The sequence below is a fragment of the Microtus pennsylvanicus genome, chromosome 2 (assembly GCF_037038515.1).
Source record: "Microtus pennsylvanicus isolate mMicPen1 chromosome 2, mMicPen1.hap1, whole genome shotgun sequence".
In the NCBI taxonomy this organism is placed as follows: domain Eukaryota; kingdom Metazoa; phylum Chordata; class Mammalia; order Rodentia; family Cricetidae; genus Microtus; species Microtus pennsylvanicus.
The window spans coordinates 129959613-130012180 of record NC_134580.1 but is presented as its reverse complement, the minus strand read 5'-3'; the positions used below and the strand labels follow the sequence as shown (position 1 = coordinate 130012180).

The 52568-nt window shown below is 46.3% G+C and overlaps 1 protein-coding gene across 1 annotated transcript; it reads right to left on the bottom strand.

Moving 5' to 3' along the window:
• Nucleotides 1-1001: 1001 nt before the first annotated feature.
• Nucleotides 1002-40325, bottom strand: Chmp4b (charged multivesicular body protein 4B). The gene is made up of 5 exons (XM_075962619.1): nt 39990-40325; nt 5735-5912; nt 4116-4230; nt 2791-2917; nt 1002-1836 (listed from the first exon to the last, which is right to left on the bottom strand). Exons 1-5 carry the CDS (start codon nt 40177-40179, stop codon nt 1772-1774), a joined length of 675 nt encoding a protein of 224 aa, XP_075818734.1. The 5' UTR covers nt 40180-40325; the 3' UTR covers nt 1002-1771.
• Between the last annotated feature and the right edge of the window lie 12243 nt (nt 40326-52568).

The window sequence follows — 52568 nt, the reverse complement described above, 5'->3', positions numbered from 1 at the left end:
GCTTAGGGAGTGTGGCCTTGGAGGAGGTGAGCCACTGGGGGTGGGTCCTGAGGTTTTAAAAGCCCATGCCAGGCCCAGTCTCTCTCTGCCTCCAACTTGTGGATAAGATGTGAGCTCTCAGCTACCGCTCCAGCACAGTGCCTGCCTGCTGCCACGCTCCCCGCCATGATGGCCGTGGACGCACCCTATTGAAACTGTAAGCAAGCCCCCAGTCAAATGGTTAAAAGTCGCCATGTGTGTCTTCACAGCAAATAGATAAGTGTGTAAGACAGGGACATAAACAGCTTGTTCTGTGCACACTGGGGGCGTGACAATATCCCACTGTGGACTCGGATTGGTTTTCATCTCAGGGAGTTGAGAAGCTAGGGAAGTGGAGGTGACTTCAATCCTAGAGCACACGCAGGAGGGACAACTGTGGAGATCTGCTTGGCTGAAGGAGAGGGTCTCTAAAAAGGGTACAAGAATAAAGAAACGGCCGGGCGGTGGTGGCGCACGCCTTTAATCCCAGCACTCGGGAGGCAGAGGCAGGCGGATCTCTGTGAGTTCGAGACCAGCCTGGTCTACAGAGCTAGTTCCAGGACAGCTCCAAAGCCACAGAGAAACCCTGCCTCGGAAAAAAAAAAAAAGAATAAAGAAACGGGCAGAGTGGAAGGAGTACTTGTACCCTCAGTCACCACCCGATAGATACACTTCCCTACTATGGGAAGGCACCACCTGGCTGGGCACCATGGTTTCCACCAGGCAGAGGCTCCCACAGGCACTGCCCTAGGTGCTGGCAGGCAAAAAGGGAAGATTCTGGGGCTGCACAAGAACCAACTCACTGAGAGTGGACCCAGAGGTCTCCAGGCTAACAGGGGCACCGCACAGCTCTCAGCGAGAGCTCAAGGTTTCTAGGAAGAAGAAAGCTGCTCTCTCTCTCTGCAAGCTCCTCATGCTTCCCGTGACCCCGGGGACCAGGGCTGGCGCGGGGAGGGGGGATTGACTGGACACAACAGCAAGTGTGAAAATTAAATCGAGATATTTAATAGACAGTGCAAACCATAATTTCATCTGAATATAAATGTATGCACATGTTTCCAATGAGTTATCTATCAATTATCACAAACAGCAATGAAGACCTTAGAGCTATGTTAGAAAACTGAATAGCTGGAATTTAATTCTGACAATCTTATTTGCTCAAGAGAAAATACATCCATTTCAGATCCGAGTCACAACTCCAAAAGACCAGGGGATAGGAGTGACAAGGGCCAGGGTGGTAAACATGGGGGCCAGTACATGGGTGATACACAGAAACACAGCTCTTGGGGAAACCAAAACCAGATGTGCTGTTACAGCTAAGGACAAGAAAAAGCCCATCTATGGCTTTAAAAACGACTTTTCTGCCAGTACCGTACACGTCTTACAGAGAGATGTGCGACAAGTCAGCTGACTTAAAGGACACGGGCTACATTTCTGGATCATTTCAACTGCAAGTGGCCGACCCTTTCCATGGAGGATTCAGCAGTGGAGTGTGGAGTTAGCGTAGTCCAGAAGCTCAATGTTGGATTTGCAAATACAGTTTATTTTACAGAAATTCAACAGCAGGCACCTCCCTCCCGCCCACCCCTCCCCCCGCCCGCCCCTGGGCACAGACCATGCTATGCGCGAGTGAGCAGTGATGCGGCCTACTGCTTTGGGTGAGATCGAGCGATGGAGGCTGCCTGCACCGCGTCCTGCCTGCCCGTCGCACAGGCCACCAGAGTCTGTCTGGGCCCAGCCTATGCTGGACCAGTTACATGGATCCGGCCCAGTTCTCCAATTCCTTCATGTCGTCGTCTTCCTCCTCCTTCTTCTTGACTGTGTGGAGATAGAAAAGGTGGTTTCTGAAGGCTGACTGGGAGCTAGGGCTGTGCTCCACTGTGTGGGCACACAGCTCTGTCCTGCAGCTGGCTGAGGCCTACAGCATGCTCCTCTTCGTGCCCACAAGCTGCACCCAAATTCAGGAAACCAGGCATACCTTCTGCCCCAACTCCCCTCAGCTCTCGGTAGGAATAGCCACACCAGGAGGGGCTGTTTACATGAGGCTCCCCAGGGTTAGGGAGAGGGGCAAGATCATCCCTCCGAAGAGATTGCACTCCTGGTCAAATCGACTCCATTTGGAGTTGCTGGAGCCACGCTTTGCTAGGCTGCCTGATAGCCGCTGAGCTGACTAGCAGAGGATCAGAGGAAGACAGTCACACCCTGTTCACACCCTGCTGGCAGGCCCTCGTCTCCACTCCAGGCAGGCAGTTTTGCCTTTCTAGGAGCTCTGTGTGGAGTACTCAGGACAGTAAGAGGGAGAAAATGAAGGCAAGGAAATGATAGTTTACAAAGCAGGTCTCTAAACTAGCCAGAGCCGGTTCCTTCCTGAGAGCACATAGCACAGGGTCCTAGACGGAGCCAGACTTAAGTTCTCACGCCCATCCCTGCACAGTGCCTAGAACTTTCCCTTATTTGGTGATAAGAAAAATCCCTCTAGAACAGAACAGAGGCTCTTAATTCCCACTCCCAACCCCACAGGGGACGTGTAGCAATGTCTGGAGACATTGTAGTCATACAACTGTGTGCAGTGGAGAAGTCAGGGGTGCTAGCCTGGAACTGTCTGGCTACATAGCAGTGCTGAGGTTAGGAAATCCTGTTCCGCAAATGACACTGGCATCGTGGTCAGCACAACACATCTTCTCTGGCTTAGAACCCAAGCTGAAGTCAACTGACCATGAGATCATCCCCTTCTCATGGTGCCGAGTGTGTCCCGACTGTGGGCATACTCACCGGGTTTGGATGGTAGGGCCACAGAGGGGACATTTGGTAGTGGGACTGTTTCGGGACCACTGATCTCCAGCAAATTCTTGTCTAGCTCCTCCTGTTCAAGAGTCTCCAACTCCTTCAAGAGTTCGTCCTGCAAAAGGAAGCATGGTGAGACCCTCTCTGCAGACATTCCTCCCCTTGATGCCCAGCGAACCTTCTGAAGAGGCCACTGGTGCAGGTATGCATCCGGAGTTTAGCCTCTCTCTCTCTTCTTTTTTTGCTTTTGTTTTTCGAGACAGGGTTTCTCTGTGGCTTTGGAGCCTGTACTGGAACTAGCTCTGTAGACCAGGCTGGTCTCGAACTCACAGAGATCTGCCTACCTCTGCCTCCCGAGTGCTGGGATTAAAGGCGTGCGCCACCACTGCCCAGCTGCCTGTGGGCTTCTTGGGAGGAGGGACTGTATCCTTTCTTTCCTTTGCAGGAGGAAATAGTGGGACCTGAACCCAAGACCATGCACATGCCAGGCAAGTGCTCTCCCACCGAGCTACATAACCAGACTTTTATCTTTTGAAATTTTGAGCCCCAAACTCCTGAGTTACTAGGTTACAAGTCTGCACCACTAACCCAGCACCATTCCTTTTTTGTTTTCTTTTGTTTTTGAGATTTACTTTAAGTGTATGGGTGTTTTCCCTGCATTTCTGTCTGTGCACCATGTGCACGCAGTGCCCCCAACAGAGAACATCAGGTCTCCTAGAACTGGAGTTATAGACAGTTGCTACCTACCAAGTGAGTGCACACAGCCTCTTCTAGCCTCCAGGGGAACAAGGCATGCAAGGGGTGCACAGATATACATGTAGGCAAAATACCCTTAAGCATAAAATCAAAATTATGTTTTCTTTTTCTTCTTTTTTGAGACAGGGTCTCACTGCCACTCTGGATGTCCTGGAACTCTCTACACAGACCAGGTTAGCTTCTGCCTTTTAAGTTTTGGGATTAAAGGCATGTGCCACTATGCCAAGCATAAAAAAAAAAAAAACCCAGGCGGTGGGAGCACGAACCTTTAATCCCATCACTTGGGAGGCAGAGGGAGGCAGATCTCTGTGAGTTCAAGGCCAACCTGGTCTAGAGAGTGAGTTCCAGGACAGCCAGGACTGTTAAACTGAGAAATTCTGTCTCTAAATACAACAACAACAACAACAACAAAAAAACCCCACCCAACCAAACAAACAAAAAACCCAGACTCCAGACTCTAAAGAGGTACACACACCTGGCATTGACATACTATGTTGACATCTGAGCCTGAAGTTTGTCACCTGAGAGACTCATGTGATCTTCAAAAAACCACTTACCTCGTCAAACTCCTCCCCAAAGCCTACAGGTTTGGAAATAGCTGTGGAAATCTCCTCTGCAAGTTCCTGCTGGTCAGCAATGTCCTGCATCAACTCGTCCACCTCATCAATGTCCCTGAAATGAAACGACAGATTATCACATTAGCACAGACTGGTCTGAGCTTGCAACAGAAGCCCCGCTGCACAGCATCTGCTTCTCAGCACCCAGTGACCCTCCTCATGGCCTTCCTCCTCTTCCTCCATCCCAGCAAAGCTGAGAATCATGAGCTGGCGAGAGCTCAGCCAGTTATGTGCGTGTTGTGCAAGGCTGGGGACTAGAGTTCTTGCCCCAGAACCCACATAAAGGTGGAAGGAAAGAAGAACTGACTCCCGAAAAGTTATCTCTGATGGTCACATCCACACAGGCGTGGGCACACACTCAGAATAAATGTAAAACTGGAAATCACAGAATCAAGCAGATGGAGTCCTCGACACCCTTTAGTCCAGCACGGAAGGAAAGCAGGCTTAGCACTGGGTGAAGTATAGAACCCCCCACCCCAACCCCAGATATGTAAACAGATCTGAGAGCACAGGACTTTAACTCTTCTTCAAGCCCCAGAGCAAATCAAAACAGGAGGAGGTAAAAATCACAGAGCACAAAACGTAGTTTGGCCCTTCCCTACTCAAACATTTCTGAGGGCCCAAAGGAAAGCAAATGTGTGTGCTTTATACACTGCATGTCACACGGTTGTTCAGGATGGTCTGTGCACTGCAGAACACACACTACCTACTATCTACCCATTGTGCTAAATGTCCAGGAGCACAGATGTAAAGGGAGACGGCCTTTGCCTCAACAGTACACCTCATGTATGTGAGGGCAATGCCCTACACCTCTTGTCTCTAGAGCAAACAGCAGCAAACTTCTCCAGGCCACTAATAAACATTTTAATGTAGTTTATAGATTATTAAACACTCAACAGAACAGCTCCAGACAGTATGCAAATGAAGGACATGGCTGCTATACAACGCAGGCCACAGGCAGCAAGCATTCTGCCAACCCAAGCTAGAACATGGCTGAGCAGCCAAAGCAGCAAGTGCTCCAAGTACCCCTCAGTGCCAGCCGAAGGGTCAAAGAACTAAAATAGAGGGTTTTCACGGAAAGACCCTTGGCCTTCACAACTGCAGCCAGACCGAGCATCTGGTTCTCAGGGCACCGGCACAGAACCATCCATCCACAGGAAAGGAATGACTGCTGAGGGCAGCGCAGAGGGCAGCCATAGCCTGAGGGCAGGGAGAGGCAGAAAGGTCCCTCAAAGCCCTGGGAGGATGCAAATATGCTTAGGGCCCAATCCCATGCCCACTCTGCACAGGCAACGTCCATCTCCTGGACAGTCTGATAAACAGTGGCAGCTGAGACCTCCAAGGATTGTCCCAATTTGGAACTAAGCCTGTCACAACAACCTAGAACCAGGCAAAACAACAGCAATAAAACAGTTTCTCTTTCCATCCCTGAGCGCTTGTGGAAACAAAGACATCAAGACACAATTCACTCAGAATCCAAAGAGGGAGCCAACCACAATAAAGTCACAGCCTGAGTAGCACCCTCCCTCCAGATGTCCCCGCCCAGCAGTGGCACGCACATGTTGTTGTGGGCAGTCTTCATGGCCTTGGCAGCAAAGCTCATGTTCTTGAGCACCTCTGTGTTGGTGTTGGCATTCTCCAGGGCCTCCCGCTGGAACTCGATGGTGGACAGGGTGCCATCGATCTGCGTCAGCTGCTTCTCATACCTCTTCTTGCGCTTCAGAGCCTGCAGGGCCGCTGGAGGGAAGAAAGAAGCCTTGAGCGTGTCTGGCATGGCACGATGAGAGGACACTGAGCCCTTCTCCCAAATGCACTGCATGCGCCCCAGCTGCTGCCTCCTCTTTAAGAGGGCTAATAGCATTTTCTCCCGGGAGCACATTCAGTTTTCTAAGAAAACACTAAAGTTTGCACACCTCACGATGCAGACAGGGAAGAAGCACGCAAACACAGTCTGGCAACCACATCTGCTGCGAAAATCAAAGTATGGACAGGCTCCCAGAGCAAGGATGCATTCTGGGGTCACACACAGACACAGGCTCGCAGACACAGGTGAGTGGCTCAGCTTCCCTGCTAGGTTCACTGCGAGGAGCAAATTGGCTAACAAACAGAGCAGCCTAGCACATTAGCAAAGCAGATAGCACACCGAAAAAAACCCTGCTGGCTCTAATATTATAAAGCACCATTACGGTACCATTTCACACCAACTAAATGACAAAAATAATAAATGACTGTAACAAGTACTAGACCAGTTTGGTTAAAATTCGATGTCACAAAAAGCCAACAGCGCTCAAACTGTTGTGCTCTGACACAGTGGGAACGGAGCACAGCACAAAGGTGCTCTGGCTCTCTGAGCCAGGGATTTCTGTCTGGAAATTAACTGAACAAACCAGAAAGAAAGCCCCATGCCTAGTGATGGCTAGTACAGCATTCTCTGTAACAGGAAACACATAAACACAACTGAAGACGGGGCTCCTGGCATGAACAAATTTGGAGCTTAACCATGTGGTCAAAATCAATGGCATTTGCTCTGTTAGCTTTCAGCCTGTGTGGAGAGAGATCATTTTGTCTGAAGGCCAATCAAGACCAGCATTTCTAGAAGATGAATCCGTGGCAAAGCTAGGACCAAACTACATCTCCCTGCTCAAATGCAGGCTCCTTCCCCTAGTCTCAGAAAGGTAGAAGAGCAGCTGGGCTGGACTGGACTGGGCTGGGCTGGTCAGGGAAGTGCACGCATGCTCCCTCATCCAGGAGGTGTGCATCAGTGCCATCCACACAAGCCGCAGGTCACAATCACCACCTGGCTAAAACTAACGTTATTATCCCCTACTGACATATTAGAACCACGTTATCATTTTCTCTAATGAATTGTTCTGGTTAGCAGTAACCCCTTGTATGCCAAATCCTAAATTCCCTGATATCAACCTCTACTTCTGAAATCCCCCAAATCCCAGGCATAGTGGCCCACTACTTTAACCCCTTGTACTTGGGAGGCAGAGGCAGGCGGATCTCTACAAGTTCAAGGCCAGCCTGTTCCACAGAGAGTTCCAAACCAACTAGAGCGACACTATGAGGTCCTGTCTCAAAACCAATCAACCAAATAAATTCTAAATAATATATAAATATACTGGGTGATGATAGTGCATGCCTTTCAGAGGCAGAAAGATCTCCAAGTTCAAGGCTAGCCAGGGCTATACAGAGTGACCCTGTCTCAAAAAACAAGAGAAAAAATGAATTACATATTTTGTTTTACATATATATACACACACATACATACACACATGTTAAAGTATATGTGTGTGTGTATATGTACATAAACAAAAATAAAAGCCTCCGAGAACAAATGCCTTGGAAGTAAATGCCAATACACCAGGGAAGCAAGGAATCAAGCTCCAGTAAATGAAAAGCCAACTACTATCCATAGTGCAGACCAACATCTAACACATCGGACAGGTCTGCAGCCAGTTAATACATAATACATGCCAAGTTCATTCTGACTCCATGTGTCTTCATACACAAATGTTCCTGTCCTAGCAACTTAAGGCAGATATGTAAGGTATAGACGCATTTCTTATTTAATTACACTGTTCATTTACAATGAGCTTATCCGTGTAACTGAAGGAGCATAAATTCTATGTAGGAGTCTTCAGATAAGGCACAGCTCTCCTTGCCTTTTTCTTGGTTCATACAATAGCATCTTTTGCAAGCCCCTCACTGTAAGGTAAGCATGCAGAAGCTAGGAGAAGGTCCCCAGAATAAACCCCTGTCTCCACAGTCACCCTCCTGCTGCTGGCTTATAAAGTTCATCCCAGAAAGCAGTGGATTTCCCAGGCTTGTGCCTGACAGGGACTACGAATTTTTTTTTTATTTTTCCTCCTACTTCATATCATATTTTTCTTTTTTAATTTATTTTTATTTTATGTACATTGGTGTTTTGCCATTGGTGTCAGTTCCCTGGAACTGGAGTTACAGGCAGTTGTGAGCTGCCATGTGGGTGCTGGGAATTGAACCCAGGTCCTCTGAAAGAGCAGTCAGTGCTCCTAACTAATGAGCAATCTCTTCAGTCCTGTAACCTGTATTATTCAACTACCTGACATATCCAAAAAGAAAGGGTACAGCTGGGGTATGGGGAGAGGATGGCACATACCTTTAATCCCAGCATTTGGGGGGCAGAGGCAGGCAGACCTCTGTGTGTTTGAAGCCAGCCTGGTCTATAGAACAAGTTCCAGGACAGGCTCGAAAACTACACAGAGAAACCTTGTCTCAAAAAACAAACAAACAACAACAACAAAAATCAAAACACATCAAACAAAAAGAAGCAGTACACTCTGAGAAACCCCTAAAATCTGCTTCACAAGAACAGTAACCCTGAAAGTGCTGTTTGGTCAGCACCTGGCCTCCAGGAAGGTACGTGAACACAAGTATCACAGCCCTTCCCTTCCTACACCTTACAAACACGGTGCCCCGTGCTGGAGGATAACTTAGGGGAAGCAGGTGCTCCCACGGGCCAAGTGATACACTCCTTTCTGAACACTTCCAAGTAAAACTCCCTTCTTCCCACCTGGATGTCCACTGGGAGTGGGAAGTTTGAGGCAAGGCCTTTCTTACACCATAGCTCAGGCTGGCTTGGAAATCACTGTATAAGCCAGGCTGGCCCTGAACTCTGAGCAATCACCCTGCCTCAGCCTCCCAGGTGCTAGGATTATAGGTATGAGCCACCACACCCAGCTCTAACCACACATCCCACCAGACTTGTTTTCCTAAGTGGCCAAAGTCCACAGAGCCCAAATCCAGTATTTACATAAATAAATGCAAACTGGCCTGTAAGGACTTGCCAACTGTCCCAAATTCAGGATGGTTATATTAAAGAAACAGCTTCGAGGCTAAGAACAGCTAGCTGTTCTTCAAAGAGGAAGAATCCAAAGAAACCCAGCTTCAGTCACAGAATTCCGTGTCATTTGTAAACACACTGGCTTTCACAGCAGAAATTTAACCCTGCTAACTGAAGTTTAAGAGGTTGTTTTTAGATGAGAAAAAGTCTGTGAAATCTCCATATTTAATTACGCCTTTGCCAGTTCCAAGAGAGTAATTACAGCAGCAATTACAGAATCTAATAACCAGCTTTATTGGCTCTGAAAACTGAAGCAAAAGCAACTACAACCATGTTGAAATAAACATTGGTCTCCAGACATTTGCTTCATTAGACCTCCTAACAGCTATTTAAAAGGCAGCATGCAGGAGACACCCCAAGAAGCAGAGCAGCTAATAGGGAAGACGTTCACCCAGGACTGGAAACCCCTTCTGCATGGCCTCTGCAGTGACAGCAGTGTCAGTGAATTTGTCAGTTCAGGACAACTAGGGAGGGCTTCCTTTTCAGGACAAGGTCAACTAGATTCTCCTGGAAGAAGGGAGATCTAAGTGCTGTGTGTGCCCCACATTCAGTATAGGTGGAAACAGCCCAAAGCATCTCAGCGGACTTGAAGAAAGCATGACTGCACACTCCCTGAGCACAGGGAACCTCCGCATGGAAGAGGAGGTCTCAGGAAGCAGATCTCCCATAAGTGGATGGCAGCGTCTGCAGCCCTCCCAAAAGCTATGCCACACCACTGAAAGCACCATCACAAGTGAGGACAGTCAGCATAAACCACACAGCAAACACCAGCACACTCCAGAGGATATTTTCCCCCAAAAGACAACATATGCCTCCAACATTCATGAGATTATGAAGAACCCTCGTGCTTGGGCAGGCACGACAGGAGTGCAGTAGGTGCTAACAGCCAGAGGAGGGTGCTGGATCCCTGGGAGCCAGGGTGAAGGTGGTCTGAGCCACCCAATCTAAGTTCTGGAACTGAGCTCTAGGTCCTCTGCAAGAGCAACACTCTCAGCTGTGGAACCATCGCTCCAGCCCCTGCCATTTCTTTCCTAAACTCTGCCTTTGCAAATCTTGTTTGAGATTTGTGCTGATCCATGGAAGAACTGAAAAATGACACAATTTGCTCTCCTAAATCCTCAGAAGAAAAAGAGGTGGCTCACATTTGTAATTCCAGGGCAACAGAATGAGGCCCTGTCCTAAGAAAACAAAACAGAAGGGGAGGAAAAAGGAGAGAGGTGGCGGAGGGGAGGGGAGGGGAGGGGAGGGGAGGGGAGGGGAGGGGAGAGGAGGAGAGAGAGAGAGAGAGAGAGAGAGAGAGAGAGAGAGAGAGAGAGAGAGAGAGAGAGAGAGAGAGAGAGAGCGCACCACATCAAGGGTATTTTCTCTGAGTAGGTGCTGTGATCCTGCCTACAGAACCAGAAGGCTGGGGCAGGGTGGAGTTTCATTTTCCTGCCCTGTCTGAAGACAGCAGGACCAGCTTGGGCTTTAGAGTAAACACAAAATTCCTCAGAAACCAGGACCAGTGAGTGAGACGGATCAGCAGGCAGGGGCACTTGCCAGCAAGCATGATGTTCTTCTAAGTTAGATCCCCAGGATCCACAGGGCAAAAGGATGATATCGTTTCTTACACACTTACACACACACACACACACACACACACTATCTAAAATAAATGTGATAACATTTTTTTTTAAGTTCTCAGATGCAAAAACGTACCTTTGAAGTCCAGACAGGTTGCTTTGTTTTAGGATCACCTGTAGACCAGCCAGCCTCATTCTGCATCAGCCTTGGAATGATACCCCAACATCACTGTACTTATTCCCACACAGCTGGGGAATTCAGGCCAGAAGCACAGACACATTTTTCCAAGCAGCCTCATTCTCGTGATGTATCTCCCTACTCCCTAATTTGCTCTCTGTGGCCTGGAACCAATGCACTCCATTTAGCAATGGTAAAATGAGTACTTGTGTATGACCAGGAAATGGGAGTCCGAAACCCTGCTGACTTCATCACAGACACACAGGGAGTACACAGGCTGTACAGTACTCTCTGAAGAGGAAGATTCTAGAGAAAAAGAAGCCTCTTATCTTGTAACACAAAGATGAAAGAAATATGCCCACAGTAACAACCTCGCAGAATGCTGAGCCACCCAGAGGCACAGAGACAGCACATAGCGTGTTCTAGGCACAACTGGGAGAGACACCTGCATGGTCCAGCAAACTGAGATCTGCTGGGCTACACGTTATTAACAGCGGTTTAGGAAGTCTAGGGGCTAGCTACTAAATCGAGCTCTACCGTTATCGCCCTGAGCCAATTTCCTAGTCTCACTAATCCACACTGTGACAACAGCAATCTCAAGAGGTTCTTGTGCTGGTCAGAATGAGGCGTGCATGTGATGGGCCAAGCAGAGTCTGACACAATAAATGCTCAGGAAATGTCTGTCACTGGAATGTGGCACTGCAAAACTTCCCAAGTCTATTTTCATAGGAAAATACAATCACCAGTGCCAAGATTAAAACACAAAACAAAATAGTGTGCATGTATACACACGGATATATACATGTCAACATCTGCAAAACACAGTGCGGGGCCAGGCAGTGGTGGTACACGCCTTTGATCTTAGCACTTGGGAAGCAGAGGCAGGTGATCTCTTGAGTTTGAGGCCAGCCTGGTCCTATAGAGTGAGTTCCAGAATAGTCAGGACTAAATAAAGAATCCCTGTCTAGCAAAAAAGAAAACAAAACAGCTTGGGAAACACAAGCATTTTCTGATCCCGGCAACCACATAAAAAGCCTGGTCGGTTATCTGTAATCCAGTGAAGATAAGTGGGTGGGTCTCTGGGGCTAAGGCTAGCCAGACCCGTGAATCCAGTCTCAAGGAAGGAAAACAGATTCATAAAAACAAATGCTTAGTATAACAACACACTTGCAATCCCAGCATTTGAAAGGTAGAGATAGGAGGACCAGAAGTTCAAGGTCACCCTCAACTACACTGTAAGCTTAACACCAGCCTGGGTAATATGAGACCCTGTCTCAAAAAATAAAATTAAATTTAAAAACAAACAAAAGGTCTTGATAGGTAAACTTATATTTTATTTATATACTTTACCCCCAAGTCCACATCTGGGGCTTCCTCTGCAAATGCTGACTATCTGACAACACAGATCCCACTCCGCAGCCTGGCACCAACCTGCTGGAGCTAAGTAGCAGACAGCATCCCTTTGACAGATCTACCTACCTATTTATCTCTCTCATTGTCTTGAGAGGTAGCCTCACTACTGTGGCCCAGGCTGGCCTTGAGTTCTTGGTCCTCCTTGCCTTGCAGCCTTGTACACACCAGGATTACACAGCTTTCGAGGAGGCAAGGTGTACTTTCCAGGTCACCACAGAGCCTATTACAGCCTGTCTGCTATGGACAGCGCTGGCATCCAGCTCACCTCAGGAGGAAGCCAAAAGGAATTATGGCAGGGGAGGCTACATCCAACTGAACAAGCTCAACACCTTGCTTGAAGTCACAGCATTAAAGACAACAGACAAGAACCTAGGTGTGGTGTTCTGAATGGACAGCACTCTCTCTACTTTCGGAGAGACACTTGGGTCCTGACAGCACCTGCAATATACACCTTGTGGTTCTCTATATGAAATCTAGTTCCAACTAGATCATCATCAGATTATGTCACAAGTAAGACTCTCACATCTCACGGCCTCGGCCTCCTCAGGAAAAGCATGGGAATAGGGAACAGGTATTTTCCCTTGAGTCTTCCTCCAACTTAAACAGTATAGGAGCTCACAGAATTTTGAGATTTCCAGTAACAGACTAAAACACAAAGGAAAAACTCTCCTGATGGATGTGTATCCCCTGAAATGTAATTAACGCCCACACATGCCACTTTCTGAGTCTATCACATAATCACATTTATTCTGTGTATCTTATTAGCAGCCTCTCTCTTCTTGACTGGTTTCACAACCTGTGTCAGAAAGATCAGAGACTCTTGCTGGTCTCTGAACTCAACTATTCCAGCTGGGCAGAGGAAGTCAGCACCCAGAATTAATGCTGGCCATATATGTCACTCGGGAAGAAGTGAGGTCAGAACCCTCCTGTCATCTCCTTATACTTCTAATATTACCACCCTCTCTAAACTTCTCCACTGCTCAAGGGTACTAGAGCCCAGCTCCCCTGCCCCCCCTCCCCCGCCCCTGTGCTGGGTAACTGAACCTAATACCGCATACAGAAATACAAGTTTAGCACCAGGCTATATCTCCAACCCCAGTCATTTCTTCTTAAGTTTAAGAGGTCCTCAAGTAGCCAATGACTGATTACCCTGAACTCCAAGTCGAGCCATACATACACCCACTGTGGGGATTTTTGGTTTTTTTTTTTTTTTTTTTTTGAGACTGGGTTTCTATGTGTAGCCCTGGCTGTCCTGGAACTAGCTTTGTAAACCAGGCTAGTCTCAAACTCACTTTGATAACTGAGTAATATCCCACAGCCCCAGCCAGGACACTAAGACAATTAGAACTGTTACAAACTGGGAGTACCTGTAATCCTAGCACTTGGAAGGCTGAGACAGGAAAATTGTTTCAAGTTTAAGCAGATTGGGCTATATCACAAGAACCAGGCCTGCAACCATGGTTACACAGCAAGACCCTATTTCAACAACAACAACAAAAAAAACAACCAACCAAACAACAACAACAAAAACAGGTTTAACTATGCTCTATATCCAAAATATTATGGTGACAGGAGGTATTTTTAACCAAACTGAGCTATTAGAGATTTAAATTAGAGAGGACTAACTGAGGATTCATACTGCAGGGGAGAGACTGGCAATATGAATACACAACAGCACAAATAAACCAAAAGAAACAAACCTGGTATTAGGTAAAAAACTTTTCAAAAAATAATGAACTAAGTACAATGAACCCCTAAGACAGATAGACACAGACACACACCTCTATCTCAGAATACAACGAAAGTGCTCAGAAGAGAGATAAAAAGAAAACCCTCAAAGCGGCCTAAAACATTAACCAGAGATTCCTCACAGAGAACAATACTAACAAGCTGCCCACTCTATAACCTCAGCACTGGAGGCTGAGGCCAGCCTCAGCTACAGAGTGAGACCCTGACTCAGTAACCACACAGGGGCTGCTAAGCTGGTAAATGTGCTTGTCCAGTAAACACGAAACCCTGGGTGCTGTGGGACAATGGTCTTTTATCCTGTCACTTGTATTTTAATAAAACGCTAATTGGCCAGTAGCCAGGCAGGAAGTATAGGTGGGCAACCAGAACAGGAGAATTCTGGGAAGAGGAAAGGCTGAGTCTACAATCATCATCAAGACACAGAGGAAGCAAGATAAGACTGCCTCATTGAGCCGGGCGATGGTGGCCTTTAATTTCTTTCTTTAAAAAAAATTTATTACAAGCCGGGCGGTGGCAGCACACGCCTTTAATCCCAGCACTCAGGAGGCAGTGGCAGGCGGATCTCTGTGAGTTTGAGGTCAGCCTGGTCTATAGACCGAGTTCCAGGACAGGCTCCAAAGCCACAGAGAAACCCTGTCTCGAAAAACCAAAAAAAAAAAAAAAAAAAAAAGACTGCCTCATTGATAAAAGGTACCAAGCCACATGGGTAACACAGACAAGAATTATAAGTTATAGAAGCTAATAAGAAGCCTGAGCTAATAGGGCAAACACTTTATAACTAATGTAGATCTCTGTGTGTTTCTTTGGGACTGATCGGCAGTGGGAAGGGCAGGACAGAAACCTTGGCCAATGCCTGGGTCCAACCATTAGACATAAACTATGTGCAGTGGCACAGCCTGTGATCCCAGCATTCAGGATGTGGAGGCAAAAGGACCAGATGTTCAAGGTCAGGGCTGAGAGATGGCTCTGTGGGATACGGGAACTTGCCACCAAGCCTGGTAACCTGAGTTTGATGGAGTACACAGAGAGTCTTCTTCTACAAGTTGTTCTCTGAATTCCATGGAATATCTGCACACACAAAAATGCAGATTTCGGGGGGGGGGTTTGTGACAGGGTTTCTCTGTGGCTTTGGAGCCTGTCCTGGAACTAGCTCTGTAGACCAGGCTGACCTCAAACTCACAGAGATCCGCCTGCCACTGCTTCCTGAGTGCTGGGATTAAAGGTGTGTGCTGCCACCGCCCGGCTTGTAATAAATTTTTTTTAAAGAAAGAAATTCAAGATAATCCTCAACTATGTATGGGAGTTCAAGACCAGCTTGGGCTACAAGACGCCCTGTCCTGAGAAGATGCCAGTGGGACAAGGATTTCAGTTATTGTAGCGCTGGAGCTCTACCACTGGGCTCTACCCACAGTTCACCGGGAACCTGCAATGGAGAGAACAACGCCTGGAAAACGTCCTCTCCTCTCCACATGTGCACTGTACCACGTGGGCACCAGCACTCACAAGCATACAGTACACACGTGTACATTTGCATGCGCACACACTCATAATAATTTTAATAAAAAAAAAACTGAAGTACCAGAACCAGCTGTGCATTGTGGGGCATGATTGTAACCCAGGCCTTAGGAAGCTAAGGTAGGAGGGTTTCCATCTCAGGCCAAACTCTTAAAATAAAAATAAATAAATAAATAAATAAATAAATAAGAAAGGAAAAAGTCCCACAGTAAAATTTCTCAAAAACAAGAGTAAAATAAAGAGTTCATCAGAAACAAAAAAACTAAAAAAAAAAAAAAATTCCTCGTTACACATACCCTCTGAGTCAGCACATGAAAAGAGAAAGGTATACAACAAAAAGCATCACAAAGGACAAAGGCATAGGTAATCATGCCTTTAGTTATTTAAATCTTGATGAACAACAACAAGATAGTAGAGTTTAAAGTTTACCACGTAATCCCAGCACTCAGGAGGCAGAGAAAGGCAGATCTCTCTGAGTTCTTGGCCAGCTTGGTCTACATAATGAGTTCCATGACAGCCAGGGCTGTATGAGAGACCTACTTCAAAAAAGCAACACATACCCCCACAAATGTACATGGGAGAGATATGGTAGTGTGTAGTGGTGTCTACTGCCAGCTCAACACCCCGGGACCCACACTGGGAAAAGGAATTGAGCCACAAGTTGTCCTCTGACCCCCCCCACACACAAAATAGATAAAGAGAATGCATTTTTTTTGGGGGGGGAGGTGGTTTTGAGTCAGGGTTTCCCTGTAGCTTTGGTGCCTGTCCTGGAACTAGCTCTGTAGACCAGGCTGGCCTCAAACTCACAGAGATCCACCTGCCTCTGCCTCCCAAATACTGGGATTAAAGGTGTAAGAAACCACTGCTCAGCTAGAATGCAATTTTTTAAAAAATTAAATTAAAACTGGGTGGTGATGGTGCACACCTTTAATCCCAGTACTGAGGAGGCAGAGGCAGATAGATCTCTGAGTCTGAGGCCAGCCTGGTCTACAGAGCAAGTCTGTCAAAGAGCTGCTGGGGGACTTTATCCAGGGTTAATGGGAAGCTACCGAAAGATTCAAAACAGGACAGCAATGGAAACAGATTACAGGGCAGAGGGACTCAATGGGGAGGGGCTGGAGAGAAGGGATGGCTTGAACCTGAGACACACGCAGAGGATGACTCCATGGGCCTGTATCGCCCCCCCCCATCTGAACACACAGCAGGGAGGAAAGGGGAGGGAACCTGGGGGCTAGATGGGGAGCCAGGGGAGTAGATGACTAACATTTCTCAGACCAGTGACTCAGAGAAGACAAGATAGGTCTTGAGGGGAAAAGCATCAGATCTTTCTGTAGGACTGTGGGCTTCTAAATATCAAAACAACACCTAACATTTAAATTCATATTTTCTAAATCCATTTAATGAAGATGTGACCCAGGTAGTTGTGGTAATTTTTTGTTTAGTTTAGTTCTGTTTGAACATAGCCTTACTATGAAGGCCAGGCTGGGCTGGGATTTGTGATCATCCTGCCCTCTGACCAGTAGGACTACAACACATAAACAAACAAACAAAACTAAGAGCACAGGATCCAAAGGTAACCATTCCTAACAGTTACCATTTCTGGGTATGTGTATCACAATGCACAGGCTTGTCGGTATCTCAGAGCCCTCCTCTAGGTCTATACCTGGGAATCTCGGGGGAAACAAAGAGTGGGTAGACATGCAAGGTACTTCCCAAGTTGTTACCATTTATACAACTTTCTCAACAGAAAAAAATACAAGCAAAAAAGTGACAGCCAATGTCTTCCAGAGGGAATGGCAGTGTGCTGAGGGCTGCAACCTCTGCTCTGTGCTGGGCTGTGTGGCCGGTCCTGACCAGAGAAGAATGCATGATGTAGTAGCTCCTCCCCTACCAGTCAGGCCCTGGGCTAGATGCCCTTAGCCTGGGTGACCAGCCTAGGCTGAGACAGAAAGAAACTGCCTGCGCTTGATTTCCATTCCCAGGCTGGGATGCAGTTTCTTTTCCAACTGGCTTTTCTTCTTCTGCTTCCAATTGAATCCATGCCAACAAAAGCCCCCTTCTGCCTGAGCAAGCATGAGTGCCCTGGCAACTGAGGTGACAACAGAGAGCTGGGGGCTGGGGACATTTATGTGGAAGTGAGGAAAAAGGAATGTCAGCAGAAAACGCTCCCAGTGTGTGCAACTGTCAGAAGTGGAGCAAGAGACCAAAGCAGACCGGCCTTCCCGAGTCAGTCGGTCACAGGTAGAGGGCTGCAAAGCCGTATCATTCCCCTGTTCAAACGGGAGCAGGGAAACAGGGCAAAGAGCCTCAGAGTCCTGGAACCCTGATGCATGTCTCCCTTTGCTCTGCATGCAGCTTAACTAGAATGCATCCCAATTTCTCAGGATCCCTGGGACACAGCAAGAGATCGGAGACAAACATTCTTGCACAGGAAGTTCAAGCTCTGGGCAGGGTGCTTAGCAGATCCTGATAGGTAGCAGATGAACAAGTGGGCCTTGGGAGAAGCCAGGGTCTGCTGCCTCCCCTGCAAGTCCTGCTCGGGCTGGGAAAGAACACCTGAACAGGGCAATAGGCCAGATCGGGAAACAGAAGAGATGAGATGGACAACTGCTTTTCTAAGGACGGTCCCTTTATGCCCAAGCCTTGGCAAACAGACTGCTTCCCTATCACAGGGTGAGGCAGGCTTGTTATCCAGACTTGACATGCTCTGGTTTGTAGTGATTGGCTTCTTGTGAACACATGACCCCAGGAGCCAATCAAAATCCTCTTGAGTGAGTTTTCTAACTCCGATGGGAGAGAAAAGGAGGTAGGAGAAATTTCTCTTCCAGGAAGAAAACTATAAACCATACTGGCCAGCTGCCATGACTACGCTTGGAGGAGGGGGCCAAGAGAATGGAGGTGACTGGCAGAACGAGTCCAGACCCGCCCTGCCCTTTCCCACAGGCCTGTGAGCCAATAAAGCCCTTTGCTGCAGCATAACTAATGCCAGCACCTCTAACTAAAGCACAGCAGGCTGCTCTGCTCCCAATCCCAGTTCTCAGGAGAGGAAGCAAGAGACTCTCCTGATCAAGGCCACCCTCAGGGAGTTCCAAGTCTGCCTGACGTACTCAGCCCCCGTCTCAAAAGAAAATCAAAACAATTGCATGCAGCAAGTTATGAAGCCTAATTCCAGCTCAGTTCCTCTGACTCCAGAGCCCTTCACTATCTGGTCCGTTTTGAGAAACAGCTCATCTTAATGGCAGGAAGGAACCAAAAATAAGAACAGGTTTACTAAGAGTAAACACAGGGGCTGGAGAGATAATAGCACTGACTGCTCTTCCAGAGGATCCAGGTTCAATCCCAGGCACCCACAAGACAGCTCACAGCTGTCTGTAACTTCAGTTCTAGAGGATCTGACACCCTCACACAAATATACATGCAGGCAAAATGCCAGTGCACATAAAAAAAAATTAAAAGGAGTAAACAGAGTAGTTTAACAGTGTAAGTGTACTTAATATCACAAGGCTGTACATTTACTAATCATTAAAATGGTAATTTTTGTGTTATATACGTTTTACCACAATTAAAACACAGAACAGGACACTGGTGATGCAGCTCAGGTGACAGAGTATTTGCCCAGCATTTGCAAAGCCCTGGGTTCCATTCCCAGCACTGCAAAACTCAGTCATGGTGGCACACGCTGATAATCCTAGTCTAGAGGCAAGAGGATGAGAAGTTCACGTTCATTGTTAGCCACATTCCAAGGCTGAGGCTGGAAAGCACCTGGCCAGCATCTGCAAAGCCCTGAGGTCAACCTCCAGCACCGAACCCAACAACAGGCTGGTCATGAGCCTATCGCCCATCTTCCCTTCACAGCAGACAAGACGCGCCATGCACATGAGAGTAACAAAACTGGAGGACAAACTCCAAACTGCACGGAATTATGAGAAATTGAAATACTGGATGAAAATAATCTCTGCTCCCTTCAGCAAGACACAGCAGTGCCTGGTCATAGACTGGAAGCATAATAAGAACGCAGAGCAGAAAGCGGTCAGGAAGGGTTCCTGACTGAGAACAATCTTAGCAGCAGGAGGAGGCAAAGATGGGCGTGTCACCAGGGGTTCTAGGTCAGCCTGAGCTAGGTAAGACAAGAAAAGAGTGTGAGGATATAGTTCAGATGACAGAATACTCGTTTAACCCACATGGTGTACTGGGTTCTAGCTTCTGAATCCCATACATTAGGTGTTGTGACACACATCTGTAATCCCAGCAATATGGGTATAATCTCAGAAGGTAGAGGTGGGACAATCACAAGTTCAAGGACATCCCCAGTTATATAGTGAATTCAAGTCAGCCTGAGCTGTTAAACATTGTCTCAAAAGCAAGAGGGAGGAGATGAGATAGCTCAGTAAATGAAGACTAACGACCTGAGTTCCATCTACAGGACCTCCACAAAAGAAGACAGAACTGACTCCTAGGCTGTCCTCTGACCTTTACATTGTACTACTATGGCATGTGCCTGTGTACATATGTAAAATATAACTGTAAAAGATTAAAGGCCAGGCAGTGGTGGCACATGCCTTTAATCCCAGCACTTGGGAGGCAGAGGCAGGCGGATCTCTGTGAGCTCCAGAACAGCCAGGACTGTTACAAAGAAACTGTCTCAAACAAACAAAGAACAAAAACAAAAGATTTAAAGGACAGACTAGAGATATTTAAAAGGAGAGCGAGGTATTGGGGTGATTGCAGAGGGTGAAGCACTTGACACAGCATGAAGACAGGAGTGAGATCTGCACTCCTGTAAAAAGGCAGGTGAGGGTGCCAGTGGAAAAGGAACTCCCACAGCAAACTGACCAGCCAGGATTAGCCAAATGGTGTTTCCAGCTTCAGCGAAGACGTGCTGCCTCAAAATATAAGCTGGGAAGTGATCCAGGAGACAGTCGGTGTCAACCACAGACTTCCACATGGCCACGATGAAAACCTGAACTTCACATACATGCACGTGCACACCAAAAAAAAAAAAAAAAGAAAGCAGGCTGCCTGCAAGCAAAAGAAAAACACCCCACCTCCCAAGATCAAAGTAGCCAATCAGAAGTAAAAAAACAAGTGCTATGGGCTGATGTGTCTCCCCACTCACAGGCTGAAGCCCTAACCTCTGATGTGCCAGTACTTGGAGATGGGGCCTTTAAGAGGTTATTAGGGAGGCTGGAGAACTGGCTAGCTGTCAAGACTTCCCCTTCCCACGCCACTCCAGCTCTCCCTCGCCCCGCCCCCCCACCACACACACACCAGGTATGGGCAATGGCCAAGGAAAGGCCATGTGAGGACAGAGAGGCCATTAACAGCCAAGAAGAAGACCATTGCCCAGAACCCTCATCCTGGACTTCTAGTCTCAGAACTGTGGGAAAGCTACTTTTCTGCTAAGCTACCTGGTATACAGTATTCTGCTAAGGCAGTCAGAGCTAATACTAGAAGGTGAGCCATGAAAATCCTCCAGCCACTCACAATCTTTAATCTGGCACGGTATATCCATGGCTCCCTGGGCCTGCCCCTCAGATAACTTACAGTTAGTACCTTCCTTGCCTGCCCTACCTCCTAAGCCCTTGGCTATTCCTGGCTCCAAACTCTGGGAGTAGAGGGGTACTCCTGCCATACCATCCACCCCCCTTCTCGCTACCACCCTCTTCCATCCATGACTCAACATCCGGTTCTGGCCACAAGTGTTCATTCTCTTATCTGTAAAATGGGGATAAACTCAGATAACCCCTGGTCGTTTTTATTTCTAAGAGACAGGGACTCGTTAGAATCTATCTGAGCAATATTCAGCCAGACTGAGTCATGGCCTGTCTTCTTCCCTATCTACCGTCTACACGTGTGCATGATAAGGCTGCAGCATTCAGACATCCCAGGGTGCTGGGACATCCCAGGGTGTTGCCTCCACACCGACTCCACCTTAGGAACCTTCATAAAAGTGGGTCACTAGGAACCTAATTTGGACATGCTCTTCCACATACCTTCCAGTAGTTAAAACTTTCACTGTACTTCAAGATGGATCGGAAAACTTGCTCTTGGGTCTGTTTTCACTTAAGAAAAAGAAAGGCTCATGTTTTAAACTATCCAACGGAAGAAAGCAGAGGTATTCAAGCCAAAGCCATCTCAGATGTGTAGTCGTACACCCTGCAGACTCAGAGAAGTCAGCTTTTGGGAGTCTAGGGCCAAAGAGGGACTGCTTGTTTCTGTGACTGTCTACCTCCCAGGGAGGAAGGCACAGCTCTGAGGCAGAACCTGCACCTCTCCATAGAGCATGAGAGTACAAAAAACCAGCCGGGAAGATGAAGAAATGGCTCAGCCATTACGAGCACTGACTCCTCCTGTGAATCCAAAGCCCTTTTTGGCCTCCACAGGCACTACATGCACTTGGCACACTGTGTGTGTATGTGTGTGTGTGTTTGTGTGTGTGTCACACACTTTAGACAGCTTAAAGAGAGAAGGGAGTTTACACAATTATATATTGGTAAAGACTAATTAAGCTATACTCTTCAGACTCATCTGTTTTACATACATTTCAAGTAACACACACACACACACACAGAGTCAGAGCTAGAGAGATGGCTCAGCTGTTAAGAGCACTGGCTGATCTTCCAGAGGACCTAGGTTCAATTCCCAGCACCCACATGGCAGCTCACAACTGTCTGTAACTCCAGTTCCAGGGGAAGAGGACCTGGGACCCTCATACAGACATCCATGCAGGCAAAATACCAATGTACATGAAATAAAAATAAGCAAATCATTTTAAAAAATTAAATAAAGAACCCCTATACACTGCTATGCCAACTTTTCCTGAGGTCTCTAAATCCTCCCAAATCCTACGTGGGTTGAGAGGGGGAATTAGTGCGACCCTTACAGGAGGAACTGCTCAGAGTGAAAGCCAATGTCTTCTTAGTCTTGTCACCAGCAGAAATGCAGCAGTAGCAGCCCTGAGTTTGTCATCTCCACCCAGGCTGTGCCAGCCAGCCAAACCACCTACAGCCACTTAGAACTCCAAAGAAAACAAACCCCAGAATAGCAACTGTTCGTTCCATCTCTTCCATGCTGGCTTTCTACATGGCAACGGTATTTTCGAAACCATCCTGGCAGGATTGGCAACACTGAGCCATGGAGCTAGTCTGTCTGTCAAAAAGCATCACGACATAACTCATTGGAACAAGCACCATGGACGGACTCCATTCCTGTTTTGTCTGCAGTGAGTTGGGTCACTGTTTACAAGTCACCTAGCCTCTTTGGGCCTGGGACACCTCCTATGTGACAAAAATGAGCTCCTGAGTTCTCTGGCTTCCTAAAGTTTCCTAGGAGACAACAATGTACTGTGCAAGTCAATAAAAAGGAGCCACTAGGAGGGCACTACTGGGACTTGAGGTTTTAAAGGTCCTAATTTAGAAGCAGATGGTAAATGTTTTCCATATTAAGAGAGGCTTACACTGAACACTTGAGGCCTTTGGAGAAGTCTGTTGCTTTTCCTGATACCCCCAGCATCCCAGAAGAGATGGGGTGGGTCTCAATCACCACCCGACAGTAGAGTATATTTAATTAAAAACACTCAAGGTAGGGCAACTCGTTATTAACAACTGGTCCCTTTCTCCATTATTCTTACATAGAAGACAAGTCCTCTATGCCTGACGACTTCACAGGTAGGTCACCAGAAAGTAAAATCCTGCCAAGGGATGTATCCCTAGGGTTTAATTGGTCACTGTTAAGTTTTTTGTCCAGTAAAACCTGAGGCTGCTTGAACAAAAAGAAATCTGTGTTTGATTCACCAAATGGCTAGCCTGTTATGGATCCCAAGAAAGCTTGGGAGTCAGGAGAAACGCCCTCCTGAATCTGTGCTGTTGCCGATTCCGGCTCAGGGGAGCAGCTGAAAGGCATTAGCCAGCCCCAGCCTCTCAACTAGGGAATCAAAACGGAAAAACCTCAGCACCTTCTACAAAACAGCCTGTGGCTGCCCGAGACTTTATAATGAGCAGGGTTATGCTGACCAAGCTGTCAGCCAACAGAATGAAGGCTGACATACTTCATCTTTTTACACAGCCAAACTGCTCGGAGCACACGCGGCTCTCTGGAGGCCACAGTAATGTGGCACTTGTTGACTCTGAGAATGGCAGCGCATGGAGGAGTCTCGGTACCCACGCTATCTTCCTTTTACTGCTGAGAAAGCAAAGACCTGAAGGTGAGAAGGTGCTTGCCCTAAAATACACAGTATTACAACCAGAACCTGAGTGCTCTGACCTCTGTGGGCGATGCAGGGACCACTCAGGCAGGAAAGCTAGGTGGCTAGGCACCCAGATATTTTGTTAGTGAGATAAAAGTCTGGCTTAATTGGAAATGTATGGTTGTAGAAACAGAGGTCATTGTCATCCAAGAGAACTAATTGCCTCTGCCTTGGATTAAAAAAAAAAGGTACAATGAAGATTAAATAATTTTTACAGGGCTAGAAAGATGACTTAATGGCTAAGAGCACTTGCTGTTCTGGCAGAGGACTCAGATTCAACTCCAGTACCCACAAAGCAACTCACAGCCACCTGGAACACCAATTCCAAGAGATCCAACACTCTCTTCTGGCCTCTATGAGCACCAGGTATACACACAGTGCACATAGTTACATATATACAGACAGGCAAAAACACATATGCAAAATAAAATGTATAATTTTAAAAAGCATTTTTAATGATTTATTTATTTAATGTGCATTTGTGTTTTGCCTGCACGCATAATCTGTAGGAGAGTGTCATATGCCCTGGAACTGGAATTACAGATGGTTGTTAGCTGCCATATGGGCACTGGGAATTGAAACCAAGTCCTCTGAAGAGCAGCCAGTGCTCTTAACTGCTGAGCCATCTCTCCAGCAAATACCCCCCCCCCTTTGTTTGTTTGTTTGTTTTTGAGACTGGGTTTCTCTGTGTAGCCCTGGCTGTCCTGGAATTCACTCTGGAGACAAGGCTAACCTTGAACTAAGAAATCCCTCTGCCTCTGCCTTCCAAGGGCTGGGATTAAAGGCCTGCGCCACCACACACAGCTCCCCCACCCCCACTTTGATACAGGGTCTCTCTATGTACCCTGACTACCCTGGAACTTGCTATGTAGACCAGACTGGCCTTGAATTCACAGAGATCTGCCTGCCTCTCTTTCCCAAGTGCTGGGATTAAAGGCGCACACCTGGCTTATTTTTACTATTTTTAATTGTGTGTACACGTACATTGGTAAAGCACCAGAGGTTTTAGATTCCCCTGTAGGTGGAGTTACAGGAGGTTGTGAACTTCCAAAGTGGGTGTTGGGAACTGGCCTTGGATGATATTGAACAGCAAGTGTTCTCTCTAACCCTAGATATGAAATAATTCTAAAAATCAAAAGTTAATCAGGTGAATCAGCCAGGCAATCAGTGAGCCTGCCAGTTAAACGAGGGTGGGTCAAGGCGGTTTATACAGCGAGGACTGGGGTGGGGAGTGCTATCCTTCCTCTGTTCAGCTCAAGGAAAACCAGGGCAAAGTAACAAGAGCAAGAGTGGTGGCAGCCAGGACCTCCCTTAAAGACAGCAAGCAGCTCCTCTACCCACCCTGTCCCCAAGTCCTTCAGAGTGCTGTTTATGTAGCAAGTCCTCCATCTGTACCTCAACACAACTCAAGCTCTCTGACTTAGCTCCTAGGGCTTTCTGAGGCAGCCTGCAGCCTAACTCTCCTCACCCTCCCATCTTCCACAAAACACACGGCACATGCTAATCTCGGCACCAGGCCTTCCACAATCTCTACCTGGAATGGTCCTACTCTTTAGTTTCTTCCGCACCCCCACATCTACTCCCCCCTACCCCGCATCTACCAAGACCCAGCTCAGAAACACCCCCACAAATGTGCACTCCTGCCACTGTCTGACTCTCCCAGTCTGAGGTCTTCCGTCTCTTGCCACAGTGACTGAATACCAAGTACACTTGTTTGAGAGCTAGCTGGATGCCTCTATAGACTAACAACTGTGTCCCAGATGGCCCTCGCAGACAGCTTCACAGTGTGCTCAAATGTTTGCAGAACTGGGTGGAACGTAGAAATAAACAGCCCACCCTGGGACGGCACCCAGGAGCCCCAACTCCTAGCTCTGGGGTGATTTGTGTGGCCCCAGTGGTTCATGTAACCCAAGCTTCAGCTTCTCATCTCTAAAATGGGAGACACCGCTGGGCGGTGGTGGCGCACGCCTTTAATCCCAGCACTCGGGAGGCAGAGACAGGCGGATCTCTGTGAGTTCAAGGCCAGCCTGGTCTACAAGAGTTAGTTCCAGGACAGGAACCAAAAAAGCTACGAAGAAACCCTGTCTCGAAAAATTAAAAAAAAAAAAAAAAGGGAGACACCATGCAATGCATGGGGTTACTGAAAAGGCTGAAAAAGTGACCAAATCTGTAAAGTATAAGGCATTTTCCCTAGGAGCAACAAGCTGAACAGCAGGCAGACTGATACCAATTGACTCCTAAGACATGAATGTCCAGACCATCTAACTCCAGAATTGTCAAGCAATAGTGACAATGAGCTACCTATCTGCAAATTCTAATGGGGAAAATGCTCCAGAATCTAAAGCAATGGGTCCACGAGAGAAAAAAATTAAGAAATTAGCAATTTGAAATTGCTCACTCAGAGGCAGCAACAGGCGGTTCTCTGTGAGTTCAATGCAAGCCTGCTCTACAGAGCAAAGTTCCAAGTCAGCCAGGACTACAAAAAGAAACCTTGTCTCAAAAAAAGCAAACAAACAAAAAAGAAGGAAGAAAAAAAAGGAAGAGAGAGTGTGTGATTAGCAATCATACTGATTTTAAAAGTTAGCTCTGGGTCTGGAGAGCTCCATGGCTAAGAGCACTTTCTTCTCTACCAGAGGACCCCAGTTCAGCTCCCAGCACCCATTTCAGATCACAGGTGCCTGTAACTCCTGCTCCAGGGCATCTGACTCCTCCCTCTCCTGGCCTCCAGAGGCACCCACACCTGTGGCAGGCTGGCAGCCAGGCAGACGCACACAGAGAAAACAACTTCTTTTTTAAATGTCAGCCTTTCCAGTCATCATATCTAAGTCCTATGATCAGGCAGCCTATCTAAAGAGACGCTCCTCTATGGGCTGATCAGGAAGAGCAGCAGGGCCACAGAGAAACAGATCCTGTTTTCATGTTTGTAACTATTGGATCTCATTAGGATTACAAATTCACATTTCTTGCTTATGAAGATAATCAAGAATCCATTCCTAGGGTTTTTTTGTTCCTACTTCCTTTTACAGGAAGCAAAACAACTTATTAATTGATCTAATTGAATCAATGAAGCAAATTAATCATCAGAACAAACAATGCCTTAAAACAGATCCCAGTGTTAATTATTTTATTACTAAACAGAGATAAACATCAATCCATTCTTACATCCCCTCCAACACTGGTGCTCCTGATTCAGATAGCTTTTAAAAAGCACAGCACATAAACTGAGCAGTGGTGGCACACACCTTTAATCCATGACAGCCAGAGCTGCATACACACACACACACCAAAGCACAGCATACACTTCCATGTTTTTCTTTCTAAAAACTTTTTTTTACTGGGGCTGGAGAGATGACGCAGTAATTGAGTGCACCTGTTGCAGAGGACCTGGGTTCAGCTCTCACACAATGGCTCACAATCATTGAAACTCCAGTTTTAGAGGATTTAATTCCCTCTTAGATTTTCCATGAGCACTGCACAGACATACATGCAGGCAAAACACCCATACATATAAAAATCAGCCTTTAGTGTATGGATGTGTGTATGTGTATGTATATGTATATATACATATATATGTATATATGTGTGTGTGTATATATATATATATATATATATATATAAATCTATTAATTCCAAGTAAATTCAAACACTTCAATGTTCCTTTCTGCCTAAAATTCTATCCGTCTCCATAATAACTATCCAATAAAACATAAATGTCAAGGATTCTCCCCTCACCTCTATTCTAGCTCCTCCCAATGCATTACCAAGTACTTCTGCTTTTTTTGGGGGGGGGGGGTGTTTGGGCTTTTTATTTTGTTTTTTTGAGATAGGATTTCTTTGTGTACCAGCTCTGCTCTGGCTGTCCTTGAACTAAGAGAACTGCCTGCTCCTGCCTCTCAAGTGCTGGACTAAAGGCATAGCCATCACGCACAGTGCCAAGTGTTTCTGAAGATGTTTCTAGAACAGATATATCATTCTATACCCTATCTGTTTATCACTTCAAGTAGATTGCAAACTCCTCAGGAGCAATGGCCTGACCACTGCCTGCAATTTGCCTAGCAACTACAACAGTATCAGCTTACTTCTCCCACTAAAGCATGCTTCCTCATCACTAGAAGAGTGTAGCCAGTTCCCAGTGCCTTCTCTTTAAGATCATCACTTGAGCAGAACCTAGTGGTACAGATCTGTAATCCCAGGTCTTCTGGAGCTTGGGGCCACAACTTCAAGGTCAATCTAGACAGAAGTAGTGAAACTCTCTTTGGGAAGAACTGATAAGGCTGGGGTTACAGTTTAGAGGGCTCTCCTAGCATGTGAGACCCTGAGTTTTAATACCTAGCACTGAAGAGGGGGAGAAAGAAAGAAAAAAATACCTTTTGGGCCAGGCATGTACTCAGTTGGTGAACTGTTTCGTAGTGCACAAGCCCCAGGTTTACTCCGCATCACCCATAAATCAGGTGGATGTCATCCCAGCACCCCAGAAGCAGAGGCAGAAGGACCAGGAGTCCAAAAACAAACAAACAAACAGGTATTGTGGAATATTTGTTTAACTATGCAAAGATGCACTGCATTTGTTTAATTCTGTAAAGATGTGTTGTATTTGTTTATGTTGTGAATTTTTTTTTTTTTTTTTTTGCTTTTTTGAGACAGGGTTTCTCTGTGGTTTTGGAGCCTGTCCTGGAACTAGCTCTTGTAGACCAGGTTGGTCTCGATCTCACAGAGATCCGCCTGCCTCTGCTGGGATTAAAGGCATGCGCCACCACCGCCCGGCTGAAATATTTTTTAACTACATAAAGATGTGTTGTATTTGTTCATGTAGGGGAATATTTAACTATGTAAAGATGTATTGCATTTGGCCAATAGTGACAGAGTGATGGGGAATCTTTGCCAACCAATTATCTTTATTCACACCAATAATAATAGTGGGTATTAGAGTAAATACTTGTAAGCTATTATTTATGAATAATTTACATTAATTTTTTTGTATACTGATACAAGTTCAAATTATATTTGTTATTTCTGTTTACAATATTTGTACACCTATGTAAAGTTATTCTGTCAGATTGTATACATGCATGTTTCTACCTCTGTTTAGGACATTTTGTATACTGATACAACTTTTAGGATATATTTTCATATTACATTATATATTATTCTTACCTCTGATCAAGATACTTATACATTGTTTACATTTTGGGGTCACTGTCCTCATTTGCTGCACATTTGTTTACAGATTATTTAATAGTCTGACATGAAGTCTTAGTTTTAAGTTATACAGGTATTAAATATTATAGGTCAATAGTTGTTCATGTTTGTTATACATATAGTCAGATTAATTAGGTCCTTTAGATACACAGAGATTGCATTCTGCCTAGATAGGTAATCTTCAACCACTTTAAGGATCTGTAGAACATGGCATTTAAATAACTTAGGGTTCTGTTAACATGAGACATGATTGCTCCTGACAGCACCAATCTACTCCCGAGAGAATGTTGAGCACCGAAGACACTCTACTCAGAGTTTGTTTTCTTCTTGGCATAATTGGCTTTGGGCAAGGAACTGCCCATGCCTCGACCACTGACAAAATATCTGGACTGGATAAGCAGGACACAAGAAAAAGGACTGCCAAACCTTGCCAAAACAGGGTAAGACGGTTCTAAAAAATTTCCTGCCTCTGAAAATGGTCTGTCAGTTACGCTAGACCTTAGCCAAAGTTGGTTGCTTCAACATTGCAAATGAGACTTTGGGTGATTTCTCAGGTAGCCAACTGTCTCCGTAATATACTCCTCACTTTGGAAGCTGTTTGACTGCACTTCCTGCCTACTAAAGTAATATTATTTCCCTTCTCAGGCCCTCGATGGGGTTGAAGATTAGATAGTCAGTTATTTTCCTCTCATGATTTAGCCAAGCCTATTTCCAATGTAGAACTTAGAGTCTTTGGAATAGAATGTCTATTAAAACATTTATCATGTGTTCCTTGATTAATATTGTTTATGTTGGTTGTAATTATATACATGATATCTGTTCCTATTGTATATAGTTTTGTATTGGTTTTAGATTGCTCTTGTTGAGACAAAAGGGGGAAGTGATGGGGTATAGATTGCCTTTGGGTGGGCTACTCAGTCTAGGGGTTGTAACCCACCCTGCAGTCAGTTATTCCAGGGTCCCGGAGAGGCACTATCTGTAAGATATGAGCTGAGAGAGAGAAAGAAGGCCATGCTAAGTTTGTCAGAGCCTCCGTTTATTAGAGATGGGGTAAAGAGTTGGGGGATGGGCACAGGGGCCTGGGCTCTTGCCGCGTGGTTCACGTTGGTCACATGGTCCTCGTTGGTCACATAGGCAGGAGGTTACCTTCGGTCAGGTCACTGTAGGCCAGGAAGTCACGAGTTGACACACCTAGTTCTCTAGATAGTTTGGAATGTGGGGTGGGTTCCACTAACAGACACCTCTCCATAACAGCCAATTTAGGTGTGGGGTGGGCTCTGTCAATAGATCGATTCCTAACTCAATTAGGGGTGTGGGGTTCTCTGCAGACTCCCCAGGGTGATGGTTCCTGTAATGATTTTAGGAGGAAATTGGCTCCTGACAATGGGGAATCTTTGCCAACCAACTATCTTTAAGAGGTGGGACCAAGTTAGGGTGGGCTTTACAGCTCACGGCCCTGATGGCCCCTCTCTGTGTGATTCCTTCACAGCACAGCTGAGCTTGGACTTCTCATTCCTGTTTCATGAGTTTTCCCTTTATAATAAATAAAAATACAATTGTTTTATCTTTCAGTTAGCCTGGTTATTTCCCAAGTCAAACTAACTTCTACAAGGGAGTAGGTATAGGCAGGAATTCTGGGCAGGGAGAGTAAGTAGGAAGAGGAATTTAAGCTTGAGGAGAAAGAAAAAAAAAAGATGCCAGGGAGATGCCTGGTGGGCCAGCCACCCAGAAGTGGAGAAAGCAAGGAACTAGGAATATAGAATAAAAGAAGAGTAAAAGCCCTGAGGCAAACTGTAGATGAGTAAAAATAGGTTAAATTAAGTTAAAAGAGCTATTGGGACAAGCCTGAGCTAAAGTCAAGCATTCATAATCAATAATGAGTCTCTGTGTCTTTATTTGGGATCTGGTAGGCAGCCCAAAGAAAAACCCAACTATCACAGGGATAAGAGTGTGGCTCAGTAGTGGGGTCTTTGGCTAACATAAGTTATGAGGTTTGGTCCTTCAATACTTAAAAATAGACAGTCCTTGAAATTAAACACATGTCTACCTATGAAGTAATTAGACCAAAAAGACTTGGAGTGTCACTGGGCCATGGTGGTACATGCCTGTCACCCCCAATATTTGGGAGATGGAGGCAAAGTTCAAGGCCAGCTGAGTTACAAGAGTGTAGTCACAAATCTCCCCCAAGGTTATATACTATCCAAACTGGTTTTAAAATCCCTCAAACTTTTCAGACACGGTGGTACAAATCAGAAATCCCAGCACTTAGATGGCTAAAACAGAAGAATCACCAATTTAAGGTCAGCCTATGCCACAAAGTATGACCCTGTCTCAAAAACAACAACAAAAAACTCCGCAAGGCCAGCTAGATAGTTCATGGGTAAAGATGTTTGCCATGCAAGAACAGCTACTTCAGTTCTAATCCCTAGAACTCACAAAAAAAAAAAAAAGCCAGATATGGTAGCAAACATCTGTAACCCCGGACCACCCGGAGACAACACAGTAAGCAGAAGCTCACAAGCCTGCCAGCCTGCAGTATGCAAGCACCCAGGGCAACACACAAGGGAGATCGAGCCTCAATGCAGAGGGAAAAATGACTCCCAAAAGTTGTCCTCTGACCTCTACACAAGCATCGTGGTAGATGTACGTGCGTGTGTACACACGCACACATGCACATGCCTCAAACTTCAAGGAACATACAAACTACATAGGAATTCCATAACAGTTCTGCTTTAGGTAGTCAAGATGTGGCCTCTATGTCTGCAATTTTTTTTCTTTTTCAAGACAGGGTTTCTCTGTACAACAGTCCTAGCTGTCCTGGAACTCACTCTGTAGACCAGGCTGGCCTCAACTCACAGTGATCCACCTGCCTCTGTCTCCTAAATGCTGGGATTAAATGCATGCACCTCCACCACCCTGTTGTGTATTCATTTCTAACAATCCCCCCAGATGTTATCACAGGTCACATCAAACACCAAGAATGTATAGCAAATACTGTATTCCATAAAAATAGGGAAACTTGGGCAAGATTCCAGAGTATCAAACTGGTTGGTGGTGGCACACACCTTTAATCTCAGCACTCGGGAGGCAGAGGCAGACGGATCTCGAGTTCAAGACCAGCCTGGTCTATAAGAGCTAGTTCCAGGACAGGCTCCAAAGCTACAGAGAAACCTTGTCTCAAAAACCCATAAATAAATAAATAAATAAATAAATAAATAAATATTCCAGAGTAGGTCTTTTGACCGCAAACCTAGCACCTTTCCCACTAACTCATATCACTAATCTTTTGATCTAAACATCACAATCAACCAGATGTACAGCTTTCCTTTGCCCTATAAGGAAGAGGGAGGAGGTAAATCTGGAAATACCAGCTATGGGAGAATCAAGCCAGTCAGGTACTCGTGTTAATTTCAATCATTTAACCTTCAGCTAAGACTCCTTAAAGGGCTGAAAGGGAGTTAGGGATTTAGTTCAATGATACAACATATGCTCAGCGTGCGCGCGAGCTGGCACACACACATGCGGGCAGGCACACACACACACAAATACAACTGTTTTTTCAGGAGAAGAAGATCTGGCTTGGTGATAGGGGAATTACCTGGCCCAAGAGCTTGTACTAAATCCCTAAGCAAATGGCAGGACCCTGAACATTCTGAGCTATGTTGTTCAGACCCATGCTGGAATATTCTGAGTATTCAGCAGCACCCACCATTGAATGGTGACCATCCACAAAGGGTAACAGAAGAAACTGTCTGTATTAGAGAAGTGCAGACTTGGCGAGTTCACATCTGTCCTCTGCAGCAGGATGATGCCAAACCTGTCCGGTTTCCAGTCCACAGTTGTCTGGTATCAGACCCCAAGCTCTGACTTCAGCCCAGGCTGCTTCCCCACAGGGGACCATCCTAACTGATCCAACTTAAGCCTTCAGAAAGACAGCTCTCAGCCTAGGTAGGAAAGTAATCTCACAGGCAGAGCTGTCTAGGACAGACTAAGCTACAACGGAGGCCAGAGGTCCTAATGCAAATCCTGTCAGCAGGGGGCTGGGGCAGGCCAATGGGGGTTAATGGCTCTCGCAAAGGGAACCTGGGCCCAGGATAAAATGAAGCAGTTGTGTCCAGGAAAGAGTCATCTCTCTGACGCTTCATCACTGTCACTTGTGTGCACTGTCCTTGCCGAGTTAGGAATACCCACAGAAGGGAGAAGGCAGAGTCCTTACCTAAGACTGAAGGACTCATGACTGTGAGTGGAAAACCAAGGAAGGAAACATACCCCTCCATGTGCTAGCCCTGCTCAGTACTACATATGTGCTGGCTTGTCTCCTGCAGAGCCTGTAAAGGAAGTCACAGCATTCCTCTCACAAAGGGAGATGGGATTCAGGGTGAGTAAGCTTCTAGGCGCTGATGACAGGAAGGAAAGCTGCCTGGAAACGGAACTGTCCACCTGTACCACTGCGTGGACCTCCTCCAAGAAGGAGCACAATAAAGGCCTGCTGACTTGAGCCCATTGCCTTAGACACTGGCCAGTGCCATATCCAGTTAAGACTGCTTCTTGCTGTGCTCAGATTTTCCTTCCAAATATAATCATCCATCCATCCTCAATGACTAACATATATGATCATCCACCCTCAATGACTAAACCTAAAGTACCTGTTGGTTTAGTCCAGGCTGGCCTGGAACTGGCTCTGTAGTCCAGGCTGGCTTCAAACTCATGGAAATCCTGTTTCAGTCTGAGTGTGGGGATCAAAGACCTGCACGCACACACATGGCACTAAAGTTGTTTTTGAACATTCTGTCTCGGTTCTACTCTTTTTTTATTAAAAAAAAAAAAAAAAAAGCAGAGTCTCACCAGGTGATGGTGGCTCATGCCAGGAAGGTGGATGGATCTCTGTGAGTTCGAGGCCAGCCTGGTCTACAGAGTGAGTTCCAGGACAGGACTCGGAGCTACAGAGAAACCCTGTTTGTAAGAAAAACAGAACAAAACAAATAAGTCTCACTCCACCCAAGTGCTGGGATCACAGGTGGAGACCATTATAGTTCTCTTTCTCTTGTAAAACAATCCATGGTGGCACACACTTCTAATACCAGCACTCAGGAGGCAGAGATAGACAAGGATGCCCCCCCCACTCATCTCTCTCTCTGTCTCTCTCTCTCTCTCTCTCTCTCTCTCTCTCTCTCTCTCTCTCTCTCTCACACACACACACACACACACACACACAGGCTGGGGAAATCACGCAGCCAGGGGAAGCTGGGAAGGGTGAAGTCTATCTGTAACTCCATCACTGCAGAAGTAGAAAGAGAAGAACCCTTGAGGCTGACAGGCCAGCCAGGCCAGGTCCAAGTGGAAGACCCAGTCTCATAAAACAAGACAGATAACTCCTGAGGAATGACACTCACGGTTGACCTCTGGCCTCCACATATACAAATATTCACACACAAACATGCACACATGAGCATGTAATCTTCTTACAAAAAAAAAGATATTTTCATTTGAATCAAAGACAGCAGTATGTTTGAACAGTCAAACACATAGGGCCTCTCTGATACTCCATCTGTCTTAAAAAAAAATAAATAAAACTATGTCCTAAAACAAGAAGCTAAAATGTCATCAAGGGAAATTCCCACTGCTTAGTTCCTGGTGAGTTTCAAGTTTTCCATCCAAGGGTCTCTGGGATTAGACAGTCCAGCTGGCACACACACTATTAAGATACTATGGTTTTCAGATGATATCAAGAACCAAAAGGCCACATTCACTATCCATGTAATTTAGTAAGACACCTTTCCATATGCTAATGAATTAGTGACTTTATTAAACATGAGGATGCTACCCTGATGTCAGCAATGAGCAGAACTTAATGAAGATGTGTTTCCCGTAAGATCCTGGCCTTTACACTGGTCCAACATTCTCAGCAGAACCTAACAGTCTATGGACTGACTTGCTTCCATGTATCTATACAAATGTACCAACACAGGATGTGACCACCAGTCTCCACCACATAATCTTACACAACTGTGTGACTAAAATAGGTCCTTCCGACAAGCTCCTTTCGTCTTGATTAAAATAAGAGAAGATCTGAACTACCTAAGTAGATATGTCCTTAATTAGCCGCCATGCCAGAGAAAGATAGGAAACTGGGGCACTAAGTCGGCTCAACAGGTAAACGGGCACTGGCCTAGAAACATGACTACCTGAGTTTACCCCAACCCCTACCCACATGGTGGAAGGAGAGAACCAACTCCATCAAACTGTCCTACACAAAGAGACACTAAAAAAATAAAGATGCGATGATACACACCTGTAACTCAGAATCCCTGCACTCAGGAGGCCGAGGCAAAGAGTCACAAGTTCAAGGGTAGCCTGGGCTATACACAGCAAGTCCCACCCCCTCATTGCCCACATTCCACTTAAAAAAATATTAAAACAAGGAGCTGGCAAGATGGCTCAGATGGTGCTAGCTATACAAGTCTGATGGCTGAGTTTGAGCCACAAAAGTAGAGTCAGAGAACCAGTTCCTGAAGGTTGTCTGCTAACCACTCACGTCTGCTGTGCCCTGAGTACCCCCACATAATAATAATAGGATGATCATGGCAACAATAACAGTTTCATTCTAAAGTAAAGGGGCTAGAGAGAGAACTCATTTTTTGCACTGCATCCCAGGCAGTGGCTCCACAGATAAGAACAAAATTTGGGTCACATGTTTTTTCCAATTCCTTTTCCCTTCCTTTGGTCATATATTCATTCTCATGTTCTCTGGTCCTAGTTCCCCTGCTCAGTGCTAAGAATACAGACCTGACCAGGACACAGACCCTGCCATCCAGGAGACCTAAGTTTATCTTCACTTGTGAAATATTCCTACCTGGCTGAAATGAGGATCACCTAAGATGTGTGAAAGAACAGGATAGAAGGCACTTATCTGATAGTTACCACTGATCAGATTTATATGGTTTATAACAGAAACCAGCCTCAAGTTGAGGCCTACCAACAAGAATCTCCCAAACTTCCTGGGCACCTGCGTAGGTAGTACTTTGTTAGTTCCCCAAGAAAGATGATCATATGTCTCAGTCTCTCCTCTTGTTCCTTCCTGTTCTTCCCTTCTTTTACCAACACCCCCCTTTTGGTTTTTGTTGTTGTGTTTATTTTTTTTTTCCAAGACAGGGTTTCTCTGTGTAGCCCTAGTTGTCCTGGAACTAGCTATGTACACCAGACTGGCTTCAAACTCACAGAGACCACCCTGCCTCTGCCTCCTAATCTTATACCTTACTCCTGCCTCAGTTCCTCCCTGGTCAGTTTACATACCTCTGTTTATGGCTGCTGCTCAGAATGTCCTTTCAAAACCCAAATGGATAAGATCTTCTACTATAAAGAAGCACCAATGGCTTCTCTACATATCCAGGGCAAGGTCCAAAGGCTAGAAGCCACTCTCCAAGATTACATACAACGTATCCAGCAGTGACATTTTGTTTGTAATCTAACAAATAAAACTTGCCTGGAGATGAGAGTGCAGAGGCGAGCCACTAGTTAGCCACAGAGGCCAGGAAGCAGTAGCACACACCTTCAATCCAAGAGAAACAGAGCCAGGCGGTGGTGGCTCACACCTTTAATCCCAGCACTTGGGAGTCACACACCTTTAATCCCAGCACAAGGGAGGTGAAGACAGAAAGGGATATGGCTGGGCAGAGAGAGGAATATAAAGCAGGAGAAGACAGGAGCTCAATGCAGTTTGAGGAGTCATAAAGACAGGATCGTCCCTTTGGTCTGAGCATTGGTAGAGGTAGGAACTAGTGGCTGGCCACTCTACTTCTCTGATCTTTCAGCATCAACCCCTATATCTGACTCTGGGTTTTTATTATTAAGAACAATTCGAATTCATGCTATAGTGTCCTGTCTCAGACTCCTACTGGGAGGCATTCTTGCTGCTCCTCAACACACTAAACCCTTGGTGACCCACCTCATTCTCCTTCCTCCACAGAGCCTCCTCCCTTCGCTCCAGACAAGAAGCTCCCCCACCTCCCATAACCTCAATCCTTTAAACACACTTCACCACTGACTTCTAGAATTACTCCTGGCCCTGCCCAGCCCCACATTTCCAATCCTGAATTCTCCCAGGAAGACAGGCTGTGTTTTCTCAGCTCTGCTGCTCAGAGTCCAAACGCAGTCCTGATTCAGTAAATAAATGGCACATATGTGGTGGTGATAAAACCCACAGCAGCATCTGAGGAAGTGGGTTAGGTCCTAGGACAAGAACATACAACTATGAGACCTTAGGACAATAAAAAGAAGAGAAGTCTGTACCCTCACAGGCAAACTCAAAGAGACAGACACCACTTTGAACAAAGTTATTTCGGCTGAGGTTGCTTTCTCTCTACAAGCATCTTGAGAGCCCATTCAGTCACCTCTACAACTGCAGAAACTAAGCTAGCCCTCAACCAGGAGCTCTGAGCTATTGATCTCTTACCATATGGCAGCTGCTGTGCTCTGCATCCTATGGGATGGGAAGGATGTACACGGACACTCTCCTCCACTCCACTGTACAGAGGCCAGCTTTCAAACATGCAGACTGGCAAAAACCAGGACTAATTACCGCCGGGAAAAGAGGACCCTGATTAAGGGAGAGTTGTCAGAGAAAAGAGCTGATTAAGGAGCACAGCCCTACTCTCCGTCTCCACAGCTACAACTGGTGTCCAGCCCACAGATGGACTGCACCCCCCCCCACTCTCGAGAGAGCAGCCAGATGCTTAACACTCTTACCAATGATTAGGACTTGCTTCAGAATAACACCCTTCAAAAGCTTTCCGTCCACTCAGAATCCAAACTCTGTCAGCCATTCAAGGTCCACACCCTCCTTTTATTTACTCCAGTCTCCCCTCAATCACTACGTTCCAGAGACAGAGATCTTTCAATTTCTTAAATCTTGCCAACTTTCCAGCCATCCCTGTGCTGTCCTCCCAGCAGGGAAAAAGTCCCCCGAAGGTGTTTCCTTCAAAAAAACTCGGTTCAGCCGGGCGATGGTGGCGCACGCCTTTAATCCCAGCACTCGGGAGGCAGAGGCAGGTGGATCTCTGTGAGTTCGAGACCAGCCTGGTCTACAGAGCGAGTTCCAGGACAGGCTCCAAAGCTACAGAGAAACCCTGTCTCGAAAAACCAAAAAAAAAAAAAAAAAACTCGGTTCCACAGGGCGGTGGTGGCGCACGCCTTTAATCCCAGCACTTGGGAGGCAGAGGCAGGCGGTTCTCTGGGAGTTCAAGACCAGCCTGGTCTACAAGAGCTAGTTCCAGGATAGGCTCCAAAACCACAGAGAAACCCTGTCTCGAAAAAAAAAAAAAAAAAAAAAAACCTCGGTTCCAACTATAACCTTCTAAAGACCATCCTACCCAAATAGCACCCTTCCCGCTCACTGTGAACCAACTTTTTCTCGCTGAATGCTCACCACTGACATCTCCAAAAGGGTCACTTTCTTCCCTTAGTGTCTTGCCCAACCTAGCTATCTCTTTTAGAGACAGGGTCTCTCTGGGCCGCCAGGACGGTCCTCAAACTGCTCCATAAACAAGGACGACCTTGACCCTCCTGCCTCTGCCTCCCAGATGCTGGGTTACAGGCCTACAGGGACGGGCACAACCAGTCTCTCTCTTTAAAGTGGAGGTTCTTTGGTTTCCCTCTATGAATATGACTGGATGCACTGGGTGCTCAGAAGTTCCAGAATGGTTGCTATCAGTGAGGAGCATCCTCAGGACAGACCATCAATCATATCATGAGAAAATATCAAGCAGATGTTCACAATGTTAGTTAAGCCCCTACCATGTGCTAGGTAGGTGTTAGATATCCTTCCGGAAGGACAAACCCACTAGTTCCCAATCCCAGAACAAACTTCCCTGAGAACTTTTTAGGTTAAACACTTGCTGTATGACTCCTAAACCCCCTCTCACCTTTGGCCCACCTTCAAAGGAAGAACTGCCACGCTATGATTCATGCTCACACTGCTGTGACCAAAAAAAAAAAAAAACAAGAGCATCTGCCTGGCGGTGGTGACGCATGCCTTTCTTTAACCAGTGCAGGTGGACCTCGGGGAGTTCGAGACTAGCCTGATCCACAAAGCGAGTGCTGTTATGCAGAGAAACCCTATCTTAAAACACACCCCCAGACACACCCCAAGAAAAAAGCGGAATGTTTTGACATTCTTTACTGTCACTAAAGCGTTCTCACATTCATTTCCGTGAGAGAACCACAAGGCACTTTTCTAGACAAACTCACAACAGGAAGTAAGTAGCAATCACAACAGGGCTGAACTGGGCCAATTGAGGCAGAGTCCGCCTTCTTTCTGATTCAGGAAGGGCAGGAAAGTAGTGGTGAGTCACAGGGGTCAGGCTTACAATACGGAAGCTCCGAAAAGGCCTGGGTATGAGGAAAACACAAGAAAACCACTGGGATAGCGACGTCTTGGGCCTCACAGAGGCCAGATCCTACCTAGTGGGCGTGGAAAATGAGGTCTCAAACTTTTCCAGTTTCACTCAACAAGTGAACAGAGTGGGTACCAGAGGGTCTCCTCACTCCCCAATCCTCTTTTCTCTCCATAAAGGAGGCTTTTCAAGAAGGCTCCTGAGTCAGATGCCAAAGGCAGCTCAGACTCCAGACCAGACTCCAGGGCTCAGAGGAGGGGCAGAGGTGTACCGAGACACGTAAATGATAGGGTGCGGAAACGAAATGAGCCAGGGTGGGAGTGGACGCAGTGGCTGGTAAGGTGGGTGAGGCCGGAGAGAGAAGAGCACAGTTAAGACAGTGGAACAGACTGAGCACGGAGTTAACGTGCTGTGAGATCTGGGTCAGGAAAGGCCTGATACGATAGGGAAGAGTTTGAAAGGACCCCGATGGAGGAAGAGAGCCGGCTCAAGGAGACACAGGAGTCTGGTGGAAAGGGGTCCCTGGCCGGGAGAGGCACCGTAAGCAGTCTAGCCGAAGAGTTCCAGGGTTGAGGGAGACCCCCCCCCCGAAACGAGTCAGACAAAGTGGAGTCCGGGCCTGGGGAGCCTTAGGAGAGGAAGTGGAGAGTCTGATGGGGTCGGGGCCGCCTCACCGCGCTTGTTTTTGGTGCCGTGCTTCTTGGCAGCAGTCAGCTCCTGTTCAATCTTCTTCTCTAGGAACTCCTGCTTCTTGCTAAGCATCTCCTCCGTGTCCCGAAGCCGCTGGATGGCCTCCTGGGGGGACGGGCCGCCCTTGCTCCCCCTACCCCCTCCAGCCCCGAACAGCTTCCCCAAGACCGACATGGTTGCTGCTCGCCGCGCCGGCCTCCGGCGCCTGCTCCGGCTCGGCTCAGCTCCGGCGCCCGCTCCCGGCCCCGCCGCTCCCCGCAGCCGCAGGCCTCGCCTTCACCTCCGCCCCGCAGCTGGGCCCGGCCGCGCAACCTCCCACAAGCCCCACGCCCGGGCCGGGCCGGCGTCAGGGCAACGCGCCGCTGACTACAGCTCCCAGAACATCACGCGCCCGCAGCCCCTCTAGTCTAAGGGAGCACCGTGCGCTGCATGCCGGGAGTCCGAGTCTTCCGGCTCGTGGCGTACGACGGCGCACCTTTTTAGTCTAGCCGAGGTCAAAGGGCGAAGTGGCATGCTGGGAAACGTAGTCTCCTTGGCATGTGTTCCGTAGAGGCGGAAGAACAGGGAGAGAAACAGCTATTACAAAGAGAGAGTTTCGTAGTGTTGCGCCGTGGTAGAGGCCTGGGCTTCATTCCCAGCCCCCAAAGCACATGATCACATTTGATTCTCATAAGCAGTTTATGGCAAATAATGCTGTTGCTGTTTTGGAGTCTGGTTTTCATATGTAGCCTAAGCTGGCCTTGAACTCCTAACGTAGCAGAAGCTAGCCTTGAATCTTGACCTTGTCTCTACTCTTGGAGTTCTGGAATTAAAGGTCTGTGCCTGCTATTCCTATTTTATAGGTAAGTGAATGAAGATCTGGAAACTGACAACTAACTTAATTTACCAACCCAGTTAGTTCTTTATTTGGGTGGGCGGACTTTCTACCCTTCATTCACCTCACAGGCTTTCCAAAACCTATGACCCTAGCCACCTTGGCAGTGGATTCAACTCCAAAACTTCAAGTCAGCCTTGAATACTCGCTTGAGCAGGTACTTCTTCCTTTCCACAACTGTAAATGTGAAATTGTCACAGGTGTTATGGGAATAGTAAAATGGCGCTGTTCCCCGGGGCAGCTCAGAGTCCATCAGAAGAGGCTAGTGAGTGAAGAAAGAAACCTCAGAGAATGTGGGAGCGGCTTTTTCTTAACTGTCTCAGATAGAAAGGTCTTAGCTTCGCCAGTGGCATAGCTTCCCTCTGAACCCTGAGCTGCCTAGTGGCTGGTCGCAGGGCTGCTACAATAGAAACTCTGTCTCAGAAAACTATAGCAAAATAAAACAAACAAATGTTAAAACGAGCCAGGCGGTGGTGGCGGCGCACATCCTTAATCCTAGCACTTGGGAAGCAGAGGCAAACAAATCTCCATGAGTTCCAGGACAGCCAGGGCTACACAGAAAAATCCTTATTTTAAACAAAACAAAAACAAAAAAGTGTTGAAGCTACGTGGAAACAAAAAGCACAACATGTGTTACCTTGAATGAAAGAAGCTAGGCCCAAAACTCTCTCAAGTGCTGGAATTAGAGACACGAAACACCATGCCATGTGGAATATCTTTTTCCCCCTTTTCCAGTGCTAGGGATTGAACCCAGGGCCTTTCCTGTGCTGAGAAAGAACTTTCCCACTGACCTAAATCCTCCGTTCCTACAAATCTTTTTCTTTTATACCTAAAATAATGCTGCTTACATCTTCAATCCCTGCACTCGGGAGGCAGAGACAAGTGGATCTCTGTGAGTTTGAGGCCAGCCTGGTCTACATACCCAGTTCTAGGTCATATGGGGCTACATAGTGAAATCTGTGCAGATTCAGCAATGGGGATAAGACAGACCCAAGCTGAGGGGAGTGAGGAGATGTGAGCTGGAGGGGGCCACTTCTTGAGACAGTGGTGGGTTCAGCGAGTCTGTGTAAGCCAAGTGACAACACAAGGGACTATAGAGCTCACCATAGTGTATCCTTCAGGGTCACAGGGACTATAGGCCCTACCACCTGGAAGCAGTTACCAAAGATGACAGCTCCTACCCTTCAGCCTCCCGTAACAGTTTGATACTCTCCGGACCATGTGTCTCAGGGAGGAGCCGTGCAGGAAGAAGGCCACAAAGGAATGACTGTGAAGAACAGTAACTCAGCTCTAGAGTCCAACAACCAAGAAAGGCTAGCACTTGGACTTTGGGGACCATCTTGAGGTTATAGAAACTCTTCCAGCAAACATAGGAAATCATTCCCTATAATTACTAGAAGATTGGTCTGCCCTTTTAATAAACTCTCCCTTTTTAATGAAGACCTATGGATTCAAACAGAGTTCTTAAGCAGCCTGCTTGAGTCCACTCCGGTCCTGTGGATGTATTCTATGCTGTCATTCTCAAGTTCAATAAATGTATACATACTCTCAGGAAAAAAAAGTTCTTTGAGAGGAAGAGAATATTCTGGATTATCCAGTTGGACATGGTGTAATTACATGAAGAAGGACCGGAATACAAGATGCTCCTCCTGGCTTTGAAAGTAAGGAAAGGCCAAGCCGAGAAACACAGACTTTAGAATCCCAGAAAAGCACTGGTGGCATGGCTCAATAGGAAAAGGGACTTGCTGCCAAGACCTGATCTCTCTCTCTCTCTCTCTCTCTCTCTCTCTCTCTCTCTCTCTCTCTCACACACACACACACACACACACACACACACACACACAAATGTAGTTTTTTTTCTAACTCAGAAAAGTCAATGGATAGATTTGTTTTCCCCTAAAGCCCTTGGAATAAACACAGCTTTGACCTTAGCAAGAAACGTATCAGACTTCTGACCTCCTAAACTATGCAAAAAAGTTATATTTTGCTGTGAGCCGCTGTGTTTATAGTCATTTGTTATAGCAGCAACAGGAAGCTAGCACTCCTCCCCATGGGCTGTCCCCTCTTCATCCTCACCCCTTTCGTTCTTTAGGTGGTAACCAAAGGAAGCCTAAAAAAGATAAACAAAACAAAAACTAAGCTATATAATCCTAGCACTCAGGAGGTAGAGGCATGAGGATCCAGCGTTCAAACCCAGTCTTGAGTCTTGTCTACATCATTGAGATTGAGGTCAGCCAGGATTACATGAGACCGCATCTCAAAACCAGACAGATTTTTAGGTTGGGGTGTAACTTATTGGAGGAATGAGTTCCTCACATGTACAAGGTCCTAGATGAATCCCCAATAGAACAAAACAATCCTAAAAAGGTCTAGAGAGGTGGCCCAGTGGTTAGAACCCTTGCTGTTCTTGGGAAGGACAAGAGTCTGGTTCCCAAAACTTGTTGGACTCTAGCGTCCAAACACCGAGAAGGAGTCACCCCCAGAGACCACCTCATACACCCCAGCCAATGCAAAAGCATGAGGATTTTATTAATTCTGTCATGACAGGGTCCCCCAGCATTCGGGAAGCTGAGGGACCCCGAATAGCAGGTACAGTCTACTTTTAAAGGGGCCACAGAAGCAAGGGGGGGTTGTTCTTTGACTATTCTGATTGGCTTATTCGAAAGGGCTATTACCAATAATTGACTGGAGAGCTGTTGCCAGATCAGATGAGGTAAGAGGTCATTTTGACCCCGTTTCCCAGGAGACCGAACCAAAGCATACGTATATATGGGTAACTGTTCAGGAACTGAGTACGTGCGAGTGTAGCTGTTAGGTCCTTGGTTCCCAGGGGAGGAGGGGAAGCACTATGGCACAGAGGCTGAGAGGATTCAGAACTGTCAAAAATGGCTTCAGGATTGTCTTAAAGTCTTACAGTTTGAATGCTGAGGAAGGAGCAACAGATGCCAAAAGATATTTGTTTATAAATGCTGCTGAACTAATCCAACATAGATATTTTGAAAATGCCTTGACTTTGAAATTTGGATCTAAGGATATGATGCTTTTATCCCAATATGGTATGATGGACCACGCCCTCCTGAAGGGTTGCTGTGAACACCTTCAAAAAAATTACTTCACTCAACTGCCAACTGAGATGACCCTGGCACACAGGATATACCATGAAAGACCCAATTAACGATGCCCCTATACAGCAGGAAGCAGTTTGGAGAGAAATAACTGCACCCATATTCCCAAATATTGTTTATAATGTTCTTTTACATTTAAAGGGGGATATGACATAGGTATGAATAATTTGCATTGATATGGATTTTGCTTTAGTGATTTAAATTTAAGGTCAATTTTGTTATATGTATATGTATTTCTGGTCTTGATTAAGGTATTGTAATTGTGTAGTTCATTTAAAAATGTAATGTATAATTAGGAAATATAGGTTGCTAAAAGATAATCATAAATAATAGTAAAGCTTGTAGTCATGTTAGTTAGATTTTCTAGATATATAGATATATTTCAGTTAGATAGGCATTCTTTTTTTTTTTTTTTTTTTTTTTGGTTTTTTGAGACAGGGTTTCTCTGTGGCTTTGGAGCCTGTCCTGGAACTAGCTCTGTAGACCAGGCTGGTCTCGAACTCACAGAGATCCGCCTGCCTCTGCCTCCCGAGTGCTGGGATTAAAGGCGTGCACCACCATCGCCCGGCTAGATAGGCATTCTTCATATCTTTCAAAGACTGCAGAATATGAATAACTTAGGGTTTTTCATGACAATGAGACACATATGCTCCTGGCAGCACCAATCTACTTCAAGAGGAAGATGGGCATCAAAGAGACTCCTTATGGTGTTTGATAGCCATTTGGGCAAGAAACTGCTCTTGCCTGGACTGTTGCATAAAATGGACACAAAGAACCCACAGAGAGAGGACTGCTGAACTTGCCTAAAGGCTAGATGATCTTTCGGGGTTCCTGATTCATGAAAGAGTCTGCAAGACATTCTGTAGGACACAGCAGATAGTGACTGAACTGCCTTTGAAATTTCCTGCTTCATTGAAATGTCTGCTGGAAAATATGGGCCTGTAGGCCGAAGATGGATGCCCCAATGGTACAGAGGAACTTTGGGTGACTGTCCAGGCATCGAGATGTCTCTGTGATTTCTAGAGTTTTGTAAGTTGCTTACTTCTCATTTACTTAGGTAATATTATATCCTTCTGGAGTCTTTGATGGAGTTGAAGAATAGATAGATAGTTATAGTTATAGTTTTCCTTAGTTATGATAAAGATTATTGTAATTTTTACTTGATAACTGTTTTGTTATATGTAATTTTGCTATGTTAAAGTTAAAGCCTTTCCTTTTTGTTTAAACAGAAAAAGGGGAAATGATGGAGGAAGGTCATTGGCTAATAAAGAAACTGCCTTGGCCCATCTAATAGGGCAGAATTTAGATAGGCAGAGTAAAGAGAACAGAATGCTGGGAGGAAGAGGAAGTGAGCTCAGAGGCCATGCTCCCCTCTCCGGGGCAGACACAATGAACTCCGACCCAGGATAGACATAGGCTAGAATCTTCCCGGTAAGCGCACCTTGGGGTGCTACACACATTATTAGAAATGGGCTAGTCCAGGTGCGAGAGTTAGCTGAGAAGAGGCTAGATATAATGGGCCAAGCAGTGTTTAAAAGAATACAGTGTCTGTGTAATTATTTCGGGGCATAAGCTAGCAGGCGGCCGGGGTGCTGGGGACGCAGCCCCGCCGCTCCTATTACTACATTTTCAAGCGTCCCTGATAATGCTGATGGATCCTCCCTGCTCTGCCCTCTTCCTGCAGGCACCTCACTCCCTCATTCCACACTTCCCCTTTTTATTCTTTTCTGCTTTATAACAAACCACATAATTGTTGTATTTACTGTGTTCATCTTTTATCTCCACAAAGGATCATACAAATCATGGTGTTCGTGATGCTATCTTCAAAGCTAGGAAAGTATTTGGTTGGTTGGAAGCATCACCTCAGCCCCTAACATCCTTATCCAAAAAAGTCTGGGATGCTTGGGTGGGGCTTCATCCAGCTCCAGGCATCCACTTTGGAATGCTGGGTGGAAAGCTCCATTTCAAGCCCCCTCCCCTGGGAGATGCCTCAATCCAGACTTCACCTCTGGGAAAGGCTGCCAAACAGTGACCCCTCCCCAGGGAAGGTCAAGACCACTCCCACAGGCTATTTAAACTGCCCCCCAGAGAACAAACACATGGCCTCCTCAGTTCTCCTTTCCCCCTCTCCATGTTTCCTAGAGGGCAAACATGGAGAGAAACCTGGGCTTCTTCTAATTTGGTTTGATTTGGTCTGATTTGGATTATTGCATCAGCAGAGAGGCGTCTTGGGCTGAAAAAACTTAGCATTTGCTAAGTGAGTTAATCAAAGGACAGAGGTAAGGATGATGGGGGAGCCTTGTCCCGGGAGACCTTGTAAGGGGCCCTTTCCTCCCGAGCACAGTGTATGTGCTGTGACTATACAAGGGACAAGACCTTTGGTCTTTGGTCACCTGTCTCAGGACGAGGGCTCTTAAATGTGCCCCAGATATCCGGAGAGAATGTCAGACCCTTAACCCTGTGTGCAGACCCTGTCAGTGTCTGATTCCCAGCTGTCCAGGGCACTGAGAACATGGAGGACAGATCTGAAGTTGTGGGGGTTGGGAGTACCTGCGATGGAGGCCTCCCTTCTTCCCTGCACCGTGGGGCATGGGGGCGTGGGAGCAAAACTGGTCCAACCTGTTTTCCTAGGGACCTGCTCAGTCACCCCAGACTTGCAAGCTATTACTTCAGTCATTTTTCCAGAATGTCTCTGCTCAACCTTCAGACCATTGAAATGTCCTCTCTCAGACTGCGGCTAAGCCCACAAAGCAGAATCTACCTGGGGAAAGTTATTCTTAGCTGCCTGTGGTGAGATGAGAGGACACAACTTACATCATGTTCTTATTTTTTTTAGATTGATTTATTTATTATGTATACACTGTTCTGCCTCCATGTACACCTGCACACCAGAAGAGGGCACCAGATCTTATTATAGATGGTTGTGAGCCACCATGTGGTTGCCGAGAATTGAACTCAGGATCTTTGGAAGAACAGGCAATGCTCTTAACCACTGAGCCATCTCTCCAGCCCCCTAGATTGATTTATTTATTATGTATACACTGTTCTGCCTCCATGTACATCTGCAGGCCAGAAGAGGGCCCCAGATATTATTATAGATGGTTGTGAGCCACCCTGTGGGTGCTGGGAATTGAACTCAGGAAGAACAGAGCCAGTGCTCTTAACCTCTGAGCTGTCTCTCCAGCCCTGTGTCAGGTTCTTTTATAGTGTGTTGTCCATTCCACATATGTTGATTGAAGAATTCCTGGGTAGTTTTAGGCACAGTGTGTGTGTGTGTGTGTGTGTGTGTGTGTGTGTGTGTGTGTATGAGCAAAAGTCTTTGCCTTTGTTAGGATGGGATTGATGGAGGCAGCATGGAATCAGAGACTGACCTCTGGTGTGGGATATTTGTACACCGTGTGAAGGTGTATTGCTGTGGTTGGTGTAATAAAGAGCTGAACAGCCAATAGTTAGGCAAGAGGTATAGGTAGTACTTCTGGGCAGAGAGAAAGGAAGTAGGAGATGAATCTAGACGAGTGTCAGATGCCAATGAGACATGGAGTGAGTCAGACGTACCAAATGAAAGAAAGGTAAAAAGCCACGAGGCAAAATGTAGATTAATATAAATGGGTTAATTTAAGTTCTAAGAGCTAGTGGGACAAGCCTAAGTGAAGGCCAAGCTTTCATATGTTATGATTGTTCCATCACTTTAAGAGACAAGCCACGCCCACTCCCTGCAGCCCCCCCACCATTTTGACTTCTCTTGCAGTCCCTTTTTTCTTTCCCCCTTCTCCTTTCTCTCTTCCTCTTCCTCTTTCTCTATCCTCTTCTCCTTCTTTCCTCCCCCTCTTCTCTTCCTCCTTCTCCCCTCTTTCCTTCCCATTTTATAATTTAACTAATAAATATCCAATTCTATTCTGTACGATGTGTCTATTCCATGTTCCTGTCTCCTGCCTGCCCGCCATGTGTCTCCCTGCCTGGGACCAGCCACCTGGGGATTGGCAGGCATCTCTGCCTGTGACTGGCTGCACCCAGGGCCTGCTGCCTGCCGCCACATGGCCTGCTATCACCATTTGGGGACCTACAGCCTTTCTGCTGCCTACTGCCACCGGGGATCTTGCAGTATTTTTTAAAAAAATCATAACATCATACTTAGTCAGTGTCCATGTCATTACTTGGGAGCTGGATGGTGAGACAGAGAAAGACTCAGTACAAACCTCTATACAGAATTGTTCTTTAGTTAAAACAGCTGATATTAAACTACTAGTAGAGTCTCTGCAGTAGCGGAGGCTTGGGGGTTTTATTAGGTGGAAAAGGGGACTTTGAGAATGGAAGATTCCATCTGCAGATCAGTGTGAGAGCCAAAGTTACATTTTAAGTTTTAATTACTATGCCTAAGAGATCCTTGAAACAAAAATGTCTCTGGTCTGCAAGCCCCTTGCCCAAGGACAGATGGTTTCTGAAATGCTGGAGGCTGTTGTTTATGGGAGATCACAAGTCACATGTTTTCACTCCCCTAAACAAATTTGTGTTGGAAGGAGGGGGCCACCTGTTTGGTTCCTGGCCACCCGGCTAGCTTAGACCCAAAATAATCACACAGAAACTGTATTAATTAAATCAATGCTTGGCCCATTAGCTCTAGCTAACTCTTATATTAATTTAACCCATTTCTATTAAACTGTATATTGTGATGTGGCTGTGGCTTATCAGGTAAAGTTCCCAGCATCTATATCCGGTGGCTCCATGGCTTCTCTCTGACTTTGCATCCTTTCTCCCAGCATTCCATTCCATAGTTTTCCCCACCCGCCTAAATTTTGCCATATCAACCGGCTAAGGCAGTTTCTTTATTCACCACTAGTATACATAGCATACAGAGGGAAATCCCACATCATGTTTGACCCATTTGCACCAGAAGTGTTTGATTGCATGTGGGCAGGATGTTCACAGGCAGGAAATATGTCAGGAAATATGCTTGCCCCTGATTGGACCTGATGGGAAATGAAATGAGTTATGGGTTTTCCTTCTTAAACTGGTGACTTGGGGCCATTTCCCAGAAATCTAGGTGTGGACTTGGCCAGAGCCCATCCACCTACCAATATTTAATTAAAGCTTGCTTCAAATGTGGCTTTAAACTGTGGTAGTGATCTTATTCCTGATCAGTGGGATTAACATGAGTTTTTCTGCACACTTGAAGTGATAAATAATAACGGAGGTTGGTATGTTGTTCAGAAGTTTGCTGTTTTTTGGGGGAGAGAAGGGGTGCCTAGTGACGTCCCACAGGCAAGTCAACTTTCCTGTCCCAAGTTTCGCAGCCCAACTGAGGCTTTTAGGCCAACCCACTAATCTTCATAGAGCTTTTGTTTCTAATGAGGACAACAAACCTCAAAGAAATGTCTGGTGTAGTGGCACAGCACTCAGAAAGTAGGGGCAGTAAGATGAGGTTCAAGGTTATCTGAAGCTACATAGCAAGGTCAAGGCTAGCTTATGCTACATCTTGGACATCTAGGAGAACCTTTCTCAAATAAACAAAATGGGGAAGAGATGGTTCTGCCGATTTAAGGCTTGCTATGCAAGCACAAGGACCTGAGTTCAAATCCCAGCACCCATGTCAGGTGGCTCACAGTCACCAGTAACTTCAGTTCCAGGGGATCTGAGTCCCTCTTCTGGCCTCCAAGAGCACCAACACATGCATGGCACACACACAGACACATAATAAAACTGAATAGTGTATGTGTATATATATGTATATATATATATATATATATATATTATAAATAAATAAGATAATTTTAGCTGGGCATGATGGCACTATGTCTTTAATCCCACCACTTGGGAGGCAGAGGCAGGCAGATCTCTGTGAATTTGAGGTTATCCTGGTCTACATAGGAAATTCCAGGATAGCAAGGGCTGTATAGAGAGCCTCTGTCTCAAAACAACAGCAACAAAAGTCTTATATTTAAAAGGAGGTTATGTGCATAAGTTGGCCTATGTGTGCATGTGCACCCTGTGGATCCTCTAGAACTAAAGTCAGAAATAGTGTGGTGGGTGTGGGTGCTGAGAACTGAACTGAAGCTCTCCACCAGAGCAAGTGCTCTTAACCACTGAGCTGTCTCTCCAGCTCCAAAATAAAAATCTTGGCGGAACTAAACTCAATGCCATGTAAATAAGGTTCAAAGCACAAAGTTCGGCACTAAGCAGATGTCAAGTAAATTTGCTGCTAAAGAAACTGAGGCTAGCCAGGCATGATGGTGCACACAAGACAGGGGCAGGTGGGTCTCTGTGAGTCTACAAAGCGAGTGAGAGCCGGAGCTGCTACACAGAGAAGAAGGAAGAAAGAAACTGAAACTGAGGCTGCCAGGGTGTGGTGGCTCATAGCTACAGTCTTCCCCTCGGGGAAGCCAAGTCAGCCACATCGCTGGCAATTCAAGGGGACCTGAACGACTCTGAGTTCCAGATGTTCCAGGCTGGAGGAGGGGAGGGCAGGAGAAAAGGAGAGGCAGAAAAAGAGAAAAGAAAGAAATGAATTGAAACATAAAGACACTTGGGGCTATCAAGATTGCTCAGTAGGAAATGTGCTGGCTGATACTCTTGCCATCCTAAATCCATCCCTGAGCCCCAAGCAGTGGAAGTGACTGACTCCCCAAAGACGTCCTCTGACCTTTCCACGCCTGGCATGCACACACCCACGTGCACACTCATACACGGGCACATTAACAATAAAAATAAAACCTACTGTTACTACTGTGACTTAGAACTCATCATGTAGACTCAAGTGGCTTCAAACTCACAGAGATGAGTAGATGCACTGCGCCTCAAATGCTGAGATTAATATATATTTATGTTTTTGTTGTTCTTATTTTGTTTTTTGAGACAGGGTTTCTCTGTGTTAACAGTCCTGGAACTTGCTTTACAGATGAGACTGGCCTCAAACTCACAGAGATTAGTTCATACACTACCTCTCAAATGCTGAGATTTATATATTTTGTTTGTTTCTTTTTCTTTTTTTTTTTTCTCTGTAGCTTTGGGGCCTGTCCTGGAACTAGCTCTTGTAGAGCAGGCTGGCCACGAACTCATTCACCTGCCTCTGCCTCCCCAGTGCTGGGATTAAAGGTGTGCACCACCAACACCCGAGCATTTTTTTTAATGTTTTAAGAAAGTAAGTGTAATGGTCTGTCCTATCCCTTTAAGAGACAAGCCCTGCCCACTCCCTACCCCATGGGATGAGGCAACAGATCTTCCTTTGGCTTCCAGCCTGAGTCCCTTCCTTTCTGTTTCTCTCCTGAAGAGGCAGTTTCTACCTCTCTCCCTTCTCCCCAGTTCTCCCCTTCCCTTCTCTCTCTCTCTCTCTCTCTCTCTCTCTCTCTCTCTCTCTCTCTCTGTCTGTCTCTCTCTCTCTCTGTTTGTGTGTGTTTTTATTTCTCTGTTTCTCTCTCTCTCTGCTCTTCTCCCTTCTCCCCTTCTCCTCTTTCCCTTTCCCCTCTATAACCCACTAAATAAATACCCACTTTCTCTGCATGGCATGCCTAGTAGGTCTCTGCCTCTCACCTGCTGCGTGTCTCCCTGCCTGGGACTGGCTGCCTTCATGGCCCCCCACCCACTGTGGTCTCGTGGCCCACTGCCCACTGCAGCCTCTCAGGGAATGACACTGTTTTATTTTTACCATAGCATTTGGGTCCCAAGAGACATGGGACAGTTCCATACCACAAATTCTGGACAGGAGTAAAGCAACTAGCTTCCTCAGGATGTGACCAGTACCCAGCTTTCTCAGGTTCCCCCCAAAGACGACACCCACAAATAAGCAGGAAGCAGTCTTGAGAATCCGCCATCCCAGTTCCTTTAACCTGTTGTGCCTAACTTCCCACCGTTTTATTATAAGAAAGAAATGGGAATGTTATGATCTGCTTGCCTAGTCTGTCACCTGGGTATCCTGTCCCTTTAAGAGACAGACCCCTTGGGGGCTGGAGAGATGGCTCAGAGGTTAAGAGCACTGGCTGCTCTTCCAGAGGTCCTGAGTTCAAATCCCAGCAACTACATGGTGGCTCACAACCATCTGTAATGGGGTCTGGTGCCCTCTTCTGGTGTGCAGGCATACATGCAGGTAGAATGCTGTATACATAATAAATAAGTCTAAGAAAGAAGAAAATTGCAATTTTTTTTTCGAGACAGGGTTTCTCTATGTAGCAGTCCTAATTGTCCTGGAACTAGCTCTTGTAGACCAGGCTGGCCTTGAACTCACAGAGATCCTCCTGCCTATGCCTCCCGAGTGCTGGGATTAAAGGCATGTGCCACTACCACCCGGAGAAAATTGCATTTTTAATTGCAACTGAAGAAGGGAAAATTTGTATCTACCCATCGTATTAGTTCAGCACTGTTCTATTACCAGTCAAGCCTTGTAGTGGGTCTTCCTCTCTTTTTTAACTGAGTGTATGTGCATGAGTGTGCGTGTGCCATTGTGCATATGTGGAGGTCCAGAGTTGATCCCTTCTACCATGCACAAGTGTCTTTACCCTCTGAGTCATCTCATTAGCTGCCTATGGCATTTTCTTTTTGTTTGTTTGTTTGTTTTATTGCTCTGGCCAGACCTT

What these genes read in the sequence shown, in the direction of transcription:
- Chmp4b (XM_075962619.1), bottom strand. Translation starts at nt 40,179, where the DNA reads ATGTCGGTCTTGGGGAAGCTGTTCGGGGCTGGAGGGGGTAGGGGGAGC. An exon ending in AAGACTGCCCACAACAACAT is followed by an intron (nt 4,231 to 5,734) that starts GTGCGTGCCACT and finishes GTTTCATTTCAG; the next exon opens with GGACATTGATGAGGTGGACG. An exon ending in TTGGGGAGGAGTTTGACGAG is followed by an intron (nt 2,918 to 4,115) that starts GTAAGTGGTTTT and finishes TTCCTTTTGCAG; the next exon opens with GACGAACTCTTGAAGGAGTT.